The sequence below is a fragment of the Triticum aestivum genome, chromosome 1B (genome assembly GCF_018294505.1).
Source record: "Triticum aestivum cultivar Chinese Spring chromosome 1B, IWGSC CS RefSeq v2.1, whole genome shotgun sequence".
In the NCBI taxonomy this organism is placed as follows: domain Eukaryota; kingdom Viridiplantae; phylum Streptophyta; class Magnoliopsida; order Poales; family Poaceae; genus Triticum; species Triticum aestivum.
Genome location: NC_057795.1, coordinates 653537755 through 653609843, shown reverse-complemented (window position 1 = coordinate 653609843; position 72089 = coordinate 653537755). Strand labels below are relative to the sequence as shown.

At 45.2% G+C, this 72089-nt stretch overlaps 1 protein-coding gene, 2 long non-coding RNA genes and 1 pseudogene across 3 annotated transcripts; 2 read left to right on the top strand and 2 right to left on the bottom strand.

Annotated features, from left to right (window-relative positions):
• The first annotated feature begins 22125 nt into the window (after positions 1 to 22125).
• On the top strand, positions 22126 to 40704 carry LOC123081692 (zinc finger MYM-type protein 1-like; annotated as a pseudogene).
• A 1806-nt stretch (positions 40705 to 42510) lies between these two features.
• Positions 42511 to 46229, bottom strand: LOC123098828 (uncharacterized). The gene is made up of 5 exons (XR_006447988.1): positions 45630 to 46229; positions 45143 to 45529; positions 44214 to 44426; positions 43509 to 43864; positions 42511 to 42936 (listed from the first exon to the last, which is right to left on the bottom strand). It is a non-coding gene; the product is annotated as an uncharacterized lncRNA (long non-coding RNA).
• A 12232-nt stretch (positions 46230 to 58461) lies between these two features.
• LOC123098820 (uncharacterized) lies at positions 58462 to 60765 on the bottom strand. Its single transcript, XR_006447987.1, has 5 exons — positions 60435 to 60765; positions 60136 to 60216; positions 59643 to 59754; positions 59417 to 59545; positions 58462 to 58789 (listed from the first exon to the last, which is right to left on the bottom strand). It is a non-coding gene; the product is annotated as an uncharacterized lncRNA (long non-coding RNA).
• A 3799-nt stretch (positions 60766 to 64564) lies between these two features.
• LOC123145682 (protein psi1) lies at positions 64565 to 67350 on the top strand. Its single transcript, XM_044565154.1, has 3 exons — positions 64565 to 64899; positions 65019 to 65551; positions 66525 to 67350. Exons 1-3 carry the CDS (start codon positions 64735 to 64737, stop codon positions 66961 to 66963), a joined length of 1137 nt encoding a protein of 378 aa, XP_044421089.1. The 5' UTR covers positions 64565 to 64734; the 3' UTR covers positions 66964 to 67350.
• Positions 67351 to 72089: the final 4739 nt, after the last annotated feature.

The following is a 72089-nucleotide window of genomic DNA, read 5'->3' as shown; positions in this document are numbered from 1 at the left end:
CGTATGCTAAAGCTTTTCTAATGTCAAGTATCTTTTCCTTAGACCATGAGATTGTGCAACTCCCGGATACCGTAGGAATGCTTTGGGTGTACCAAACGTCACAACGTAACTGGGTGGCTATAAAGGTGCACTACAGGTATCTCCGAAAGTGTCTGTTGGGTTGGCACGAATTGAGACTGGGATTTGTCACTCCGTGTAAACGGAGAGGTATCTCTGGGCCCACTCGGTAGGACATCATCATAGTGTGCACAATGTGACCAAGGGGTTGATCACGGGATGATGTGTTACGGAACGAGTAAAGAGACTTGCCGGTAACGAGGTTGAGCAAGGTATCGGTATACCAACGATCGAATCTCGGGCAAGTATAATACCGCTAGACAAAGGGAATTGTATACGGGATCGATTGAGTCCTTGACATTGTGGTTCATCCGATGAGATCATCGTGGAACATGTGGGAGCCAACATGGGTATCCAGATCCCGCTGTTGGTTATTGGCCGGAGAGTTGTCTCGGTCATGTCTGCATGGTTCCCGAACCCGTAGGGTCTACACACTTAAGGTTCGATGACGCTAGGGTTATAAAGGAAGTTTGTATGTGGTTACCGAATGTTGTTCGAAGTCCCAGATGAGATCCCGGATGTCACGAGGAGTTCCGGAATGGTCCGGAGGTAAAGATTTATATATGGGAAGTCTTATTTTGGTCGCCGGAAAAGTTTCGCACTTTATCGGTATTGTACCGGGAGTGCCGAAAGGGGTCCGGGGGTCCACCGGGGGGTCCACCTGCCCCGGGGGGCCACATGGGCTGTAGGGGGTGTGCCTTGGCCTATATGGGCCAAGGGCACCAGCCCCAAGAGGCCCATGCGCCAAGATATAAGAAAAAGGGGAGAGTCCTCAAGGGGGAAGGCACCTCCGAGGTGCCTTGGGGAGGATGGACACCTCCCCCCCCCCTTGGCCGCACCCCTTCCTTGGAGGAAGGGGCAAGGCTGCGCCTCCCCCCTCTCCCTTTCCCCTATATAAAGGGATGGGAGGGAGGGGTGGCCGCACCTGAAGCCCTGGCGCCTCCCTCCCTCCCGTGACACCTCCTCCTCTCCTGCAGGTGCTTGGCGAAGCCCTGCAGGATTGCCACGCTCCTCCATCACCACCACGCCGTTGTGCTGCTGCTGGAAGGAGTCTTCCTCAACCTCTCCCTCTCTCCTTGCTGGATCAAGGCGTGGGAGACGTCACCGGGCTGTACGTGTGTTGAACGCAGAGGTGTCGTCCGTTCGGCACTAGGATCTCCGGTGATTTGGATCACGACGAGTACGACTCCTTCAACCCCGTTCACTTGAACGCTTCCGCTTAGCGATCTAGAAGGGTATGTACATGCACTCTCCTTCCCCTCGTTGCTAGTTTCCCCATAGATAGATCTTGGTGACACATAGGAAAATTTTGAATTTCTGCTACGTTCCCCAACAGTGTCCAGTCTATCAGCTCAATAAGGTGGAACACATATATCCTACTGGCCTGTTGCAACCTCTCCCTATACCTGATATGGCCTGGGCTCATATCACAATTGATTTCATCACAGCACTACCTAACTCACAAGGGAAGGAGGTTCTTCTAGTGGTAGTAGACAGATTTACTAAATATGCACATTGTTTGCCCTTAGCCCATCCATATTCAGTTCAAACAGTGTTTGACACACTGATGGATAATGTGATCAAGTTACATGGCATGCCTGTGTGTATTGTTTCTGACAAGGATCCAATTTTCACAAGTGCTTTATATCAGGAATTATTTAAAGCCTTAGGCGTGCACATCAGATTCAGCACTGCTTCACATCCCCAAACAGATGGTTAGTTGAAAAGGGTAAATCAATGCCTGGAAGCTTACTTGAGAGGCATGGTATTTCAAGAACCAAAGAAGTGGATGAAGCGGCTACCATTAGCAGAGTTATGGTATAACACAAGCTATCATTCATCCTTGAAATGCACCCCCTTCCCAGCCATGTATGGTTACAAACCTCCACAAATTGGAGAATTTCCTGCAGAACAACCCCTGTCTCCAGAAGCAACTCTGGCAGTATCTCAGAGAGAACACATGGTCCAAAGACTGAAGGCTAACCTATAACATGCTCAGGGCAGGATCAAGCATTTTGCAGACCAGAAACGCACAGACAGACAATTGGAAGTTGGAGATCTAGTGTTTCTGAAGATATAACCATATAGACAAAATGCATTTGGTCTTCGTGGATCACTCAAACTTCGATCTAAGTTCTATGGACCCTATAAAATGTTGGAAATATGCCCTAGAGGCAATAATAAATAGGTTATTATTATTATTATTATATTTCCTTGTTCATGATAATCGTCTATTATCCATGCTATAATTGTATTAATAGGAAACTCAGATATATGTGTGGGTACATAGACAACACCATGTCCCTAGTAAGCCTCTAGTTGACTAGCTCGTTGATCAATGGATGGTTACGGTTTCCTGACCATGGACATTGGATGTCATTGATAACGGGATCACATCACTAGGAGAATGATGTGATGGACAAGACCCAATCCTAAGCCTAGCACAAAGATCGTGTAGTTCGTATGCTAAAGCTTTTCTAATGTCAAGTATGATTTCCTTAGACCATGAGATTGTGCAACTCCCGGATACCGTAGGAATGCTTTGGGTGTACCAAACGTCACAACGTAACTGGGTGGCTATAAAGGTGCACTACGGGTATCTACGAAAGTGTCTGTTGGGTTGGCACGAATCGAGACTGGGATTTGTCACTCCATGTAACGGAGAGGTATCTCTGGGCCCACTCGGTAGGACATCATCATAATGTGCACAATGTGACCAAGGGGTTGATCACGGGATGTTGTGTTACGGTACGAGTAAAGAGACTTGCCGGTAACGAGATTGAACAAGGTATCGGCATACCGACGATCGAATCTCGGGCAAGTACAATACCGCTAGACAAAGGGAATTGTATACGGGATTGATTGAATCCTCGACATCGTGGTTCATCCGATGAGATCATCGTGGAACATGTGGGAGCCAACATGGGTATCCAGATCCCGCTGTTGGTTATTCGCCGGAGAGTTGTCTCGGTCATGTCTGCATGGTTCCCAAACCCGTAGGGTCTACACACTTAAGGTTCGGTGACACTAGGGTTGTAGAGATAATAGTATGCGGTAACCCGAATGTTGTTCGGAGTCCCGGATGAGATCCCGGATGTCACGAGGAGTTCCGGAGTGGTCCGGAGGTAAAGATTTATATATAGGAAGTCCAGTTTCGGCCACCGGGAAAGTTTCGGGGGTCATCGGTATTGTACCGGGACCACCGGAAGGGTCCCGGGGGTCCACCGGGTGGGGCCACCTATCCCGGAGGGCCCCATAGGCTGAGGGGGCGTGGGAACCAGCCCCTGGTGGGCTGGTGCGCCCCCCCTTGGGCCTCCCATGCGCCTAGGGTTAGAAACCCTAAGGGGTGGGGGCGCCTCCACCTGTCTTGGAGGCCAAGCCACCCCTAGGGCCGCCGCCCCCCTCCCTAGATGGGATCTACAAGGGGCCGGCACCCCCCTAGTCCCCTATATATAGTGGAGGGGAGGGAGGGCAGCCGCAGCTGAGTCCCTGGCGCCTCCCTCCCTCCCGTGACACCTCTTCCTCCCCGCTTGCGCTTGGCGAAGCCCTGCCGGGATCCCGCTACTTCCACCACCACGCCGTCGTGCTGCTGGATCTCCATCAAACCTCTCCTCCCCTTGCTGGATCAAGAAGGAGGGGATGTCTCTCCCAACCGTATGTGTGTTGAACACGGAGGTGTCGTCCGTTCAGTGCTAGGATCATCGGTGATTTGGATCACGACGAGTACGACTCCATCAACCACGTTCACTTGAACGCTTCCGCTTACCGATCTACAAGGGTATGTAGATGCACTCTCCTTCCCCTCGTTGCTAGTTTCTCCATAGATAGATCTTGGTGACTCGTAGGAAAATTTTGAATTTCTGCTACGTTCCCCAACAATGGTATCAGAGCTAGGTCTATTGCGTAGATTCTATGCACGAGTAGAACACAAAGTAGTTGTGGGCATTGATTTTGTTCAATATGCTTACCGTTACTAGTCCAATCTTGTTTCGACAGTATTGTGGGATGAAGCGGCCTGGACCGACCTTACACGTACTCTTACATGAGACAGGTTCCACCGACTGACATGCACTTGTTGCATAAGGTGGCTAGCGGGTGCCAGTCTCTCCCACTTTAGTCGGATCGGATTCGATGAAAAGGGTCCTTATGAAGGGTAAATAGCAATTGGCATATCACGTTGTGGTTTTTGCGTAGGTAAGAAACGTTCTTGCTAGAAACCCATAGCAGTCACGTAAAACATGCAAACAACAATTAGAGGACGTCTAACTTGTTTTTGCAGGGTATGCTATGTGACGTGATATGGCCAAGAAGAATGTGATGAATGATATGTGATGTATGAGATTGATCATGTTCTTGTAATAGGAATCACGACTTGCATGTCGATGAGTATGACAACCGGCAGGAGCCATAGGAGTTGTCTTTATTTATTGTATGACCTGCGTGTCATTGAACAACGCCATGTAATTACTTTACTTTATTGCTAACCGGTAGCCATAGTAGTAGAAGTAATAAGTTGGCGACACAACTTCATGGAGACACGATGATGGAGATCATGATGATGGAGATCATGGTATCATGCCGATGACGATGATGATCATGGAGCCCCGAAGATGGAGATCAAAAGGAGCAAAATGATATTGGCCATATCATGTCACTTTTTGATTGCATGTGATGTTTATCATGTTTATGCATCTTATTTGCTTAGAACGACGATAGTAAATAAGATGATCCCTCATTAAAATTTCAAGAAAGTGTTCCCCCTAACTATGCACCGTTGTGAAAGTTCGTCGTTTCGAAGCACCACGTGATGATCGGCTGTGATAGATTCTAACGTTCACATACAACGGGTGTAAGCCAGATTTACACACGCAAAACACTTAGGTTAACTTGATGAGCCTAGCATGTACAGACATGGCCTCGGAACACAAGAGACCGAAAGGTCGAGCATGAGTCGTATGGTAGATACGATCAACATGAAGATGTTCACCGATGATGATTAGTCCGTCTCATGTGATGATCGGACACGGCCTAGTTGACTCGGATCATGTAATCACTTAGATGACTAGAGGGATGTCTATCTGAGTGGGAGTTCATAAGATGAACTTAATTATCCTGAACATAGTCAAAAGGTTTTTGCAAATTTGTCATAGTTCAAGCTTTAGTTCTACTGTTTTAGATATGTTCCTAGAGAAAAATATAGTTGAAAGTTGATAGTAGCAATTATGTGGACTGGGTCCATAAACTGAGGATTGTCCTCGTTGCTTCGTAGAAGGCTTATGTCCTTAATGCACCCCTCGGTGTGCTGGACCTCGAACGTGGTCTGTGGATGTTGCGAACATCTGACATACACGTTTTGATGACTACATGATAGTTCGGTAATGTTAAATGGTTTAGAGTTGAGGCACCAAAGACGATTTCGAAACGTCGCGAAACATAGGAGATGTTTCGAGGGCTGAAATTGGGATTTCAGGCTCGTGCCCACGTCAGATGTATAAGACCTCCGACGAGCTTCTTGGCCTACAAACTAAGGGAGAAAAGCTCAATCGTTGAGCTTGTACTCAGATTGTCTGGGTACAACAATCACTTGAATCGAGTGGGAGTTAATCTTCCAGATGAGATAGTGATGTTTCTCCAAAGTCATTGCCACCAAGCTACTAGAGCTTCGTGATGAACTATAACATATCAGGGATAGATATGATGATCCTTGAAGTATTCGCGATGTTTGACACCGCGAAAGTAGAAGTCAAGTAGGAGCATCAATTGTTGATGGTTAGTAAAACCACTAGTTTCAAGAAGGACAAGGGCAAGAAGGGATGCTTCATGAAACGGCAAAATAGTTGCTGCTCTAGTGAAGACCCAAGGTTGAACCCAAACCCGAGACTAAGTGCTTCTATAATGAGAGGAACGGACACTAAAGCAGAACCACCCTAGATACTTGGTAGATAAGAAGGCAGACAAGGTCGACGGAAGATATTGGATATACATTATGTTAATGTGTACTTTACTAGTACTCCTAGTAGCACCAGGGTATTAGATACCGGTTCAGTTGCTAAGTGTTAGTAACTCAAAATAAAAGCTACGGAATAAACGGAGACTAGCTAAAGGTGAGCTGACGATATGTGTTGGAAGTGTTTCCAAGGTTGATGTGATCAAGCATCGCACGCTCCCTCTATCATCGAGATTGGTGTTAAACCTAAATAATTGTTATTTGGTGTTTGCGTTGAGCATAGACATGATTGGATTATGTCTATCGCAATACGGTTATTCATTTAAGGAGAATAATGGTTACTCTGTTTATTTGAATAATACCTTCAATGGTCTTGCACCTAAAATGAATGGTTTATTGAATCTCGATCATAGTGATACACATGTCATGCCAAAAGATAAAAGATAGTAATGATAGTACCACCTACTTGTGGCACTGCCATGTAAGTCATATTGGTATAAAACACATGAAGAAGCTCCATGTTGATGGATCTTTGGACTCACTCGTTTTTTTGAAAAGTTTGAGACATGCGAACCATGTCTATTGGTATGTACGCATGAAGAAACTCCATGCAGATGGATCGTTTGGACTCACTTGATTTTGAATCACTTGAGACATGCAAATCATACCACATGGGCAAGATGACTGAAAAGCCTCATTTTCAGTAAGATGGAACAAGATAGCAACTTGTTGGAAGTAACACATTTTGATGTGTGCAGTCCAATGAGTGCTGAGGCATGCAGTGAATATCGTTATGTTCTTACTTCACAGATGATTTGAGTAGATGTTGAGTATATTTACTTGATGAAACACAAGTCTGAATTATTGAATGGTTCAAGTAATTTCAGAGTGAAGTTGAAGATCATCGTGACAAGAGGATAAAATGTCTATGATATGATCATAGAGATGAGTATCTGAGTTACGAGCTTTGGCACGCAATTAAGACATTGTGGAAATTGTTTCACAATTAATACCGCCTGGAACACCATAGTGTGATGGTGTGTCCGAACATCATAGTTGCACCCTATTGGATATGGTGCATACCATGATGTCTCTTATCGAATTACCACTATCGTTCATGGGTTAGGCATTAGAGACAACCGCACTCACTTTAATAGGGCACCACGTAATTCCGTTGAGACGACACCGTTTGAACTATGGTTTGGAGAAACCTAAGTTGTCGTTTCTTGAAAGTTTGGGGCTGCGACGCTTATGTGAAAAGTTTCATCGTGATAAGCTCGAACCCAAAACGGATAAATACATCTTCATAGGATACCCAAAATGGTTGGGTATACCTCCTATCTCAGATCCGGAAGCAAAAGTAATTGTTTCTAGAAACGGGTCCTTTCTCGAGGAAAAGTTTCTCTCGAAAGAATTGAGTGGGAGGATGGTGGAGACTTGATGAGGTTATTGAACCATCACTTCAACCAGTGTGTAGCAGGGCACAGGAAGTTGTTCCTGTAGCACCTACACCAATTGAAGTAGAAGCTTATGATAGTGATCATGAAACATCGGATCAAGTCACTACCAAACCTCGTAGGTCGACAAGGATGCATACTGCTTCAGAGTGGTACGTAATCCTGTCTTGGAGGTCATGTTGCTAGATAACAATGAACCTATGAGCTATGGAGAAGCGATGGTGGGCCCGGATTCCGACGAATGGCTCGAGGCCATAAAATCCGAGAAAGGATCCATGACTTTGGAAGAAATACTTGATGGTCGCAAGGCTGTTGGGTACAGATGGATTTTAAAAGGAAGACAGACAATGATGGTAAGTATCACCATTAAGAAAGCTCAACTTGTCGTTAAGATGTTTTCCGACAAGTTCAAGGAGTTGACTACGATGAGACTTTCTCACTCGTAGCGATGCTAAGAGTCTGTTGGAATTATATTAGCAATTACTGCATGATTTATGAAATATTGCAGATAGGATGTCAAAACATTGTTTCCTCGATGATATCCTTAAGGAAAGGTTGTATGTGATACGACCAGAAGGTTTTGTCAATCCTGAAGAACGCTAACAAATATGCAAAGCTCCAGCAATCCTTCTAACGACTGGAGTAAGCATCTCGGAGTTGGAATGTACGCTTTGATGAGATGATCAAAGATTTTGGGTTTATACAAAGTTTATGAGAAACTTGTATTTCCAAAGAAGTGACTGGGAGCACTATAGAATTTCTGATGAGTATATGTCGTTGACATATTGTTGATCAGAAATGATGTAGAATTTCTGAAAAGCATATAGGGTTATTTGAAAGGTGTTTTTAATAGAAAACCTGGAATAAGCTGCTTGAACATTGAGCATCAAGATCTATGAGGATAGATCAAAAACGCTAAATGGTACTTTCAAATGAGCACATACCTTGACATGATCTTGAAGGTGTTCAAGATGGATCAGTCAAAGAAGGAGTTCTTGCCTGAGTTGTAAGGTATGAAGTTAAGAGTTAAAGCTCGACCACGGCAGAAGAGAGAGAAAGGACGAAGGTCATCCCCTATGCCTCAGACGTAGGCTCTATAGTATGCTATGTTGTGTACCGCACCGGAAGTGTGCTTTGCCATGAGTCAGTCAAGGGGTACAAGAATGATCCAGGAGTTGATCATTGGACAGCGGTCAAAATTGTCCTTGGAGTAAATAAGGACATGTTTCTCGATTATGGAGGTGATAAAGAGTTTGGCGTAAAGGGTTACGTCGATGCAAGCTTTAACACCTATCCGAATGACTCTGAGTAGCAAACCGGATACGTATAGTGGAGCAACCATTTGGAATAGCTCCAAGTGGAGCGTGGAAGCAGCATTTACAATATGACATAGAGAATTGCGAAATACATATGGATCTAAATGTTGCAGACCTGTTGACTAAAACCTCTCTCCCAAGCAAAACATGATCAAACCCCAGAACTCATTGAGTCTTAATCACATGGTGATGTGAACTAGTTTAGTGACACTAGTAAACTCTTTGGATGTTGGTCACATGGCAATGTGACCTGTCAATGTTAATCACATGGTGATGTGAACTAGATTATTGACTCTAGTGCAAGTGGGAGACTGTTGGAAATATGCCCTAGAGGCAATAATAAATAAGTTATTATTATTATATTTCCTTGTTCATGATAATCGTTTATTATCCATGCTATAATTGTATTAATAGGAAACTCAGATACATGTGTGGGTACATAGACAACACCATGTCCCTAGTAAGCCTCTAGGTGACTAGCTCGTTGATCAATAGATGGTTACAGTTTCCTGAACATGGACATTGGATGTCGTTGATAACGGGATCACATCATTAGGAGAATGATGTGATGGACAAGACCCAATCCTAAGCCTAGCACAAAGATCGTGTAGTTCGTATGCTAAAGCTTTTCTAATGTCAAGTATCATTTCCTTAGACCATGAGATTGTGCAACTCCCGGATACCGTAGGAATGCTTTGGGTGTACCAAACGTCACAACGTAACTGGGTGGCTATAAAGGTGCACTACGGGTATCTCCGAAAGTGTCTGTTGGGTTGGCACGAATCGAGACTGGGATTTGTCACTCCGTGTAACGGAGAGGTATCTCTGGGCCCACTCGGTAGGACATCATCATAATGTGCACAATGTGACCAAGGGGTTGATCACGGGATGATGTGTTACGGAACGAGTAAAGAGACTTGCCAGTAACGAGATTGAACAAGGTATCGGGATACCGACGATCGAATCTCTGGCAAGTACAATACCGCTAGACAAAGGGAATTGTATACGGGATTGATTGAGTCCTTGACATCGTGGTTCATCCGATGAGATCATTGTGGAACATGTGGGAGCCAACATGGGTATCTAGATCCCTCTGTTGGTTATTGGCCGGGGAGTTGTCTCGGTCATGTCTGCATGGTTCCCGAACCCGTAGGGTCTACACACTTAAGGTTCGGTGACACTAGGGTTGTAGAGATAATAGTATGCGGTAACCTGAATGTTGTTCGGAGTCCCGGATGAGATCCTGGATGTCATGAGGAGTTCCGGAGTAGTCCAGAGGTAAAGATTTATATATAGGAAGTCCAGTTTCGGCCACCGGGAAAGTTTCGGGGGTCATCGGTATTGTACCGGGACCACCGGAAGGGTCCCGGGGGTCCACCGGGTGGGGCCACCTATCCCGGAGGGCCCCATAGGCTTAGGGGGCGTGGGAACCAGCCCCTGGTGGGCTGGTGCGCCCCCCTTGGGCCTCCCATGCGCCTAGGGTTAGAAACCCTAAGGGGTGGGGGCGCCTCCACCTGTGCTTGGAGGCCAAGCCACCCCTAGGGCCGCCGCCCCCCTCCCTAGATGGGATCTACAAGGGGCCGGCGAACCCCTAGGCCCCTATATATAGTGGAGGGGAGGGAGGGTAGCCGCACCTGAGTCCCTGGCGCCTCCCTCCCTCCCGTGACACATCATCCTCCCCGCTTGCGCTTGGCGAAGCCCTGCCAGGATCCCGCTACTTCCACCACCACGCCGTCGTGCTGCTGGATCTCCATCAACCTCTCCTCCCCTTGCTGGATCAAGAAGGACGAGATGTCTCTCCCAACCGTATGTGTGTTGAACGCGGAGGTGCCGTCCGTCCGGCGCTAGGATCATCGGTGATTTGGATCACGACGAGTACGACTCCATCAACCCCGTTCACTTGAACGCTTCCGCTTAGCAATCTACAAGGGTATGTAGATGCACTCTCCTTCCCCTCGTTGCTAGTTTCTCCATAGATAGATCTTGGTGATTCGTAGGAAAATTTTGAATTTCTGCTACGTTCCCCAACATAAAATTCTGGAAAAAGTGGGCGCAGTTGTGTAGGATCTTAAAGTATGTCTAGAGGGGGGGTGATTAAACTACTTGACAAAATAAAAACTTAACATTTTCCCAATTTTAGTCTTTGGCAGATTTTAGCAAACTTAGCACAAGTCAAGCAATTTTAACACAATTCAAGCAAGCATGCAAAGAGTATATGAGCAGCGGAAAATAAAGCATGCAACTTGCAAGAATGTAAAGGGAAGGCTTTCGAGATTTCAAACGCAATTTGGAGACACGGTGATTTTTGAGCCGTGGTTCCGATAGGTGGTGCTATCGTACATCCACGTTGATGTAGACTTCAACCCACGAAGGGTAACGGCTGCGCGAGTCCACGGAGGGCTCCACCCAAGAAGGGTCCACAAAGAAGCAACCTTGTCTATCCCACCATGGCCGTCGCCCATGAAGGAATTGCCTCACTCGCGGTAGATCTTCACGAAGTAGGCGATCTCCTTGCCCTTACAAACTCCTTGGTTCAACTCCACAATCTTGTCGGAGGCTCCCAAGTGACACCTAGCCAATCTAGGAGACACCACTCTCCAAGAAGTAACAAATGGTGTGTTGATGATGAACTCCTTGCTCTTGTGCTTCAAATGATAGTGTCCCCAACACTCAACTCTCTATTACAGGATTTGGATTTGGTAGAAAGAAGATTTGAGTGGAAAGCAACTTGGGGAAGGCTAGAGATCAAGATTCATATGGTAGGAATGGAATATTTTGGTCTCAACACATGAGTAGGTTGTTCTCTCTTAGAAATGGTAAGTTGGAAGTGTAGGTTTGTTCTGATGGCTCTCTCCGGGAATGAAGAGGAGGTGGAGGGGTATATATAGCTTCCACACAAAATCTAACCGTTACACACAATTTACCAATCTCGGTAGGACCGAATAAACAAACTTGGTCAGACCGATTCAGTAAACCTAGTGACCGTTAGGGTTTTCGGTGGGACCGACATGCAACTCGGTAGGACCGATATGGTTAGGGTTAGGGCATAACGTAATCTTGGTGAGACCGATTACACAAACTCGGTGAGACCGATTTTAGTAATAAGCTAACCAGAGAGTTGGTCAGGAAAACTCGGTGTGAACGATTCGCTCATCTCGGTGGTACCAAAATGTTACAAAAATGAAATAGAGAGTTTGCATTGTAATATCGGTAGGACCGATTACTCAAACTCGGTAGAACCGATTTTGATAATGGGCATACACAAGCAGTTTACAATCCCATCTCGGTGGGACCGAGATCCCTATCGGTGAGACCGATTTGCCTAGGATTTGTGGCAGTGGCTATGACATCTGAACTCGGTGGCGCCAGATAGAAAGAATCGGTGGGGCCGAGTTGGACTTTTAGGTTTAGGTCATCTGTGGATGTGGGAACGTAGTTGAGGGTTTTGGAGAATATCACTAAGCACTATGAAGCAAGAACCTCATTAAGCAACACCTCATCCCTCCTTGATAGTATTGGCTTTTCCTATAGACTCAATGTGATCTTCGATCACTAAAATATAAAATATAGAGTCTTGAGCTTGAAGCTTGAGCCAATCCTTTTATCCTTAGCATCTTGAGGGATCCACTTTTCTCATCCATGCCATGCCATTCGTTGAGCTTTCCTGAAATATTTATCTTGAAATAGTATTAGCTCAATGAGCTATATGTTGTTAGGAATTACCAAAACCACCTAGGGATAGTTGCACTTTCAATCTCCCCCTTTTTGGTAATTGTTGACAACATATAAATCAAAGCTTCGACAAATGATAATAAGATTGAAAAACATTGTCGCTTTGAGAAGTATGTGAAATGTGAGAGCTCCCCCTAAATTTGTGCATAGTTTAAGATTTGCTTTGGACTGCAAATGCACATAGAGTTAGGTTCATGAGTTACTCTCCCATGTCACATACATCTTGGTGGAGCGCTCAAAATGATAATATTCAAAATACATGCACTCATCACCAAGCAAAGTGAATGATCGTATAGAGATAAAAAGGATAATGTCATCCAACAAGCATTAATGTAGCATATGATCAAACACATGATCATCATTGTATCACACAGGCAATAAAGTATCTCAAGCAAGCGAAAGCAAATAAAGTTCAACCACAAAGACAAGAGAGAACAAAAGCAAACTCTCTCTCTCTCGAAACCTATGATCTATACATTTTTCTCCCCCTTTGGCAAGAAGTTACCAAAAAGTTCCTAGAAAATGCATAGTGCTATGTAGTCTCTCAGGCTTGGTCTTGATGCGGTGGTGTAGATATGACTCCAAGGACAAAGGCATCAGTTGATGAAGTTGGAGCTGGTGGAGTAGATGTTGGAGCTGGTGGCACTGAAGCTGTAGCAGGTGCAGATGATGTTGCTCTTATGTCTGTCACAGGCACAACAGCTGATCTCTGAGGTCTAGGCACTCTAGCAAATGCCTCAGTGGTTGTCTTACCCTTCCTATCCTGCATATCATCTTGGAGTTACTCAACAACAGACTGGATCTCAGTTACTTTCACATCCAAGTCATAGAACTTCTGCTCCATGATCCTCTCCAGGCTCTCCTGGTTTTGAGTTAGAGTGGCCAACCCTTTCTCAATCCTTAGAGTGGATGCTATCAAGTAACCAAGCTGGTCTTGTTTGCTCTTCAGAAAGTACTCAGATGCCTCATCAATTGTTGGCATCTTGGCAGCCTTCTCAGTCCTTGCCTTCTCCTTCTTTGCTTGTGTTTGCACTGAAGATGGTTCATTTTCATCCATAACCACTTGGTATTCCTCAAAGTCTGGATAGATAGGCATGTGTGCCTTGTCCAACAAGTAAGTGTAAGTGCCCATCTTGGAGTTAATCAGCTCCTGGATCTGTGGGGCATACCCACAACTTCTCTTCTGGTCTGCAGCTGTCCTCTTGATTGTTTCAACAATGAGGCTCATGACCTTGAACTTTTGAGGCACATCAAATAAGTGTAGTAGATTAATAGCATGGCCTCTGATCATGTTATGATCACCTGACTTGGTCAAGAGAGTGTGCCTAAGGATCCAGTTGATGGTTGGCAGTCCTAATAGAAGGAAATGTACAGATCCAAACTTGTGAGTTTCAACAACATCATCTAGGATCTCCTTGTACATGTGTGCCATGGAGTTGTGATCCATTTTCTTCTTGGCATAGACATCCAAGTCATCTTCTTTCTCCTTTGGTGCATAGATAAGATTGGCCCATTCTTCAATAGTGGACTGGTACCTTGTACCTTCTGACATCCAAACTATTCTGTCATCTGGATAGAAGTGTGCTATGGAGTAGAATTGCATTATGAGCTCATCATTCCACTTTGTGAGCTTCTGCCAACAAAGTTATCCACTCCACAACCCTTGAAAATGTCAAACACTCCTGGGTAGTGTTCCTCATTCTCCTTGATGTATTTCCAATCTACCCATCTCATATCACAGACTATTGGTTTCTTGTCCAGCAGCACAGTCTCATAGAAGTCATGTTGTTCCTTTGTATGGAACTTGTAGTCCACAATAATTCTCCTCCTGACTGCATAAGGATCAGTCAACCTCCACTGTCTGAGTCCTGCATCTTTTCTCAGCTTCATGTTCTCAGCAATAGGATGAGCATCGTTATGATCTGGAATTTTAGGCTTTAACTTTCTCAGAACATGCTCTTCATCTTCTTCTTCTTCTGCAACAACTTCAGGCACTGGGGCCTTGTTCTTTTCAGCAGCTGGGATGTTCCTGGTATTCCTCTTTGGTGCAGACTTGGGCTTGGAAGCAGCCTTAGGTGCTTCTTTGGGCTTTGATGAAGCAGCCCCTGACCTGATGGCATCACCCATGAGCTTCTGAGCTTTGGGAGCTGGAGCAGCAGCCTCTTATTCTTCCTCTTCCATCATGGAAGGCTTCCCAACAACCCTGGCCATGGTCTTCTTGACCCTTTCCTTCCTCTTCTTTTCAACCACTTCTGGCTCCTTGGGTTCTGATCTCTTAGTTTCCTGAGTTGATGCTCTGACTTTCAGCATAGGAGTCCTCTTGGCAGGGACTTTCCTGTTCAGTCCTGGCTTGGTGGCTGCAGCAGTGCCATACTCCTTTTTGAGCACTTTCCTGGAGGTGGCTTCATCCTCTTCTGCCACATAGTCTTCATCCTCAGAGTCTGAGGTTTTCTTCTTCCTGTTCCTTGTGGCAGCTTTGGGTAAGTTGCTTGGGGTGCTCCTGCTGCCCTCATCTGAGGAACTAGAGGGACTAGTGCCCTCACTCATAGGAACATGCTCCTCTTCCCTGTTCTGGCTGTCACTTTGATCAGACATGTTGCAAACACTGACTGCTGACCATGTGAATAGATGTAGATGAGATAGAGAGGATAAGCATCACAAAATACAGATGTTTTCGCAAAAGATTGAGTTAAAAACTTAGTTTTAGTTTTCCACAGAAAGCATTTCAGATCAACCGATTTGTGAACTCGGTGATACCGAAGCAGCTTTAGGAACCTATATAAACTAGTGAACTCGGTCAGACCAAGTCACAGTTCGGTGGCACCGAGACTGCTAGGGTTTCACAAAGTTCTGAACACGGTCACAGCGATTTGCAATTCTCGGTCAGACCAAGAATCACAAGTGCAATGGCCTTGGCCAAATCGGTGGAACCGATTCCTACAACTCGGTGGGTCCGAGATGGTTTTGGCGGAAACCTAACCCTAAATTTTCAATCCAAACCTAATCTACGGATAGTTTTGACTAGATGAGATGGTTTCAATCGTGGCAAGATTCATGACGAACACAATGTGCTAGGAATCAGATAAGGATAGCACAGTGATCAAGTCCATACCCTAGCTCGGCGATGGACTCTCTATGGCGGCAACGGCGGTGGAGATTCCTGTTGACGGCGGCGGAGACCAGCGGCAGGAGGCGGCTGGTGATGAGGAGAATGATCCGAAGACCCTGTAGGTAGAGCGGGCTGAGCGCGGGCAAAACTGTTCGGAGAAATTTCCAAAAAAAAATCCCTTGGGTATATATAGCCCGACCCTGTCGGTGTGACCGAGTGGAACAACTCGGTGGCACCGAGATGCATTACTGCAAGCAATTACTGCAACTTGGTGAGACCGAAATGTTCAAATCGGTTGCACCGAGATTGAAAACCTAGATCGACTTAGTGATCTTGGTATGACCGAAATGGAAGAATCGGTCAGACTGAAACGCACAAAGAAGTTTTGGAAGTTTAAGTCTATGATGAATCGGGGACTCCGAGTGCTCCTCACACAGAGTGGTTCGAATCTGACTTGATCAAATTTTGTGATATAGCATGAATAGAGTTTGAGACAAGAAAAGCATAGATAGCTAGAGAAGGTTCTTAGGCATTCTTGTCCATCAACTTGGCTAAAAGAAAAGGAAGCGAAACAAGCAAAACTACAAGTGGATGTCCTCAAATGAGTAAAATATGCAATTAGCATGTTCACACAATAAAATGACAAATGAAACATGTGGCAAAGCATGCAAAACCAATTCTAGCATCTATCAAGCAATTGGCGATGACTAGGTCATCTATATATGAGTATATTGACTTAGGAGTCAAATGAGAATATTTGATCATAGGTCATACTCATCGTTTAAGGTCAAGTGGGGTTACCACTTTTACATAATGCATTGATGTGTTCACACCATTAGAGTTGCTTTAGCTCAAACTTTAGAGTAAAGCTCCCCCTAGATGTGAGATCCCCCCTATAGAGGGATGAACTAACCTTGGGTTTCGTCGATGATGACTTCATGTAGGTGCTGAAGATGTGGATGCTCAATGTTAATGTAGATCCTTTGGAGCAATCCTTTGGAGTGAGTTGCACTTTCAATACCTACACGGGTTAGTCCCACAAGGAACAAACAAGGATATCCATAGACATAGAGTGATACACACATAAGATGATGTCTATGAAAGCATTAGGTTACCTTGTCCCTTGTCTTACCAACAAGAGGGTTTGTGACTCCTTGAACTAGTGCAAGATGTGAAAGTTGACTGCACTTGTCCTTGCCAAAATGATATGAGTGAAGAATGTTGGCGGAGTCACCCTCAAGAACTCTCTAGTTCTTCTTCTTCGGGATCCACACCATGTTGATGGGAATCCTTGGGGTTGTAGTTGTACTTGATGAAGTAGAGCTTGACGTAGTCTTGGGAATCCACTTGACCAAGGCCTTGGGAGCTTCTTCAAATGCATCAATCTCCTCTTGAAGCTCATCCTTGCCTTTTTGCTTGTGGTCTTGTGGTGGAAGATCATCTTGAGCTTGTGTCCCTTTGAAGGAAGTAGGATCATACTTCTCTTGTTGAGGAACAAACTTCATCTTGGGGTATTGATCTTCTTCCCACTCAACTCCATTGGCATTGAACTTTCGCTCAAAACCAACACCTTGGTTCTTCCGGTTCCTTCCTTGCTTGCGTACAATTTCCTTGAATTTCATACTCCCGACATGGCTCTTGTAAACACCTTTGTCTATGATTCCCTTTGGGCCTTTAGCCATGAAGCATCTTCCAAGTCCTTCATTTGGTGAATCAAATATGTCGTGGGAGTTGGTTGACACAAGTGCTAGACCGGCAACACCTTCATCTTGAGTATGTTCGGAGTCGGAGTGATAGCTTCTCACGGAGTGCTGTTCAGAGTCGGAACCGGATACCCATTCACTAACATGAGCTTGATGTTTTCGTTTTGTGTAGCTCTTTGATGACTTGTCCTTCCTTTCCGAATCCTTGCTTCTCCGGGATGTTCTTTTTTCATAACGATCATCTCTACTCCTTATCTCCCTTGGCGGTGATTCTTCTCTTCTACTTCTCCTCTTAGGTGAATCTTCTCTTCTTTTGTATGGAGCCATACACTCATTGGAATAGTGTCTGGGTCTTCCACAGTTGTAGCAATTTCGCTCTCGACTGGAAGACCTTTTGTCATTGTAGGACCTTGACTTGGAACTTCTTTCCTTGCTTCTACTCTTGTAGAATTTGTTGAAGTTCTTCACCATTAGGCTCAATTCTTCATTGAAGGTTTGTTTCTCACTTGATGATGTGGGAGCTTCACATGAGGCTTTGTAAGTACCACTTGACTTGTTGTGCAGCTCCTCCTTATCCTTGAGTGACATCTCATGAGCAACAATTCTTCCGATGACCTCCGTTGGCTTGAGATTCTTGTAGTTGGGCATCATTTGGATCAATGTGCACACGGTATCATATTTTCCATCCAAAGCTCTTAGGATCTTCTTGATGATGAATTTGTTGGTCATTTCTCCACTTCCTAAGCTAGCAATCTCATTTGTGATGAGAGCAAGCCTTGAGTACATTTCAGCGACACCTTCACCATTATTCATCTTGAACTTGTCAAGTTGACTTTGAAGCACATCCAATTTGGATTCCTTGACTGAGTCGGTACCTTCGTGCATATCAATCAAAGTGTCCCAAATTTCCTTTGCATTCTCAAGGTGGCTGATTTTGTTGAATTCTTCAGGGCACAATCCGTTGAAGAGGATATCACAAGCTTGAGTGTTGTATTGTAGCATCTTCAACTCTTCCGCACTAGCTTCACGGTTTGGTTCTCTCCCATCAAAGAATTCACCTTGCAAGCCAATACACACAATAGCCCAAACAGCGGGGTTATGTCCGAGAATATGCATTTTCATCTTATGCTTCCAACTAGCAAAATTAGTACCATCAAAGTAAGGACCTCTACGGTGGTAGTTTCCCTCGCTAGATGCCATACTCTCCTAGGTTGTGAAGCCAAGGCTATGACCACCAAAAGCTATGGAAATCAAAGCAAATGGAGACCAAAGCTCTGATACTACTTGTAGATCTTGAAGTATGTCTAGAGGGGGGGTGATTAGACTACTTGACCAAATAAAAACTTAACCTTTTCCCAATTTTAGTCTTTGGCAGATTTTAGCAAACTTAGCACAAGTCAAGCAATCTTAACACAATTCAAGCAAGCATGCGAAGAGCATTTGAGCAGCGGAAAATAAAGCATGCAACTTGCAAGAATGTAAAGGGAAGGGTTTGGAGATTTCAAACGCAATTTGGAGACACGGTGATTTCTGAGCCGTGGTTCCGATAGGTGGTGCTATCGTACATCCACGTTGATGGAGACTTCAACCCACGAAGGGTAACGGCTGCGCGAGTCCACGGAGGGCTCCACCCAAGAAGGGTCCACAAAGAAGCAACCTTGTCTATCCCACCATGGCCGTCGCCCACGAAGGACTTGCCTCACTCGCGGTAGATCTTCACGAAGTAGGCGATCTCCTTGCCCTTACAAACTCCTTAGTTCAACTCCACAATCTTGTCGGAGGCTCCCAAGTGACACCTAGCCAATCTAGGAGACACCACTCTCCAAGAAGTAACAAATGGTGTGTTGATGATGAACTACTTGCTCTTATGCTTCAAATGATAGTCTCCCCAACACTCAACTCTCTATCACAGGATTTGGATTTGGTAGAAAGAAGAGAGTGGAAAGCAACTTGGGGAAGGCTAGAGATCAAGATTCATATGGTAGGAATGGAATATCTTGGTCTCAACACATGAGTAGGTTGTTCTCTCTTAGAAATGGTAAGTTGGAAGTGTAGATTTGTTCTGATGGCTCTCTCCGGGAATGAAGAGGAGGTGGAGGGGTATATATAGCTTCCACACAAAATCTAACCGTTACACACAATTTACCAATCTCGGTAGGACCGAATAAACAAACTCGGTCAGACCGATTCAGTAAACCTAGTGACCGTTAGGGTTTTTGGTGGGACCGACATGCAACTCGGTAGGACCGATATGGTTAGGGTTAGGGCATAACGTAATCTCGGTGAGACCGATTACACAAACTCGGTGAGACCGATTTTGGTAATAAGCTAACCAAAGAGTTGGTCAGGCAAACTCGGTGTGACCGATTCGCTCATCTCAGTGGGACCGAAATGTTACAAAAAGGAAACAGAGAGTTTGCATTGTAATATCGGTAGGACCGATTACTCAAACTTAGTAGAACCGATTTTCATAATGGGCATACACAGACAGATTACAATCCCATCTCGGTGAGACCGATTTGCCTAGGGTTTGTGGCAGTGGCTATGACATCTGAACTTGGTGGCGCCGGATAGAAAGAATCGGTGTGGCCAAGTTGGACTTTTAGGTTTAGGTCATATGTGGATGTGGAAACGTAGTTGAGGGTTTTGGAGCATATCACTAAGCACTATGAAGCAAGAACCTCATTAAGCAACACCTCATCCCTCCTTGATAGTATTGGCTTTTCCTATAGACTCAATGTGATCTTGGATCACTAAAATATAAAATGTAGAGTCTTGAGCTTGAAGCTTGAGCCAATCCTTTTATCCTTAGCATTTTGAGGGATCCACTTTTCTCATCCATGCCATGCCATTCATTGAGCTTTCCTAAAATATATGTCTTGAAATAGTATTAGCTCAATGAGCTATATGTTGTTAGGAATTACCAAAACCACCTAGGGATAGTTGCACTTTCAAGTTGCTTACAAACTATAACTACCGGAAGGAACAAATATCAATCTTGTATTCCACATCAGTCAACTCAAGAAGCACATTGGTCATCGAGCAGTTCCACTTCCTCACGTTCCTCTTGTCACTCCATATGGCTATGTCACAACCATTCCCGTAGCAGTTCTTGATCGCATAGTCATTTAGAGGAACAAGACACAAGTGGGACAGTGCTTAGTTCAATGGGAAAGTCTTGCTCCAGATGATGCCACGTGGGAAGATGTTGCGTTTCTCAACAAAACATTCCCAGGGCATAAGCTTTTTCGCCTTGAGGACAAGTCGGTCGTCATGGCGGCGACATTGTCAGGACCTGATCCACGCGAATACTGAAGAAGGAGAAGGAGGCAAGGCAGGTTCAGTTAAGCAACGGCGCATATGCGAGGATACCGATTCAGACCTGATCAACGGCTCGGATGCAACCTCGCCGTTTACCCCTTTGTTTAAACTGATCATTGTATTGTAACCGTTAATCAATCTTTGTTACTGCAGTGAGCTGGACAAGGATTTATAAGCTGCGTTCCAGGTCTTACAGCTGCCTGGATGCAGCAGGGGGCACAAGAGCAGAGGAGGCGGCGGAGCTCTCTGGAGGTGGAGGTGGAGGTGGAGGAGATGGTGGTGGTGGGCGGCCGGAGGAGGTGAGAATTTCTGTGTGGGATGGGATGAAACTTGCCTTAACTAGGAGTGGGAGACGAGAAAGTGAGTGTTGTTGGGCCCGTCGGAGCCGGAGCCCGACCTAGTAGGAGAGAAAGTGTGTGGGTACAGGTACCGTTGGATGTAAACTCTGCGAGCTGGATAACCCACCCCTCCCCCCGTTGTACTATGGATCACTACTTGTACTTCGGCTCACTTGATGTTGTACTGGTAGTTGGTCCTTCTTTTGATGTGTAGTCATTCTTTAACTCCTTCATCCATCATTACAAAGGTTTTTTTTAACAGCTTAGGTTACAAATGATTTTTAACAACTTATTTAGAAAGGCTTGTTGTTTCGCTGGCAGGTCTGTATTTTGGATTTGGAACGCATGGCAGCACTCTACTCACCTAGTAAAATTTAGGATATGCTGTTCGTCATTTTTTTGTTACCTTATTCCTGATATTATGAAGTCTTGGCCTATGTTGCGCTCTGCCTGTACTGATAACCTAATCTCTTTCATCGTTCAGTTAGTACACAGTACCACTTGAGTTACAGTCAAGATTCATGTTTACCCTGTCTTTCAGTGGTCGCCGATGCCACACATAAGATGCAGTTAACAAGATATTGCTTTGATGTGTGCACTGGGAATTCCATTTGTTTGATAAATTCACCAGTTCTCCTTCCTCAACTGAAGTTACTTCCAATTCCTCTCTCGGCACTTTTGTCAGGCCTGTGGTGCACAGGAGCAGCACGCCATGAGGATGGGACCAAGGTGGGACGGACATGTGAGTGATTCAAGACCAAGGCCCAACACGCCAGAGAGTTGAGGCAACAATGAGCGAGGAGGTGGTGTGTATGTGGGTGAGTCCGGGACTAAAAGTGTGTGGCCGAGAATTATTGTATGGGTATCGAGAATATAACAAGACTTGGGAGAGAGGAAGTTGCCCTTCCCTCGTCCTCTTCCTCCTATCCCCTACCGATCACTTTTCTCATCCTCCTCCAGATTCCCTTCCCTTCTCCTTACTCTAGTCTAGACCGAGACCCGTTACAACTTGGTATCAGAGGCGAGACATCCCGAGGAATCCCTGCCTCGAGCCATGATATCTCACCAAGCAAGCCAAGCAGGCCATGGCGATGGAGGAGCAGTTGCCGGCACTTGCCAAGGCCATCACCGACGGGCAGGCGGCCAACGAGGCCGGCCTAGAGGCAATTCAGCCATCCAAGTTGAGACATATATGTCAACAAAATTGCAAAATTCAAATTAAACATGTCAAAAAATTCTGAAAAAAGTCGTGGATGTTCCCAACACATATGTCGACAACCCCTGAAAATTCAGACCAAAATTCAACATACACATAGAGAAACAAAAAAGACAGATCCATCATAAATAGTGTCAAATGAAGACAAAACCAATAATGACACTATTCACATTTAAATTTGTCTTTTTTGTTTTTCCTTGTGTTTTTCGAATTTTGGTCTGGATTTTTTTAGGGGTTTTCAACATATGTGTTGTGAACATCCATGATTTGTTTCTGTTTTTTCTTCGATATGTTTAAATATGAATTTTCCAACTTGGTAGCATGGTAGCAGATAAGTACTGGCATCACTTAATATTTTCCCCACGCGCGCACTCTATTGGGCAACAATGAGATATTTTTATTACTGTACCTCAGCTGCCTCCGTCATGATCACGTACTACGAAAACCACACGGGCAGAGGCGCAGAGCCATGCCAGAGTACGATCATTCACTGAACCTCGTGGGCAACTGCAGTCTGCAGAAAACATTTTTACACTGATCCAGCATGCATGCAAGCACCTGGCCTGTTTCTCTCGTCTCCTAGCTAGCTCCTCAAATGATACACATCACACGTGCATAGCCAGCCCAGGGCATTCACTCCCAAAGTCATTAATATGCCCACAATGTGTTCGGTGTTGTACTATTAATGTTAGATCAATAGTAGCAGTAAAAGTGTATCTGCACATTGATTTTGAAATGAATTTGGCAGCAAGTTAATGTTCTGGAAAAAATAACAAAATAAACAACTTAATTTTGAGTGTAATTGCTCTACGATGTTTAGACGCTATTTGTGCGCGGTTATTGAAATGCGTTGCTTTGTGCATATTTTGCACTCTGTTCGAACAATTAGCCACAAAAGTAATCAATAGCGGGTTGGACAGATATATATACTAGCTACAGTAGACAAAAACAGACCGAGCAAACAGGGTCGTGATAATCCATCGAATGTAACCGCAACACCATCCAGATATCTTGTTACTTGTTTATTGACACTGTTTTTTTTTTTTACTTTTTGGCACTTTGGTATGTGGCTCACGGAGGATCAAAAAATATCGTGGGCTCCGTCACTGCACACTTAAAATGCCGGCCCTGGAGCGTGGCTGTTGAGTATCTCTGTGATGTCCAGAGATAGTGTTATGCAAGACAAAGCCAAGGTTTTCATGGAGGCTCCACTTGTCACTGATGAACAAGGTCAGATGATATCGGCGTTGCGTGCAGCCAGGCCGATTGTCGTCCCTTAGCTACGCAAGGCTAGGTGTATTCATGCAGAAACGATACAAGTCACATGGTAGCAGCTTTTATAAACCCCCGAGCTTCAATAATCAATAAATTGACGCTAGTGTTGACACCAGATTTTGGCACGGTCAATAACTTATTTAAGATGACGTCAAATGGAGAAGTGATCTTCATGGAAGAGTTCCGTATTGTCGATATAAACATCTTTGAAGTTTGGGTCATCGCAGTCCGATTTCATCTCGAAGGCCGAAACTATGCTCAAAGTACTAAGATCTTATATTCAGAGTACAGTTTGGCTGATTAAGCCCCCAAGACGACCTCAAATGGAAACATTATCTACATGAATTGTCTTCGTCTCGTCGAAACGATCGATTTTGATATAAAAATTGTTCCAATCCGAGTTCGTATGCAAAAGTTAGAGCCACCGGAATACAGCTCTGTCAGGAGGCAAAAAACTGGCGCGCCCCACCAGACACCCTGTCTGATGGGTCGCGCGAGGATAGCTTGTTTTGCGCGACCGATTTGACCCTCAAGATGACTGCTGATCAAAAAACATTCAACATAAAAGTTGTTCGTCTCGTCGAAACGGTCAAGATTGCTTTTGGGCTCGTTTCCATCAGAGATTTTTTACCACCACAAAAAAGACCCGCAAGATGCAGCCAGTTTAAACCGAACAGTTTTGGAAAGTTCGGACAAAATCAATCCGAATTTGACTAGGGTTTTGGACGTGAATCCAAGCCTTTTCCTTGCATGGGAAGTCCAGCCGCCTCTTATATACCTAAGGGGTGACGGCCGATTGAACAACACCAATCAAACAAACACATCTTCTACTTTTTTGTGTTCATCTACTTTTATCTCTCCCCTTGTATCTTTCTTCTCGTTCTTCGTCGTACTTCAAGATTGGAGGCCGCGAATCCACGAGGCTCTAGGGGCGGTAAGGCCGACCTCGAGCAGCCAATCGTCGCCGCGAGCCCTGACGGGGTCCCTCCCGGGCGAGCGGGGCGTCTGGTCCCAAAAGCGCCGGCTTGCTGTCTTGCGTATCGCGCTGGAAGACGGCCTCCCGCGGTGTGAGTTGCGGAGCATCTTCCTCGGCGCCGCGGGTACACATCGACGTGTTCGTGTGACGCGTTCCAGCGTCAACACACTTTTTGGCAACTCCGCTGGGGAAGAAGCTTTGAACGGTCTCCGGCCTATTCTTGCTACGAAAGGATCGTCATCTAGGGTTTGCAATCTACAAAGGTAATATGAATACTCAATTCTCTACTGTAGATGCAAATAATTCATATGGTGTTACTAGATCGTTCAATGAGTATACTCTATCGGCCAGCCCTAGTTTTTTCAATAATGCATCTAATTACGTGCAAGGGCCGATTCAAAGTAATTTGCATGCTTGAAGTTCTTATGATACTAGTAACCTACACCATATGTATCCCAACTCTCATGCATCGGCAACCCCATAAATTGTTATGCCGATGAACAACATGGTGAGTTCAGTTAATAAATTTGAAACACCTCATGTTAGAATTTCCAATGCCATGCAAGAAAGTGTTTCACCCTTTTATTCATCGGCAAGTAATGTGCAATATACTAATCCAACCATGCCGATGAACGAGAGACTTGGCCATGCTGCTACTAGTTATCCGGCCAGTTACTCTCAAATATCATATGCTACACCTCATGTTAGTAATTTTTCGGCACCATACATAACTGTAGATGCTCATAATTCGGCTTCACACCTTCCTGGTTATAGCCGAATGAATGTAAATTTTACAGGAGCGGTTGTGCCCAATATTGTAGAAGATGAGGTAGTGGTGGCTGCATTGAAGATTTTAGCCCAAAATAAGAGAATTAGTGCTCTTTGCCTTGAACAACATGAAAAGGGGCTATTTCCTGATTATGCCGCAATAAAAGCTAGAGTTTTGCAAGAAGATGAATATTTGCCAATTGATAAAATTGGCGAGCAAAAGTATGGTCTTACAACAATGCATATGCCTTCACCTAGTACTACATCATATTATACACCCCCTACACAATTACATAATTTCGGCAACACCCGTGTGTCATTGCCGAAAGAATCTAAAAGCATTGGGGGGCAATCATATCCGGAGTGGGCTGAAATTGAGAAAAAGATTAAAGCTAATTTTGCCGCTCGCCGTCAGAAACAAATAGAAAAAGAATTGGCTCAGATAAAAGAAGCATTGCCAATTGGTAGTATCAATGAAAAGAAGGATGATTCGGAACATGAAAGTGCTTCGGTTGAAAAAGCCGAATCAAGTAGTATATATTCTGAATCCATCAAATCCAACGAGGCAAGCATTATTGAGAAAGGGCATGGCAAGCATAGGAAAACAACGGTGCTTGATTTTTCTAAAGTTAATGGAACCTACTTCCTGCCCTATGAGTTCCGTGCCGTAGAAATTGACAAGCTTCAAGGACAAGAACAAGTAGCCGAACAAAGTTCGGCCGACAAAAATCTTCAAAGCAATGATGCACGGATTCAAGAAAAAGATGATGACAAGGTGTTGGAGAGCCATCCAAAGACGGAGCAAGATGTTCTTCAAATGGCACCACCATCATGTTCTCCCAACATATTTGAAGAGGTATGCATAGCGAGTAATTTACCTATTTTCAGATTTGGTTGCAACTTCATTATTGATGCATCTATAAGAAATATTCTCATAAGTAATTTTGAAAGACCAATGAAGAAGGGTAATTTACTTGTCAGCAATAAAATTGTTATGGAACATATCGGTCAAACCATTGCGCCATTTATAAAGACCGATAATGACTTATTGTTACAGCCAAAGCTTTCCCGGTTGCTTTATCTAAAGTTCATATCTAGTTGGGTAGCTTTGCTTATTTCGTACTTGGCTTGCACTTGGTCTCAACTGAGACATGTATGTTCTAAATATCTTCGTTTCAGAAATTTAAAGCCAAGGTTAAATTCTATTGAGAAAACCGATGCTAATACAATATCTTATCCAAAGACATCGGAGATAGAGTGGAAAACATAATGCATAGCCGAATGGGGAGATTCCAAATCTGAACCATTCGTTTGCTTATCTTCAAAGCCGTTCAAACAGCAAGATCGGCTAGAAAACAAGAAGTATACCTTCAATTCAAGCATGTGTGATCAAACATTTGATTTGTTGCTGAAAAAAAATTACATTACAATTCTCGATCACCATGTTAAGCCATCAATCCAAGGACGAATGTATTGTAAGTTGCATGATTCGTCCAAACATAATTTTAAGGATTGCAACATGTTTCGGCAAATAGTTAAATCGGCCATTGAAAAAGGACGATTGAAGTTTGTTGAAACACCAAGAGATGACCAGTCTATTCTGATTGGTCCCGATGGCAAAAGGTTTTTGCGTCGACTGCTTCAAGCTGATCCATTTAAAGAGAATGTAAAAACTGCAGGTGATGGGATCAAGGTTTCAAGTAAAGAAGTTGTTGAAGAGCATAATGAACATAATCTTGAGGGCGAGAATTCCATCGAAGCTACAATGGAGACGCCAAGGACTGGGGGGCAGCAAGCAAATCTAATGATCGATGAAAGCAAACCAAAAGAAAACAATGGCCGAAATAAGCGCAAGTGTAAGAGATCAAAAATCACCTTTGCTAAATTATTGGATAAATATCAAAAGATGAGTGAAGAGAAGAATGCTTATCGTCCAAATCATGCAAAGAAACCAAGATCACCCCCAAGGCACAAATATGAGGATTGGTATTGGCAAAGTGATAATTTTAATGCAACATATTCATATCCTTATTTTGGGGCCGCCAATGCCAATGCCGTGGATGCCTCCCTATGCTCATATAGATACATATTCATCATGGGACAGGTATGGTACAAGGGCACATTCTCCATCTTATTCTAGACCATCTCACCAATACTATGCAGCTCCAAGAATATCAACATTTGAACAATCACGTATCAAAGACCGTTTCAATCATAAGGAATCGGTCCAGGGCTCAAGGAAGAAGAAAGAGATGGTAATGCAAGTTTACCGCGTGAAAAGAGATGGTCGTAAGTGTGCTACTTTAGATTTGATCTCAAAAAACAAAGAGCCAATTAAAGTGTTGACATTGGCTACAAAAGGCAAAGAAGTGAAGCAATCAATTGATAAAAATCAGAGTGCCAAATCTAAAGAAAATAAGTTGAGGGTGCACAAGGCCCAGAAAGAGTTGCCATTGGTTGAAACAAAATCACAGTCGAGGTGTTCACTCGGCTTATCGTATTGGCAAAAGAAGGAATTACAAAATCTTAGTGCACAAGAGCTTAGAAAGAGGAACATGGCATGGTTTCCAAGAGGATCAATCAAAACAAAAACGATGTGCATGCTTCAATTGCAACAAGTACAATAAAAATGAAGAAGGAGAATGATGGAAGCAACAAACAATTAAGCCGAAGGTGTGCATCACAACATCAAAATCTTCGGTTAGCACATCATCCATTTTCTTCAACAATGCCATTGATGCCTTTGCCATGGAATTCATCCACAGGTATGATCAGTTACCCTCTTATTTTGATCCATGGATGCAACATAATTTTCTATATGATGACAGAGTATTACCAAATCACTATACATTTGGTTAGTTACATTTTTGTTGCTAAAACAAAGGGGCTGAAATATTTTATTGCTATTTTGTTTGTTTATTTCGGCTATACATGTTTTAATGGATGAATTCTACATGAACCTCATGGTAATGGCCGATACTTAACTATCGTCCTAAGAAACTATCTTATCATGGCCGGTGTGGAATTCTAACACCGTCCTTAGTTCAATTGGAACCGAGACAAGGTACATGTTAAGTGATATTAGCTTTGTCTCTCTAGTACTATGGAGATTATATTTTGATGGTTCAATTTGTAGCAATGACCAAAGTGTTGGTGTTGTTTATTTATCTCCATATGGAGCTAGTTTGTGAAGCCTCATGGCGCTTAAGATATTTTTGCACAATGATCAAAGCCGAATATGCATTGTTATTCGGATTGGAGCTTTGCCTTGCTATAGGTGCTATACATATTGAGGCTTCCGGTGATTCATTATTAGTAGTGCAACAAATATCCAAGGGTTATCAATATTTTGACGGATCACTTATAGTTTATCTTTTGGTATGTCTAGATGCAAGATTTACCTTGGGTTGCTTTGAAATTGTTCATATATCTAGGCATGATAATTCGAAAGAGTTGGCACAGCAAGCATCTGGCTACTATGTTAACCATGGTGTATTGCATTTCTATCAATAGCCGATGCTAGGTCTTGTCAACATAGGTAAGGCTGAATCGAAGCCCACCGCTTCGGCCACTAATGAAACTTTTATGCAGGCGAAGTAAGGATTGGAGGAAGTTCATTCTTGATTAGCTGCAAAATCCTAGCAAAAGGGTGAACAATATGGTTCGGAGGACGGTTTTGATCTATGAAACCTTATCACCGGATTGTTATAGAAGCTGAGAAGTTTTCACCCAAGTTTGCATCAAGAGGTTCAAACAAGCAATGGCATATATATACTTGTCATCCTAAGAACATGCAAAATGGCCGATGGAGTGTTGACATCGTCCTTAGAACAAGCTATGCGGAAGTTATTTTTCGGCACACAAACTTTGCCGAAAAACAGGGGGGCATGTGTTGACACCAGATTTTGGCAGGGTCAATAACTTATTTAAGATGGCGTCAAATGGAGAAGTGATCTTCATGAAAGAGTTCCGTATTGTCGATATGAACATCTTTGAAGTTTGGGTCATCGCAGTCCGATTTCATCTCGAAGGCCGAAACTATGCTCAAAGTACTAAGATCTTATATTCAGAGTACAGTTTGGCTGATTAAGCCCCCAAGACGACCTCAAATGGAAACATTATCTACATGGATTGTCTTCGTCTCGTCGAAACGATCGATTTTGATATAAAAATTGTTCCAATCAGAGTTCGTATGCAAAAGTTAGAGCCATCGGAATACAGCCCTGTCAGGAGGCAAAAAACTGGCACGCCCCACCAGACACCCTGTCTGATGGGTAGCGCGAGGATAGCCTGTTTTGCGCGACCGATCTGACCCTCAAGATGACTTCTGATCAAAAAACGTTCAACATAAAAGTTGTTCGTCTCGTCGAAACGGTCAAGATTGCTTTTGGGCTCGTTTCCATCCGTGATTGTTTACCACCACAAAAAAGACCCGCAAGATGCAGCTAGTTTAAACCGAACAGTTTTGGAAAGTTCGGACAAAACCAATCCGAATTTGACTAGGGTTTTGGACGTGAATCCAAGCCTTTTCCTTGCACGGGAAGTCCAGCCGCCTCTTATATACCTAAGGGGTGACGGCCGATTGAACAACACCAATCGAACAAACACATCTTCTACTTTTTCGTGTTCATCTACTTTTATCTCTCCCCTTGTATCTTTCTTCTCGTTCTTCGTCGTTCTTCAAGATTGGAGGCTGCGAATCCACGAGGCTCTAGGGGCGGTAAGGCCGACCACGAGCAGCCAATCGTCGCCCCGAGCCCTGACGGGGTCCCTCCCGGGCGAGCGGGGCGTCTGGTCCCAAAAGCGCCGGCTTGCTGTCTTGCGTATTGCGCTGGAAGTCGGCCTCCCGCGGTGTGAGTTGCGGAGCATCTCCCTCGACGCCGCGGGTACACATCGACGTGTTCGTGTGACGCGTTCCAGCGTCAACAGCTAGCACATATGGAGTACATCGCAAACACAAGTTTCCGTAATCAATAAATTGGTGCTAGCCAAATGGAGTATATTGCAAACACAACAATCAACTATCTTTTTCCGAAAAAAAATCACAAGTTACATGGACATCATCAATTTGCAGATGGGGCAACGGTAGATACACGAGGGTCGAGGGCCTCGCCTAGGACTCAACGATGAGTTAAGCACATAATACCACTATCTTTACGGCAAAAATCACCAAAAGCCACCAAAATTCGTTTTCTCATGATAAAACCACCGGTTTCTCGTAAAAATTTACCAAAAAAATTGATCACGTTATAGGAACTTTTGGCAGCGTTGCTGGTGTGTATGTCCCGTAAGTGAGACTGAGTTAGCAAAAAAAAAGGCCACGCAGGCATGTTAACTCTCTCTTCTTCCTTCTAGTTTACTCAAGTTCTCAACATCTAGCTAGTTTCTAAAATTCAATTCTAATTCATAGATCCAAACACATAATGAAGGTGAATATGATAGTCAGGCTATCTTGGATGAAAGACATAGTTCGTGTGAATCATGACCTTCCTTGCAATATTTCCTTCTGTGTAATCGTTCTTGTGTGCGTATGTGGGTATGTTTTTTGGTATCTACTCACTATATTATTTACCGTGTTATTCAGAGATCACAGGCCCTGCTGGGAGATTAGAGGCTGGCAGTGCATGCAACAGGGCATGTTGCTCAGGCAGATCATCGTTCAAAGTCTGGGCCTATGGTGCTTGTGGCGTAGGTCCTGTTTCTTTTCTTGAATACGCACGAGTGTACGTATCATTCAGTAAAGAAGAGATGGGAAAGAGCCCCAAAATCCATGGTTACAAGCTTATTTGCATGTGGAATTAATCCGACACTACCCTAGTTTCTACAATGGACTATTCGATTGTGCCCCACACTCCTCGCTCCACCTTGAATCCTTCCGTGTCATCTTTGAATAATCCCGCCTTTGCCCAAAGTCTACCTTCGTCTTGTATGCGTTGGACGGTGCATGGGACCGAAGGCACCTCATCATTAAAGACCACATTATTCCTCTGCTTCCATATCATCCACATCCCAAGGAGGCATTTCGCATTGTGTGCACGCCAGCTGCTTGTGTTCCCGTCCTGTCTTATAGACCATTGCTCTAGCGACTCATTTTGCCTTGGTTCTAGGTCCAACCTCTTTGTCAATCGGCCGATGGCTACCCAGATCTGCTTTGCGAAGACACAATCCATCATCAGGTGCTGCATGGTTTCCTCGTGTTGGTTGCACAACGGGCATGAGTCTTGGTGAGGTAATCCACGTCGAGCAAGTCTATCGGATGTCCAACATCTGTTCCTTAGCGCCAGCCAAGAGAAGAAACGGCATCGCCGTGGCGTCTTAGACTGCCAAGTAAACGTAGCTGTTGCAGCCACTTCTCTTCCCATAAACCGAGTCACATAGGCCGATCGAGCCGAGAATTCGCCGTTCTGCTCCCACATCCACCTCACCGTGTCCTCCACCTCGATAGTTAATTGCACATCCGCGATCCTGGGCCAGAGATTTAGAAATTCGTTCACAGCTTCTGGCGTTAGGTCGGTGCCAATGCCATTGGTCCAATCATTGTTATTTATTGCATCCTCTACCAACTTAGATCGCCGCACTCTCCTCGGGACGCGGCTATAGATCCGCGGGGCCAGCTCACACATCCAGAAACCGTCAATCCATCTATCCTCCCAGAATAGGGTGTTTTTGCCATTGCCGATCATTGTCGTCCGTGCTGCCGCTTGAACCAATGCTTGCGAGTCTGATGGCACCACGATAGAGAATTCCGCCCAAGGCCTTTCCTTGTCAACCTTTTGCAGCCACGACCATCGGGCTTGCAATGCTTTGTTCATCCAGAACAGGTTCGGAACACCCAGGCCACCTGGCCATTTGGGCGTGCATACTTCAGCCCACGCGACCGCACAGGACCCACCACGGGCCTCTTTCTTTCCGCACCAAAGGAAGCTTCTGCAGATCTTGGTGAGCGCCGCTAATGTCTTCCTCGGCAGGTCCAAAGCCATCATTGAGTGCACCAGGATGGCACAAAGAACAGATTGGATCAACATGAGTCTGCTACTCTTTGGCAGCAAGGCTGCTTTCCACATTGGTAGGCAGTCCGCAACCCTGTCTACCAGATCCTGCCGCCGCGCCGCGGTGGGTTTCCTTATCTTTAGGGCATCTCCAGCAGCGCCCCCAGGAAGGCCTCCCCAGGCGTTTTTTTCGCGCCGGCGCCGAAATAACGGCCCAGTCGCGCCCTCAGGAGCCCGATTTTCGCCGGCTTGGGCCGAAAACAGCGCCGGCGGACCCAACCCGAACCCGGCGCGCTTGGGGGCGCCCGGGGGCGTCGGGCGAACTGTATTGGCGCGAAAACGAAGCGGGCCCACCGCGTCAGCAACACGGCTCTCTTCTCGGCCCTTCGTCGTCCTCATCGCCTCGTTTCCCGCGGTGAATCAATGCCAAAGCTGCCGCGCGCTGCCGCGCCGGTCAGCCTGCCATTGGTGCTCACGGGCGGCGTAGTGAAGACCGAACGACGCGCGTCCCTCGCCCTCCCTCGCCCGCCACGCGTACACACGGTGGCACGCGCGCATCGGCCTATATATGACGCGCCCCGCCGCACTCGGCGACTCATCACGCTCTCCCGCCGTCGTCGTTTCTCCCTCTCCTCTCCTCTCTTTCGCCGTCTCCAAGTTCCACCCATGGCCGAGTGCTTCCCAGGCGACGGCGCGGCGGCGAACGGCTTCGGCCGCCGCCACCTCCATGAAGACGAGGCTCGCCTCCTTTACGAGGCCGAGAACCCGGTCCCGCCGGACATGCGGATGCTCGGGGCGTGGAGGATCAGCGCGGTCGGCGTGCCGGTGCCCCCGATACCCACCGGAGCGGCCCGGCGTGCGGAGATCGCACGCATCCGCTAGAATCTGCCGCGCGCGGTGAGTGAGGGGCCACGGTACGTCCCCGACAGCCCGCTCTGGGAACCCTATTTCCGCCGCCATCACGCCCAGCAGCTCGAGGCCACCAACGGCGTCGAGCCCTCCGGCAGGCTCAACGCCGTCGGCCGGCGTCGGTGGTGGGACGTGCCCGGGCGCACGTTGGAGGCCGTCCTCGAGTACATCGAGGGCGGCAACACGCCGTGCCTCGAGTACCCCGATCCCCCTTCTTTCTCACGCCGCCGGGGAAGCTCCTGGACCCCGAGGCGCATGAAGACCGGGGGGTCCTCCTCCTCGTCCGGCGGCTCGCCCTGCCTCCGGCCCATCAAGCCGGAGCCCCAGGGCGCGCCGGTCAGCGCGCGCACCCGCAGCTCCGGCGCCCGCATCGGCGCCAACGCCTCTCCACCCGCCGGTCGCCTCGTCCTCGTCGAGCCCAAGCCGGAGCCCGGCTTGCCCTCGGAGTACGAGGAGATAGCCCGGCGCGGCATCTCCGACGAGGACGCCATGCGGTGGGCGCGGGACGACTACCTCCACGACGAGATGGTCCGGCAGCGCCGGGCCCTGGAGGAGATAGTCGCCCGCAAGCGTGGGCGCGAGGACAAGCACGGCGTCGTGGGCCTCGACAGCGACGACGACGACGCCCCCGGACCGTCCAACCCGCCACGCCAACCGGGGGAGGGATGCAGCAGGGACGGCGGAGGCGTAGGCGGGGGCGGCGGCGACGACGACGACGATGATGACGACGACGGCAGTGACTACACGCGGTTCTACCGCCTCCTCGGCATGTAGAACCGCGTGGGCGGGCGGCCAGGCGGGCGGCGAGGACAGCGGGGGTAGCCCGCGGTAGTTTTTTTCTTTTTTTGTAAAATATGTTTAAGTTTGAATGAACTCGCCGACGTTTGTGTTAAATTTGAGTCGTTTTTGCGCCATGTTTGCCTTTTTTACTAACCATGGGCGTCGCAATTGGGGGGCATCACGGCCCCAGTGCGCGGTTTAGCATCGGTGCGCCCCCAAGGAGCGATTTTTTGCCCCTCCTAGGGGGCCAACGGCTGGAGATGCCCTTAGCGGCATCCCCAGGTATTTTCACGGGAATGTGGAGTCGCCCGCTTTCTAAAAATAAAGGCCTGTCACGTTTGCAGTCTGCCATTGGCCGGCCCAATAGTGAGTGTTTACTGTAGCGCTAGAGAAAATCCAAAAAGGTCACGCACGTACTAGGTGTCGAACCGGACAACGCTACACCTACGTAAAATGTTTAACGTAACTTACTAAGATCCTAGCTGGAAAGATTTTATTGGTTAGGAAAAGTGAGGCCACGACCTAAGGTGTGTTTGAGCGAGTTGGTAGCCACTAGAACCAGTCAGTTTTGCTGATGCAAATGGAACCCGGATATTTGATGGTAAGATGCAATGATTAACCGTATCAAAATATTCATTGCACATTAGCAGTGATTACATTACAACTATGGCCCCATTTTTGCATGACATAACCCCTTGCTGGATCAGTCAAACATTCAATAAAATCTACACATATGTGAAAATCTGGTCACCAATTTTGTGTGTACGGCTACCTGTATGCCTAAATCCTATAAATAAGGGAATTGCTTGCAGCCATCATCCAGAAAGTACGTGGTCATTACTCACTAATGTGGACTCTATCACTAGTAGAAAAAGGGCCTATTGTCCCGGTTGGTAAGGGTCTTTAGTCCCGGTTGGTAACACCAACCGGGGCTAAAGGAAATTTTGTGATTTTTTTTTAAATTTTTTTTGAATAATTTTTTATTTTCAAATTTCTGAATTATTTTAACCTTTAATCTCTAATCAGCACCCCTCATCACTGATCAATTTATCCTCTAATCTCTAATCACCCTCATCATTCCAAATCATCTAACTTTCCAAACGGTCACCCATCCTCTCACTCCCCCAGCCTGAGCACGCTTAACTTCCGGGTTCTATTCTCCCTCGTTTTCAAGTCTGCACTTGTTGTTTTCCTGATAATAGTAAGATGTCAATCCTATTAACCCTCAGGAATTTTGCTTGAGCATAAAGTGACACATTTCTCTGTTTGAGTTTCAAACTATTGTTTTAGAAAACAATAGTTATTTTGAATAATTAGTTTGACCATAGTTTGACCATAGTTTGACCACAGTTTGACCACAGTTTGACCACAGTTTGACCATAATTGACCAAAATTCAAAATAGATGAACAAATTATTTAGTAACACTAATATTCTAGAATAATTAGTTTGACCATTGTTTGACCATAGTTTGACCATAGTTTGACCACAGTTTGACCATAGTTTGACCAGATTTGACCAAAATTCAAAATAGCTGAACAAATTATTTAGTAACACTAATATTCTAGAATAATTAGTTTGACCACAGTTTGAAATTTTTTAGATTTTTTCCACTCTAGATCTTAAAAGCACCGTAACTTCTTTTCTGTTAGGTTTTTGAGGATTTTGAAAATGTTTAACGGGGTTTTTGAGGATTTTAAAATTTTGGATGTAACTTTTCGAGTAGATGATTTTTCATATAAAAAACTTTTTCATCCGAGTTAGTATGCAAAAGTTATGCCCATATTTACAAATTCCAGAGAGATTTTGCAAATAAAGTTGAAATTCACATTTGCAAATTTTCCCAACAACTAGACCACATATCACATGGGAAAGTTATTTTCTTTTATTTTTTTGACATTTCCATCATTTTCTTTTATTTTTTTAAAAACTGAAAAGGCGATCCAGGGGGGGTAGAGTTTGAAAATGGGACCTTTAGTACCGGTTCGTGGCACGAACCGGGACTAAAGGTCTCAACCCCATTAGCACCGGTTCGTGCCTCAAACCGGGACTAAAGGTCTAATCTTTAGTCCCGGTTTGAGGCATGAACCGGTGCTAATGGGCATCGCACCCTTTAGTCCCGGTTCGTGCCACGAATCAGGACTAAAGGGCACAGGTGAACTGGGACTAATGCCTTAGCCGCACGAACCGGGATAAATGCTCACATTAGTCCCGGTTCGTGATTGAACCGGGACTAATGTGAATATTGGCACGGAACCATAGCCCTGTTTTCTACTAGTGTATGGAACTTTTGGCTATTGAGTGCAACCAATGGGAGACGATAGCACGGGTTATCTACAACCGGTTTGGAAAATACATGAGGCGCTGGTTATCACGATAGCACGGGTTATCTACAATCGATCAAATAATATGATAGGTATTTAATCAATTTGGCCTATTTTTCGCTGGTTGTTGCATTTTTTTTATCTACCATTTTTGTGTTTATGCTCCTTATTTGAGCCTTTGCTGGACCTAAGACTTTGTTTTCAAATTTTGCATCAATAAAATGGCTGCATGCATCACTCTAATGCAGAGGCTGGGGGTAGTCCTCCTTTTTAAAAAAATATCATTCCAAAAGTGCAAGAACTAAGAAGTCAATAAAATTAACTTTATTTGTTAAGAAAATAAGAAGGGAGAAGCTGAATAATAAAAGAAAATATGAACATAACGGTAAGTTCAAAATATATTCACATTCATAGTTTCACTTAAGAGGACGCCTACGCAGGGCGTCCACACTCTCTCCTTTGTAACTAAAACATATATACATAATAAAGCTACTACCGTCACCTTGTTCACAAAATAATCCGACTCAAGTTGCAAGGGGAATTTATTGTCTATAGATGCCAGAGTAGCAAAGTCCCGGGGTGCACAAAAACCACACTACAAAGAACATTTAGCATGTAGCATGGTCCAGCATACATGACATATTTTCAGAAAAAATGCAATCAACACCTCTAAGCATGTCTTTTATTCAGATCATGCAGGCAATAGTTCACTAAACTATCGAATTCAAATTTTAAAAGCAGCATGTACGGCATAAGCAGTTGAATGGAGTTCTTCATGGCTGCAACACTGCAGTTCCGTTTGTTCATGAAGTGAATCTGACTAACATAATGGATACTTCTATAGAATAGCCAAGATATTGACCTGCAAATTTGTCCAGATGGCTAAAAACAGTAAATCGAATGATGTAGACCAAGCTGATCGTATAACTTTTTTACTGTAACAACATGCGACATAATAGCAAAAGGTGCATCTAAAAATTGTGAAATTCATATTGTTATGCATGTAGAAGCTACACATATTCACAGTTGGGATTTCACTGAATGTCTTAGCTTTGCCCTTATCAACCTTACAACCCTAAACCCCAAACATTACTTCTGTAGTATATGGTTCTTTATCAGAAACTTGTTTGTGAAGTTACAAACATAATGCAAATATCAACAATCTGAACTGGAGCTTTACAATTTGTTGAGAAAAAGATATGGCAAGCAGACATTATGCAGTTGTAAACACGGGTTATATATGCAAATAGCAATACTCTCTTCCTTTAAGAAATACCTCTCAAAACTGAAGCTCTAACTATGACAATAAAAGCATGAGCTGCAGGTGCTTCTAACCCCTTTTTCCTTAACTCCGCTTTTAAGCCTCTTAGTTTACCATGATTATCAACTTGTCAGCAGTGGCGGAGCCAGCGTTGAACCATTGGGTTCACATGAACCCAATGAAATTCGCTACCTACGTGCATGTCATGTACGACATATAAGGCCTGACCCCAATAAAAATCAAGCCTGACCCCATCAAGCTGCTAACGCCTCATGATTAGACAAATAAAAAGGCCCAAAAGCCCAGGCATCTTCGTTACTAGTACAAGATCAATACATGTACGACATCTAAAAAAAGAAGATCAATCAATACCTGTACGAGGAATACATGGACGGCAGCCGCACACCTCGTCGCTTTCCAACTCGCCTCGCCTCTCCCTCCGCCGTCTCGCCCCGTTTTTGTTAGGCCCGTCGCTTCCGTCCTCATCTCGACGCCGACGCCCGACGGTAAATAGCGTAGAAGCGCTCAACTGCAGTCTAATTCGAGGCAGTAATATCACCTCCACATCTCTTCCCTCTGCTACCCAATCTAAATCTAATAGCCTTTTGCCCTAATTTTCTAATTCTTATTTTCATGGACTTTCATTGATGCAGGCTATGGAAAGATATTTTTCAAAGAAGAGAAGTCGATCATCTGATCCAGATAATGACGCGGGGACATCGAGGACACCCATCAGATGTAAGCAAACTGCATCAAATGTCGCTGCCAGTAGTCTCCCAAAGCCTTCTGTCCACAAAGAGATTAATTTAGATGAATTGCCCTACGATCCGGCTGATCGGAAGAGAATTTCGGAGTACACAAGAAATCCTAAGAAGCAAGATGAGATTAGGCGACGATACTTAACAAGGGGACCTTACAAGCCTCCATTTACTTTTGTTTATCCACACAGGGACATTGGAGATACTCAACGAAGATTTAATCCAGACTGGTTTAAAGATTATGGTCGTTGGCTTGAGTATAGTGACAAGGTGCATAAGGCCTTTTGTTTGTGTTGTTATCTTTTCAGAGATAATAATGAGGGACAAGCTGGGAGTGATGCATTTGGAATTAATGGTTGGAACGGTTGGAACAAGAAAAGTAGGCTGGATACCCATGAGGGTAAAGGTAATGTTAATAGCTTTCATAATGTAGCAGTAAAACGGTGTGATGCTTTGATGAATCAAGATCAATTAATTCTGGTAGCTCTCGATAAGCAAACTGATCTTACAAAAAAGCAAAATCGAATTCGGCTTAATGCTTCAATTGATTCTGTTAGATACTTGTTGCATCAAGGCTTAGATTTCCGAGGCCACGACGAAACAGAAGAGTCAAAAAAATAAGGGAAACTTTCGAGAGTTGGTAAAAACTTTGGCAAATCAAAATGATGATATACGGAAGGTAGTTCTTGAGAATGCTCCACAAAATTGCAAGTGGGTATGTGGAGATATTCAGAAGGAAATTGCGAACTATTTTGCCAAGGTAACATCATCATTAAATTATATTTCCTACTATTTTTGTTGTGTTCCAATTTACACTAATCTCTAATGATCCCCTTATTCTGTTGCACAGATAACTTTGAATTCTATTATTGAAGAAATTGGAGGTGATGTGTTTAGTTTGTTGATTGATGAAGCTGCTGATGTGTCTGACAAAGAGCAAATGGCAGTTGTTTTGAGATATCTTAGCAAGCGTGGATTTATCATTGAACGGTTATTTGGAGTGGTACATGTGCAAGAAACATCGGCAATATGTCTTCAGGCTGCACTTCAAAAATTATTCACCGATCTTGGTTTAAGCATAAAACAAGTCAGATGACAATGTTATGACAGGGCTAGCAATATGCGCGGCGAGTTCAATGGCTTGAAAGCAAAGATTTTGCAAGAGAATAAGTCAGCCTATTATGTGCATTGTTTTGCTCACCAACTCCAGTTGGTTATTGTAGCAGTAGCAAAGAAGCATGAAGATATTTCAGATTTTTTCTACATGATCTCCATTTTATTTAATGTGGTTGGAGCTTCTTGCAAAAGAAAGGACATGATTAGAGAGAAACATTGAGAGGATGTAATAAAAGCCATAGGTAGTGGGTAGATTAGCACTGGCAGAGGGTTAAATCAAGATCAAACTCTTCAGAGAGCTGGTGACACTCGTTGGGGCTCACACTACAGAACTCTCTCAAGTCTAGTGAAGTTGTTCCCTGCAGTCATGTCTGTTCTGAAATATGTGGAGAAAGAAGGTAAAAATGAAAAGAAAAGTCAGGCGCGTAGTCTTGTAGCATATTTTGAGACCTTTGATTTTGTGTTTTATTTGCACATGATGCTGCATATATTAGGAAATGCAAATACTTTGTCACATTCTTTACAAAAGAAGGATCAAGACATCCTACATGCCATGTCATGTGTCAAGTCCACAAGGAATGAGCTACAAGAACTAAGGGAGAATGGATGGGACTCACTGATACAGAAGTCATATTCATTTTGTGAAGAACATGACATTGAGAAGGCGGACATGCTGGAGCAATATATCAATCGACACAAACCAAGACAAAAAACTAATAAGACAAACCTCCAGCATTACCAAGTAGAGTGTCTTAATTCTGTAATTGACTGGCAACTTCAAGAGTTTGATGACCGTTTCAATGAGGTAAATTCTGCATTACTTGGTCACATGGCTTCTTTCAACCCAAACGATGGATTTGTTACTTTTAACTTGGATAGCTTAGTGAAGCTAGCTGAGTTTTATCCAGATGATTTTGATTCAAAAAAAATGGATGATCTTGGTCCTGAACTGCGCACTTACATTGATAATGTGAGAGCGGATGAAAGGTTTGCTAATTTGGACGGGATTGCTGATCTTGCGAAGTTAATGGTGCAGACAAATAAACATGTTACTTTTCCCTTGGTCTATCATCTTCTAAAGTTAGTATTGATATTACCAGTTGCAACAGCATCCGTGGAGAGATGCTTTTTAGCTATGAATGTTGTCAAGAAAAAGTTGCGCAACAAAATTGGTGATCAATTCATGAGTGATTGTCTAATTTGCTATGTGGAGAAAGAGATGTTTTCTCCCATTAGTAATGATGCTGTGTTTGATCTTTTTAAGGTGATAAAAGATCGAAAAGGGAAGCTCTAAAATGTGAGTGACTTTACATGATTCTTTCACATGATGTCACTTTTATTTTAAACTTGCCAAACTAACTTGTTATTTTCTTCATTGTTTTCAGACAGATGAGAAGTTGGATCTGAAATATGAAGTTTATTTTGGTACCACTTTTATCAATAATATGTAAACAAGTGATTTTATAATTTCATCCGATCGGTATGTTATGCACTCTTATTTTTTTAAGTGACAAATATGTGTGATAAATGATTTCATATTCATTGTGGTTTCTTTGACTGATATAATCTCGTTGCAATTTGTCACAAAATAGGACTAAGTTCATTAAAAAAATCACAACTAGTTAGTGAATGAACCCATTGACAAAAATTTCTGGCTCCGCCCCTGCTTGTCAGAACACATTGCCTTCTCGAACCAAACTGACGAACTTTCATCTAACATCACTATAACAATTTAAGCTTTGGCTTCACCTTTTTTGTTAACAAATACAAAAAGAATGGAACTAACTTCACTATTAAAATTTAAGCTTTGGCTTCACCTTTTTTGTTGACAGAAATGCAAAAAAGGGGAATATAATATCAACCTGGCAATTTAAGCTTTGGCTTTAAGTTTTTGTTGACACATATACAGAAACGGAACCGTTCTCTATACAAAAGGATGAAACGTACTCCCATAAAGTACCTGATATTTCGCATAAAAAATAGTAGGAACGATGAGAACTATAGAAGAGGGTGTGATCAATTGCCTAAACTGAGCGGTAGCACGACCGGTCGTTCTAGAGTTAAAAAAACTAGTTGACCCGTTGCACCAAATGGCACAGAGACCCGTTGGATCCATGTGCACATGGAAAATAAAATCCATGGTTTAGTTGTGACCAAGCACATATGAACAAATTTGATCTCCTTTAAGAAAAAATGGTGGCTTGTTGTCTACATTGAGATGTATATACACATTTTAATTTCGTAGCACAGAGTTGCATTCAAAAATCATCTGGTTTAATTGGTTTATTAGTTGTTGTCAAGCACATATGATAACAAATTTTATTTCCTTTAACAGAAAAAATGGTGACTTGTTGTCTAAAATGAGATGTATATACACATTTTAATTTGGTAGCTCCCGTTGGAATTATGTGTATTTTTTCAACACAATCACCTGTTTGAGCAAATACTCACGCTAAGAATTTAGATCCTTAAACATAAAAGAATGTATATTTAAAAATATAAGTGCTTTGGGAATATTTGCATTTCTTAGGTCATAATCAACTACTCTCTCCAATCCAAAAAAAGGGTCGTGACTTTAGTTCAAACGAAAGTCACGACACTTTTTTTTGAATCAGAGGGAGTAATAAAGAGATCAAATATCAATGATCTCACTTCTTCAGAATCTTTTGCTTCAACTAGTAGTGAGTAAAAGGCAAACATTACAAAACACAGCGACACTGAGCCACACCAATTTCATGATTACAATTACAAAGCAAATCCCAGAATTCATAAAGTTTCGAAGACACTCAACATCTGATAGTTACTACACAAACATGGAGAGTCAACTGACATAGACCAGAGCAAAAATACTGACAAATGCATAGATTTCGCATACATTGCGATTAGCACTTGACCTCTTTCCGGTCATGTGAAGTAGAGGAAAGTTAGCTCAACAGCTCCTTCCTTTTAGTAGGCGAACACCAAGTTGCCATTATCATGCACTCGCCCACAAAGCTGAAACAGGTCAAGAGGAGCAGTTTTAGAACTTGAGTAAGTTGAATGTATATATCAGTGCTACCTTCCCAAAGAAGCTGCAAGGATTACCATGTGATGTTGGGAACCAAGGCGTAACAGCCATTGAGGATATCTTGCCTAAAAAAGCTGCAAGGATAGCTTGTATAGAAATATACATTAGTACGCAGCAGATTGTTTATCTAAAGTTATTATCTTAAGGATACATTGGTACAGGTAACAGTAACAAACTGGACATCTGAAGTTAGTACCCAGAAAATAAAGGCATAATGCATCTACATTGTAGCTTTCGCAATCCATTAACCTGGGATTGTGTGGTGAGATGCATGTCATCTTCCAGAGAGACAAAGAACTATACATGAGCTGACCATGCCAATTGATCCATCCTTTACATTTCTCAGATGGAAGGCGTGGGTCCTTGCACCAACAGGCAACAGGAACTGGTGCCAGCAATTTTGGATTCACAGAAATTAGTATGGCATCAAGGTAGATAACAACTGAACTAATATGGCGCCTGCAATTTTGAAATAATAGAATTAGTATGGCATCGAGGTAGATAACAAGCAACACATAATACTACTATAAGTTTACTGCTAAGGTGGATAAGCAACCAGAAGGCGCAAAAAATAATCTGGTGGATGAATTAGAAGATTGACACCTAACCATAGGGAGTACTCAACCATAGGCGAAAAACAAACTGCATTAAACAAAGGAACATGGCCGCTTGAAGAAAATCATTTATTTGTCAAACATACTTTATCAGGTTGAATGGAATTCAATGATGCAAAAAGGGATAATGTAACATATCTATTCTCTGGTCATCAATAAAATAATTAAATACAAAACAAAATAACATTCTCTTTCCATCAAAAAGGAATTCTCTAATAACAAAGTCATTATTGATCAATTAGACAAAAGTTAGTATGTAGCAGGCTCTTCATAGAGGAAATGCATATTTTCATTCATGATAGAAGAAATCAAAGTGATTTTAAACAAATTGATGGAAGAAATGACCAGAATAAAATACCGGCCAAAATAACTCCCCAAAAAACATGAAACACAAATAGAAGCATGATGCACACACACCTCTCTGATCCACCATTGACTCTGATTTCCAGAATCCAACCTGCCTCTGAATTATAATGTATATGAAAACAAATCATGTGGGCAGCAACCGCTACTATTCCAGATTATTTGCCAACAGAAACCAAACCAAGGCCCTGTGTCTCTATCTTTTCCACTTATTTGCTAACCTCTGTAGGGACAAGATCTTTGGAGAAGAACGACGACGACAAGTCTTGCGGAGGGCCGAACGGGTACAGGCGTCCCCTGTCAATCCCTCGAGATGCTATCACTATAGGTGCTGCAAGGAACTTTATCCCCTTCTTTCGTTCTTTCATTGTCTCTTCACGTTCATCATGTTCATGTGACGACTGACAAAACTGAAGCACTGAAATTAGCAACATAATAAATATTATAAAGATAAAAACATATGTTGCATTCACAACCAAACCAAGCTTTGAATCAATGCTAATGTTGTATTGCAACAAAATGAGATTTTGACAAATAATATAGGTGCTTCACAGGACTTAAAGTGCCAATGGATGACTGACTGAATGTAGGTCTGAAACAAAAACTTTATTAAGGGTGTAATATGAATCAACAGAGTACTCCCAAAAAATGAGCGATAAAAGAAATTGCCAAAAGGAAAAGATTTCCAAGAAATCCAAACACTACAGAGGAGCCACCATGGTTATCTTGGCATCATATTAAAAAGAATTAAAGGAATACCTGAAGAACAATTACTTCAATAACCCGGCTTAGCTTACAAAAGGCACCACATATGTTGCATATTCCCCTTGAATCCCATGAAGGGCTTTGCCATATCTTGATCATATGTAAACAATAAGAAGAATGTTTCTCCGGAACTCCAGTAATCACCGATGTATTTTAAGTTACAAAAGTGATTTGTCAACAGAAATAGTTAAGCCCACTCAGAGTGTTCTGAAAACATAAGAACTCATGTCATACAGAAGCGGGCGTGGTAACGGAAAATATTGATACACCAGCTCTCGCTCTGCAAAGTCTGAACTGAAGCATGTAACTAAATGACTGAGATTGCACCTTATTATTAATTATGGCCGTAAGTTCTGATGATGTTTTTAGAAGATAAAGTGTGAGAAACAAAAACCCAGTTTGCGAATTGCAAATTCAAAGTATGGTTTCGCAAGGGGCATGTTGCTTATTTCACGATATCGAACAACCCCGATTTGAATCAAGGCAGATAGTTTTGAGCTACCAAACTGATTTTGAAAATCTACAGCTCATTGACAGTTTTGTTGGGAAAAGATACATGCAGTTTTGCGAACATCAACAATATGACATATGCAAACACTGAATAGTAGACCCTGACAAGACCGATTCATGCCCATTTTCATTGGCTTGGTTCTCACAATTAATGACAGATGTAATTGGTTAGACCAATCTGTTGATCATGCGTTAGCAGGTTATTTTATCAAATTGGGAAGAACAAATCGCAGCAAAAGTAAGGCCAGCTACAGCCTACAGGATCTAGGAACAAAGATACTGCATCATTAAGATTTAAGGAAGGCATAACAAACATACAAAAAATCATAATCTAAATTATTGAAGGCTGAACTATCATTTTAGAGAGAATAACAAGCATCTAATTGGGTGAACAACACTGAAAGGGGACTAACCAGCTTAATGCACGGAATGTAAGCTTTGTTGCGCCATACACAGTTGCACATTTTAACGGCGGGATCATGGTTCAAGCAGATATGAATCTAGTGGGCACTTTCCGTCGGCAAGCAGCCAAAATACACTCACATGGTTTCCCTTACATCCGTGTCATCATAGTTGAGTCAGTAAAGCATGCTGCGGTCAGCTAGCCGCAGATGAAGTCAACAAAACATGCAAAAAAAGACCAAAATATGTACTGCGCAACCAACAAATTAAAGATGCAATTATGTAGAGTCACCTAGAGATGTCATTGTCGGTGGAGGTCCAGACTTCGGTTGTAGCAGAGGTGTTATTCTTGTTCCCCACGGACCATGGTGTTACCACAACAAGGCCATGAACATTATCTGGAAGAGGAAAATCAGCATCAAATCAGATCGGCCAACGAAGAAATCAACCCCTGTTTTGACCAAAAAAAATCAGATCAAGCAAGAGAGGAAAACAAACCAGACGAACGCCCTCTTCTTCAGCATGGACCACCTGATCCAGTCACCCCTCTCATGCTCCTTGCTACTGCCATCTCTAGGCTCGGTGGTAGGCAGAGGGGAAACGGGAGGATGATGTGTGCCGCCCTGGATCTTGATCCCCGTCGCCTTGGCTGAATCGAGGGATGGAGGAGGTGGAGGCCGGTGGCACGAGGAGAGAAGAGGCACCAACCGGTGACCACTGACCAGAGGCCGCCAGTCCTCTGTGTGCGGACGCCAGGGAGAACGCTGCCAGCTAGATCTTGATGGCCCCTCACCCTTCCTACTCGAGCTACTGGTCGTCGCCGCGAGGGTGAGGCGAGCTCGGGTTGAGAGGGACGGCGTCCGGCAAGCCAACGGCGCCGCCCCCATGGCCATGAGGGCCGGCCTACTCCTTCACCCTGTCCTCGGCCTACTCCCTCTGCATGTAGATGTAGCCTCACGCAACCCACCATCGAGCTCGCCTAACCTGCGCCCGATCTGAAACCAGGCGCCGCCGACGGCCGCATATAGACAACGAAAAGAAGGAAGGCGAGGTGGATGGGCTATTGTGATCAAGAAGCAGCAACGGCGGTGGAGGGGGAGTAGCAGGCAGCGGCAATGAAGAGCGAGGAGGACGGAGGGACCGTGAGGATCGAGGGGAAGGGGGGCTAGGGTTGTGTGGCGGCTGGTTTGGACTTTGGAGTGGGAGGAGAGGATGGGATTGGGTGCGAAGCAGTGCACGAGTAGGGATGTCATCTCTGAATCAATGTGTCAAACAGTAGACAACCTGTTAACTCATGTTTCTGAGAGTTATCCTTCTAATACGTGTCACATTACAAAATTGTTTGGCTTCTTTGTTCATCGATTCAAGGTAAAATGATGGGGGAGTACCTAGAACTCATCTAGATGAGATATAATTTGGTCTCATTCACTTTGAAAACAACAAAAAATACGACCCACATCAGCGCACATGCATCTTATAGCATCACTACTCGTGCAAGCAATTTTAGAAAAGTCAAAAAGAAATGGCTTACCAGAAATAACTATGTTTACTTTCCGCCAAGCTGCAATTGATTCACTCATGAAAAATATTGATCATTCAGCACCAGGGGCATGCCTCATGAGATTGAGATGCAGCAATCAGGACTGAGTTGGTCAAAACCCACTGAAGCAACCACTGCAGGGCTAGCTGACCTGGATCCATCAGACATGATGGTAATTAGCGTGTGAACAAAAATAGTACTGTGGACTGAAAAGATGTTTCTATTATGATTTAATATGTTGTTGCTCTATACATGATAAACTTTACGTGATGAAAATCCAGATAACTGAAATAGTGTCGATTATAAACTGTGAACATATTGGTGCAGGTACATTATCATGGCATTTTTGAACAATTAGGCAAGCAGCAAGGGAACTTTTTCCTTCGGAGAATCCAAAAGGGCAGAAAAAGAAGTGATTGGGGACAGTTGAAAGCCTCCAATGCAAGACGTGGTTTGTTAGACGCGGCAGATAGTGTGGTTGTCAGTTTCGACCGTAGATGTTGTCGTCCCGGATCATCCGTTTTGTGTAACCCAAGGTTATGTATTTTATGTCTAAACCTTAGCCACGGTCAATTTGATCTTGATCAAGTAGTGAGACAGTGGATATGAAATACTTTATGTGTATATATATTACCGTTTCCTACACCATCTTCTCTGCATAATCACTGCTAGCTGAGGTACTTCAATTTTAAAATCAAGGGATCCAGAACTGATTCCATACTAATCTGAAACATCGTGTGTGTTCAATTCATTATGAAAAAAATTCACTACAAAATTACCACCAGCTCACATATTTGGGCTTGCAATCAAATGATCTAGAACTAATTCCACTGCGTGCTAATCCGAAGCATCAGGACATGCTCTTTCGTACATAATTATATTAACTAACTCATATGCCTAGTTAACATGCTTAATTCTACTCCCGCAACAAAAAACATGCTTAATTCTCATATCAAGGGATCCGAAATTAATTCCGTGTTAAGTTGTACTAGTAATTATGATTTTTTTACAGTAGTTCTTATCTCCAAGTCAGATCTCTACTAATTCATCCAGGAAAATTCAGTCCGCTAATCAGAAACAAACACAAAGAGAAATGGCACAAAAATAGCACAGCGAACTGATTAGAGCAGGGGAATAAATTACCTACTCATAAAACTTTTACTAGCTTTGAAAACTTGCACAAAGAATCAGTGGCGGAGCTATGTTGGGGCTAGGGGGCCGATGCCCCCCCCCCCCCCTCCCCCTACATTTTCAGGTTAATTATAGTTCCATATGTTTTGTCAAGCGAGCTTTCTCCATGCTAAAGGACCATAGAAGAAGCGGGTGCAAAGGACCATGCCGTAGATGCAGGCAGCCAATGTGACCAACCTGCAAGTGAAAAATACCTTAACCCATCAGCAATCCAAACACCATCAGCAAACCGAAGAACAAAGAACATGCATGGAGGTACTAGTACATTAAAACGCATTTCCGAATAGGTGCAGCAACACACGAGATCGTCGTAGAACCTGCGAAGTAAAGGGGAAAAATACTAGTCAGTTTTCAATGGTTTTGGCATGCAAAGCCATCCAAACGTGGAAAATAGATCCCTTGGTTGTGATAAGAGAGCTGTATATGAAGAAGCTCTACAGGTATATAACATGTTTGAGCGATACTTGACCATATTCTAATCATACAACGATATGGCTAATATATGCCACTAGAGTGCTCCAGCAATCTAAACATGAGCCAATCGTGGTTATCTTTATCGCAGTCTTTGTGGATCAGTACTCAGGTATGTGGCTAATATATGCAAGAACGGTTCAGCAATAACACCAGGTTCTAATCATACATGGCATGCTAGCATTTAAGTCTGCAATGGGCACAAGGTGCCACATTAATATTAGTGTCCCAGATGTGCAAGCAATTTTTAGAAAGGTAGACGCAGAACAAGACAACATTGTAGAAGCAAGAGTTGAACTTATTAACAGAAAACAAGAACAGAATTAGCGAACCTTATAACATTAACAGAAAACCAGACATCATGCATGGAGAGGTATGAGTACATTAAAACGCATTCCGAATAGGTGCAGCAACACATGAGATCGTCGTCAAACCTGTGAAATAAAGGGAAAAAACACTAGTAATCACAAAAATCTGTTCCCCTTGTTTACATGCCATGGTTGGTCTATGTGGACAGGAACTTTTACTACCTCTGAAAACTGCACAAAGAATCAGTAGTGGAGCTATGTTGGGGCCAGGGGGCCCCTGCCCCCCCCCCCCCCCCCCCCCCCCCCCCTCCCCAAGTGATTTTCGGCTAGCTCTGCCACTGTAAAGAATATAAATCAGATGATGGAACATTCATGAAGAAAAATCCTCTTCTTTTCAAAAGAGTTTTGAAACAAAGGTAAGTTGATGATTAATAGTAAAATCGGATTTTAGTCTGCGATACTTTTGATATCGACTAAAATTCTAAAAAGCAATATCTGACAAAAAGATCTCCTACATGATTAGCGACATCCTCTAGGCTCTGCCCAGTTGTTACAATCAGGAACATTTATCTTTCAGTTTCATTCAAGTGAGACAGAATATAATACCAATCAAGAACATTTATATTTCATTTTTATTCAAGTGAGACAGAATATAATAATAATACCCTCTAGGATCGATGTCCTTTCTCAATCCATGTTAATCAAGTAGCCACATATGGCATTGCTCTCGGGCACAGACTTGGCTTGAGACCTGACATATATGTAGGGTGACATGATGTAAGGATTGGTACGAGCAGCTTGGATTGACCAGCTCAGAGAAGGCAAGGCTCAAAAGGAACTTCTAGATACGAAAAGCTCCTTTGGTGCACGGCGTCCAGTGATATGCTTATCGGCACCACTCGTTTGCGTGTGGATCGTCATAGCGCAGTTATGAACCAATGTATAACAACGTAGCGGTTCTTTTACAGCATGCAGTATATCATGGGTAAAGCACATTGTTTGGTCCTGAATTCGTTCACTAGTAGTAGCAAATGTTCCCCGATCCATCCCCTTTGTATGAAGAAATCTGGAACTGGTTACAACAAGTACCACACTCGGCACAATTTGTCCCTTGTTAGCCTGTCCTACCACGCTCGGCCGTCTTGTCACTCGAGCATGCAGTAATAAATTTCTTTTTTGTTTGCAGACTAGGCGATGCAATTTCTTTTTCAAACTCTTAATGTACAATCCGTCATGGTGAACCACGCTTAATGAGTCTCTAAAGGCAGTAATCAAGTTTTGTGACACTCAATGTACAGTTTAAGACAGATCCATGTTTTTTTAATCAACACAATGCAAGTTGTAATAGTCATTAGCGAAGAGCAAGGTTTTGGCATACACTGCAGCACTTTATGACTCGGTTTTAATTTCCACCTCATGCACATTCCACCAGTGCTAATCGTCATTAGCACAATAGCACTAGTCACCACACAGGTCAGGAGGATTTGAATGTTTTCCTACACAAGAAATTCGATGCATTATTTTCGTACATATTCAATTAACGGGTTGGCTGATGCATGCGCCATTTAACTCTCCGTTTTGCCCACCTACGCGCTGATCCAGCGAGATTTCTTGCGTTGCATGCAGATCCCACCTCGCCCTGTCCCATCCAGCGCGGCTCCCGACTTGGATGAAGTGGGAGCACGGATGGGAGCATGGGGAGGGAGCAGGCAAGCCGGATCCCCCGACTTGTGCCCCAGTCCTCTCGGTCGGCGAAAACTCGTGCCTACCTATTAAGGGCATCTCCAGCCGCGCCCCCAACAGCCCCCCTAGGCCACTTTTTCGGCGCCGGCGCCGAAAAAACGGCCCAGTAGCGCCCCCAGGACGCCGAAAATCGCCGGTTCGGACCTTTTTTCCGCCCGGCGGTCACAGGCCGAACCCGGCGCGCTAGGGAGCCGTTGGGGGCTCCGGCGCTAGGGAAAAGCACGCCTGGCCCACACCGACAGGGGAAAAGTCAAGGTTTTCTTCCCCCGACTCACCTCGCACCCCCCGCGCCCTCGGCCACCACTAGCTATATCCCGGCGACGGCCGCCGGCCTACTCCGCTAGATAGCCATTCCCCGCCAAAAAATAGCAGCGCTTCGCCGTGGCAGCCCCTCCTGCAGCAGCTGGGCGTTTCCGGCCGCCGTTTCCGGCCGCGGAGGCGCGGTTTAACGACGGGTACACGCCCACCGAGCGCAAGGTGTTCGGCGTTTTGACTATGTCGGCGATGGACTCGGATAAGGAGGAAGAGCTCGCCGCGTTGCTGGAGGAGGAAGCCGCGGCCGATGTCCAGGAAGAAGAGCATCTGATGGTGCTCGCCGCCCTCGCCCAGCTGCTGGCGAGCAATGAAAAGCCGCGTCGAGGTGGCTCGGCGCCGGGGCGGGTGAAAGCAAAGAACCGGCATCGTCTGCAAGGCTACTGCATGCTCTACTCCGACTACTTCGCCGATGCTCCACTTCATGGCGAGAGAACATTTCGGCGCCGTTATTGGATGAGCCGAAAGCTCTTCCTCAGGATTGTGAATTCCATCTGGGAGTTCGACAACTACTTCAAGTGCAAGATGGATTGCACTGGCGCTCTTGGATTCACCTCCATCCAGAAGTGCACGACAGCGATGAGGATGCTTGCATATGGAGCTCCCGGTGATTCACTCGACGACTATGGGCGCATGGTCGAGTCCACCAGCATAGAGTGTTTCTACAAGTTCTGTTGGGCAGTGGTGGCAGTGTTTGGGCCACAATACTTGAGAACACCCAATGCGGAAGACACTGCTTGGATCCTAGCCCAGAATGGAGCAAGAGGATTTCCTGGGATGCTTGGAAGCATCGACTGCATGCATTGGAAATGGAAGAACTGCCCATTTGGTTGGCAGGGGATGTACAAAGGCGCCAAAGGCGGTTGCAGTGTGGTGCTTGAGGCGGTAGCCACACAGGACCTCTGGATTTGGCACTCCTTCTTTGGTATGCCAGGAACTCACAATGACATCAACGTGCTGCAGTGCTCTCCTGTTTTTGCCAAGCTCGTTGAGGGCCATTCTCCTCCGGTGAACTTCGAGATCAATGGGCACCAATACAACAAAGGGTACTATCTAGCTGATGGCATCTATCCGAGATGGTCGACATTTGTGAAGGCGATCTCAAACCCTGTGGCAGGAGGCAAGAACGCCTGGTTTGCGAAGCTTCAGGAGGCTTGCAGGAAGGATGTCGAGCGGGCATTTGGTGTGCTCCAATCTCGATTCGCTGTTGTTCGGTACCCCGCTCAGACCTGGTCGAAAGATCAAGTGGGAGATCATGACTTGCTGTGTCATCTTGCACAACATGATCATCAAGAGCGAGCAAGAAGACCCAGTGTTTGACACTGAACCATACTACAGGCAGGGTCCTCTAGCCGAAGTTGATCACCAGCTACCGGCAACTTGGACTGCCTATCTCAGTATGCGTCAGGAGATCCGAGACCCACAGGTGCATCATCAACTGCAGAAAGATCTGATTGAGCACCTATGGGGGTTCAAGGGGGACGCCGCGTGATGAAATACGAGTTTTTATTTGTTGAACTATATAATTTGTATTGAACAATTTGTTGTTATAGTATTTTGTTGAAGTATTTGATTTTTCTGTGATGAAATATGTGATAAGGAATAATTGTGTTGATAATTGAACGCCGAGACACGGCGAAACCACGCCGAATATGGGCCTATTCTCGCCCATATGGGCCGTTTATTCGCCGAAATTGGGCTGCAAAATGGGCCAATTTCGGCGCCTGGGGGCGACGACCGGGCGCAAAATCGCCCCCAGCGCCGAGTGTATCGCCGGCTCGCCCCCAGGGGGCAATTTATATGCGTCCTGGGGGGGGCCATCGGCTGGAGATGCCCTAATGAACGGCACGCATGTTGGAGGTAATCGATCTAGTACGGCACAGAACCGAGCGGCGTCCTCATCCCTTTCCTCTCACTGATCAGTGCACATAGGAGAGGTGACTCGTATGGCGACCTCAGCGCCTGGGCTCCCACCGTCGATCTCGTCGGGTTCCTAGCTTCCGCCGCTCTCGTCGGCGTCGTGAGGCGAGGGGGGCCAAGATCCATGTGTGGACTATGTATATAGCGTAGTTTGGTGGCTCTGTAGCTAGGCTTTTGCTGTCGGGGTTGGCTCCTAGGCGTAGCACTTGGCTCCGGTCGGGCGGCGAGGGTGGCGAAGATGCCCGCGACTTGCTGTGCTTCGGGTGCTGCATTGTCTCGTCGCCCTCGTCCATGGTGGCGGCTTCAGGTCAGCTGCTTGTGTGTGCTCTGAATCAAGGGCTCGATCTTGTTGGGCGCTCGGTGGCGTCATCCTTGGCTCTGGCTCGGGAGGAGCTGCACGCGAGTATGTCTTCGTCTTGGCCCTGCTCTGGCCCACGAGCTCCGTCGTCGGTGGCGGCCGCAACTCAGGTGCGTCTTGTCGGTGTTTTGTTATTCCGGGGCTCGATCCACCTCGAGCTCGTCTTCTCGGACGGGATCGACGGGTCATCGGTGCAGATTCCTGCCGCTCCTCTTGGGAAGCCGGTGGAGTCCTACACAGGAGTGCTCGGGCCGGCGTTGGTCACTCGTGCGGTGGCCGCGGCGACTGGTGAGAGATTTGGTGGCCCATCACTCAGGTGGTGTTTTGTGGCGTCAGATCTGGTGATTCTCCGAATTCGTCGAACGGAGGTGCCGGAGCTGAAGCCGAGGATTTGCACGGTCGACGTGCCACAGCGGCTACACATCGCCGTTCGCGGTGGGGCTCATATTAGACTCAGAGAGCCGTTTTCGGTGATAGTGTGCCCTCGGTTTAGGTTTTGGTGGTTTCCGGCGTCTTCCTTTGATGTTCGTCTCTACGGCGGCGGCGGTCGTCTGCTGGCGACCTGGCATTGGCTCTTTCTGCATTGAGACCCTCCGGAACCGGATCGTACTTTCTTTTTCTTTGGGGGTCCTTTTAGCATTTGTGTTGGGACACGTGTGGTCTCTCGGCGATGTTGCTTATGTGCTATGTTTGTAACCTTTGTTGGTTAAGAAATATGAAGTTGTCCTTAAAAAAAGATCGATCTAGTACTACCCCCCAACCCGGGGCATCGAATGTCGTACCAATTATCATGCTTAGGGCTCATTCGGTTTGGAGGAAATCAAAACGTAGGAATTAGTAGTAGTATAGGAATTTGATAGGATGGCACTTGTCATCCTAAGGAATTGACTTACCTCGTTCCTACGCGCAAAATGAGCTTTGAGTGGATGTGTAGTTTCCTCCAAAAACATAGAAAATGAGTAGTATTCCTATCAAATTCCTGTACGCATTTCCTTTTTTTTTTGGAAATGGAGGAAGACCCCCGGCATCTGCATCTGGACGATGCATACGGCCATTTTATGAATTATTGACACAAGACCTTACAAAGTTATACATCAGTAAGACTAAAGCCACCGTCTAAGCAACATATGTCGCTACTCCTATCCAGTTGATGAGGGGGCGCAGATAGTCTAGGTCTATTACCCAACATACCTCGCAGCCAAACCTAACATCTAAGACCTGAGGTCCCAACCAGGACGCCTGCCGGGTATGGGCACCCACCAGTCCGGCGTGCTCCTCAACCAGGACGCCTGCCGGGTATGAGGCCGCCGCAGCCACCTGTCACCAATCCATCTTCAGAGCTATACTGCTGCATCAACCTTGCCCAGGTCTCGCTGCCGTCGACGCCACCATGGCACCAGACAGCTCCACCGCCCTGCGCTCGTCCATCCGGCCGCATCCATCAACGATATGTAGCCGCACCATGCCGCCAAAATCATCGTCATCGACGTGGAAGATACAACGCCGCACCACCAGGCAGCCTCCACACCGTCGCCACTGTTGGAGGTACTCGGAGCCCACCATCCACATCATCTCTCCCCCGAACAGCTGGTCCTCCCAAGACGGTGCCTCCATGAAGGATACGACGCGTAGGACGCCGCCGCCGCCCAATCCAGAATGAATTTTGGACTTCCGTCCGGGATGGGTTCGGAGGTGGATAGGAGAGACCTCGGCTACGCCTCCACGGAGGATAGCGGCGTTGAGCGACATCGCCGATGCCGGGCCGGCCTAGCCGACCAAAGTTTCCTCCGGTCCCCATCCTATGCCACCAATCCTCCGCCTGCTCCGGATCCGGCGACAAGCCACGATCCAAAACCTTGCGAAGATGGAAGATCCATGGTGCTCGACCCACCGGAAAGGAGGATCGAGAAGAACCCGTTGGAGATCTCCAGGCGCCGAAACCAGTTCGACGTTGCCAGTGACGATCAACATCACCCCACGGCGGCCGACGGAGTCTGAAGCCAAGATCCAGATGGATCCGATCTGGATCCGGCGACACCCGCGACCACCGGGCAGTACCAACGCAGCCACCACCGCACAGACTCGCATTTGCTACAAACCGAATGCATATATAGGAAATTTTCCTCCAGAATTCTTGTTCATATGCTTTTCCTACGAAAATCCTCCAAACCGAATGAGGCCTTGCCAAGCAAAGCACGCCACACACCGCTGACACATCTTGAGCACGATTTCAACATATAGTAGACGGACACAACCACGCTCCACCGCAGTGTTCACAACCACGGTCACTGCACAAGCACATGCATCTATACGAGCTGCCAGGACCAATCAAGCACACACTATTAGTAAAAAAAATTATTTTTATTAATCGATGAAGTAAACGATCATGCACCGCTCATATGAAAATTTTCAGATGCATGCTTTGAGAAGTACTTATCTTTTCTTTTTTCGGACCAACATTTTCCACTTTCTAGATGCAGGGTAGCGGATGCAATCCGTTGGCCAAAATAACCGCTTCCATGCTTTGAGAAGTACTTATCCCCAAAGCACATGAACCTGATCCCTCGTCGTCGTTCTCGTCTACTCCCTCTGCTTCAGATGTGTGTATCGCATCATACATGTGACCAACTCCATGATCCCAATGCTGGACGAACATATCGTTTATCGTCGGGCAAGCTCTAGAAGATCCAAATGAGCATGTTGACTACCCACACAAAACATCATGAGCTCTTCTAAAAAACACCATGAGCTCGTAATGGAGGCTACAGAGAATGAAGGATCAAGCTAGCAGTTGGTCTAAAATGAAAGCAGTCTATCAGATTATATATTGTAAAAATATGGAATCAAATAGTATAAACAGTGGGAATCTAACCTTTAGCAGCCCATCCATGTCAATGAACTCCATGTTCCTTGCAGATTGCAGATTCAGATCCGCGCTCCCTCTCCTCCTTACAGATTTTCTAGTTGTGATGTTGCCCTAGCCTCCATCTTTTAGTTATATACTGAACTGTTTACACGTAACGACCGGGTCCTAGCAGAGACGCCACCCATGCACTGACGCCGGCACATTTTGATGACTATGAGCCACAAAACATGGACCTGTGCTGAGTTTAGCATCCAGTCCCACCACAGAGGCACTATGCATGCACTAGACTTGGATCCCGGACCGTACCATGACCACGTGTAGCACAACAATACAGCGAGTTTGGAGTCTGGTATTTCATCAATATTACACGCTGGCACTTGTTGTTTCCGTCTCGAAGCATGCAGCCCACGGCCTAGATAAAATGCGTCAATGCCGCCGTGCACTGAAAGTGTGCTCCGCTTGTAGATATGCCTACTTTAAAGGACACTGATGTAACTTTTAGTTTTAGTAGTAATCTTTGTTGTTTGTGTGTGTTTTATGCGATAACAAATAAATTCAGACCTTCAGCTGCAAAAAAACATGTGCGTGCACCAAAACAAAACCATAACAAATCATGTACGTGAACTATGGGAACAAGTGCGAATGTGTTGAGTTGAAAACAAATGAACGGTTCCACTGAGCCATCACTACAGTATCTAAGCTCTCTTGAATGTAAGGGCTATGAGCGCTCCGGGGCTGAGAGGATCAAGTGAGCATGTTGCTTATTCTTTTTAAAGAACCACTTAGATTTTAACCACGGTCTTTTATTAAATAAATAGGTATTATTTTTTTGATCACAGTACAATCGAACTCGCTTACATACATGAGCATACACTCACCCATATGAATGCACACATGCACACCTTACTTCTATGAGCATTTTTGGAAGATTAAGACGACACATCATCTTAAGATTGATGCAGTCGCCACAGACATCTTTGTAATTGGTGGGATGTCTCCTCCCACTGACCCGCCGAAAGGCCTGGAATAAATCTAGAAAAATGCGAGCACCAATGTAAAGTCTGGGACTCTGGTGCCAAGGAATAGCAATGTCTACCTAACCATCCAACAGTACGTATTGTTTACAGTCTGGGCCAACCATCCAACTACGTGTGTCCAACACTTGATGTGTTAGGTGTCACTTACTCCCTGAACTAAAACCATGACATTTATTGTAGATCAGAGGGACTTCTTTTTTGCGAGAAGAAAAAGGTTTACATGTCGCTCATGTACATCAAAGTGATGTATCATCGCATAGCGGCACGGTCACCGCTAGCTTGTCTATCACTGCCTCCTCTATGTCACATGGCTGCATGGGCACCGTCTGTCCACCACCACGCCGTATGCCCCGCCCATCTCTCTATCTTTCTCCCCTTCTGTCATGGCAGTACACCTGAGCCATCACCGCCTCTTCTGCACCACACGGTTGCACAGGCACCCAGCCCATCACCTGCTCCTCCGCATCATATGGTTGCACGGCACCACCAGTCCATCACCGCCTCATCCGCACCACACGATTGCACGGACGCCCATCCCACACCGCCTCCTCCACACCACAAGACTGCATGGGCTTTGCCTGTCCACCACCATGCCGCACACCCCGCCCATCGCTCCATCTTTCTCCCCATCTTTTGTGCGGTAGTTAACTTCCAACGACAACGACGCTCGGGGCCTGGAGACGATTGTCGTCTTTGAACTTGGTCACCTTCATCAACATGACATGGCCCACAAGGTCTGCAGTACAACTCCTGATACCTCCTTCCTCTCCCTCTGTCATCCTTTCTTTGGCAGCCTGATTCAAATTCAATCTCGCTCGCTTCGGTGTTAAATAAGTAGCAGACTATACCGAGATTTTATCTCATTGTGTAAGGCTTCAATTTAAAAACCTCATGCTTCACTGCTTGAGTACATCTCCGTGCTTATGGATTAACAACCTCACACAGTTTATACATGGCATGTTTTATGCGGCCTCTGTTCCTCGATGTAGTGCATATTAGTTTTTCAAAAGTCAAAGATGTACATTTGACCAAGTTTCTAGAATAAACTATCAATATTTGAAGTACTAAATAAATAAACTATAACACTACATGTGCATGTTGATTTTTTTAACTTGGTCAAACATTGGTATGTTTGACTTTTCAAAACAAAATATGTACTATATTTTAAAACAGAGGGAGTATTAATTAGCATATCGTTCCACGCCTAAGGAGCATGGTCTCTGGGTAACTACTATAGAATCTGAGCCTAGGATGCAAAAATAGAAAAACAAACCAAAGCCATCAGATGTAGCATCATTGGTACAGATTGAGGTGGAAGGTTTTCAATGTACATTTCAAGATAACCCCCTACAAAAAGTTATATATAGAAGATAACTTTTGCAATAACCACCTCAAAACTCTCATATATCAATCATTCAACTCTTTATTAATAAGACCACTTTTTAGATATGTACAGATGCCCTCTCGTCTTATGTTTATAAAAAATCTGCACATATGTATTGCGTGAAACTTCTGTATATTTCATTTCATCAGTAGCTTGTGCTACATCACAAATCATGCAAGAAATACGAACATGTTGGTTACTAAAAAGTATATGAGCATCATAAAAAATATCTTTGAGTACATGAGCATTAATTCATCCGCTTCAAGCAAACATAGATTTCAAACTGCACGATCACAGCCATGAAACAACAGAAGAGACATACATACATACATACATACATATCAAGTGTTACATGTAGAAGCGGTACATCATGGGCAAGACTGACTATGAATGACTAAAATAAATCACAACTCAAGAAGCAGTGCCACTAGAAACTGCATCAACTTGGCATGAATGATGTTACAGAACAGAAAAGCTATAGGCTTTTGCCTTCAGTTCTAGTCCTTTCTGCTCATCAAGCTTCGTGTGCTGGGAGAGATCAAACCAAACAAATACAATTCAATTAGCACAGGTCCGTGTAAGTGTCATACGTTCATACTCAATGAAGTTTTAACATAGCCTCGAGCAAATTACAAGTTTGAAGGGCCACTTAAGATTCAGTATGTGAACAGACATGCATATGTTCACTAAAAAGTATGTGAACAGCCATGCATACACTTAAGATTCAGCATATTACAAGTTTCAGGGACCACTAAAGAGCATCAATAGAAATGCGAAAAAATGGCAGCGAACAAAAAGGCAGTATAATGACTGTCCTGCAGATGCAGATTATTATTCTAATTCAATAGTACTAAACAAAGAATGACGACATGCATTACATTATGTTTTGTAGTAACTAGTACAACACAACAGGACCAACAGGCGTAAACACAGGCTGTGAACATTCATAGAACATAACAGGACCTTGTAGTTTCAACCATGAAATCTCTCGGTTCATCGGTTGTTCACATTAGTACCTACTTGTTCCATGCCTATGGTTTGGCATGGACATGATAGATGATAAGGGTGTATAGTTTCTTATAAAATATTAATGAAATCATGGAACATGGACAGAAGTGAAAAGTTACATTACATAAAATTCAGAAGTGTGTGTACCTCTTGATAAAACGATTGTTTCTTTCGGTGTACCGGAATCATCAATGACAAGCATCAGGGAATTAATCTGTACAAACGAGCTACCATCGCTGAAATCTTGATTTTGAGCACTATTGACCGATTCAATGACTGAAAACAATTTTGTAGGAAACAACATCACACAAGGGATTAACAAAATGTTAGGTACATCAACATATTATTAACTTTCTTAGACGGATGTTCTCACCTGATGTTCGTAACTTTTTGTGGCCATTGTAACTATGGGCTATCCTAATGTCGATGTAGTGCCGCTCCCCTCCATTATTGAATCCTGAGATGAGAGTTTTGTTTGACTTGTCCTGAGATGAGAATTGTGAAGTCAGAAATGAGATCATCTTCCTCACAAGGATCAGATAAAGACGCAGACTACGGCAACAGTCTATGAGTCAGAATATATATACTACGACACTTCTAATTGTTGACCCTCAGTATTCCGATGCATAAATTGTTGACCCTCGATGCCACCATCTTTGGGAATCATAATTCATATATAGTGGGACACTTCTTACTATTCCCTGTTAAAATAGATCCATTTTTCAGCGGTGAATCATGTATACATGAATCAAAATTTTGATATGCTAACATATGGTCCAATTTCATTTTTTTCCTAGCAGAATCAATTTAATTTCTTTCCATCTTTTCAAGCTATTAACTCTGTATAAGGAACTGCAGATACTAACCTTTTTAGTGAATTGTCCTAAACTTCAAGCCGTTGAGATTATGTAACCGCCCTCAACCTTCCAACTTGATCCTCCAGAATACTAATCAGTGAAAGAAAACGTTCAAATTAGAGTACTAAAACACCTAGAACAGTAGCAATGCACCATCAAATCGGAGTTGTTAAAATGCATCATTCACAACTGGGACACATGAACAAGAAAATAGAACTAGAGAAATGTAGCACAAATCTACCTGATAGTAAAATTAGGATGTAGAACAAATTTACTAGCAAATACAGTAAAAGTTAAAACTTGACCACCTCGTCGCACGGGCTGGTCAGGAAGGACCGAGGAGACCACCACAGGCTTGCCGCCGAACCCACCGCTGCCGGAGCTTCAGAAGGGAGGCTGGGAAGAGCACATTACGGGGAGGAGGTTGCCGACGAGCTCCGATCTGGTCCGCCTCAAACTGGGACGCCCCCCACAAAACGGCAGGGAGCCATCGAGAGATGGAACAGTATGGAGGAGGGATCTGGCCCGCCTCTACCTGGCGTACTCGCTCAGCATGGAGGAGAGATCTGGGCCGCCGCCGCGGCCGCTGGTGGGGAGATTTGGTTTGTGCGCTGCCTCTGCCCAGTGGATTGGTTTTGAACGACGAGGGCATGGTGACCAAATTAGCTTTCAGGGGCGGACTTTTTTGCAAATTTTGCACACACAACGAGCCACCCAAATCTGGGCCATCAATCTCCCATCTGATGACACAGATCCACTTTTTCTATTTTTGCATCCTAGGCTCAGATTCTATACTAGTTGCTCCCCAGTTATGTACACAGCTGATGATAACTAGGTTTTTCTGTGAAGATAATTTACTTAATTGTCACTGGGTCACTTATGTACACAGCTGATCAGGCCTTATTAATGCATCAATAGTATGACATTCAAATGAAATGAGATCAATCACTTGTACTATACCAAAACCACTATATCTCGAAAAGTTTTTGCTTCCGGGTTTACCCATTTGCGTGAAAGTGACTTCTTGATCAGCTGGATGGCGACACATGCATTATTTTGGTAGATTACCGTGTAGAATCACGCGGTGGCCGTAGGCCTTCGATGAAAATTTTGTTAATTGATTCGCATTTTCCTGTGTGCACTTGGTGTGTCTTTAGCGATTTTGGTCCAGATGATTGTTTGATCTTGAAAGCAACCTATGGGCATTTGGGCTGTTGACGTGTGCATTTTTTTGGATGTGGCTGTGTACAAATGCATATGTGGGCGTAAATGCATCAGCTAAATTATTTGAACATGCTTGCTTCGCTGCCGTGTGCTTCTATCCCTTTATGTTGCAATTAAGTCGGCTATGCGGTGTGTTGGTTTCTAGTTTACGTGGGCAAATCAGTCATCGCATGCATGCAGACCAATCGAAACACATTGCTTGGATATGCGGCCGGCCAATAGCAGTCTGACGAAGCGATGATCAGGGGATGGGCAACTATGTCCAGTTACAAGACACATGCGCAGGCAGCGGGACGGGCAACTACATCCAGTTACAAGACGACAGAGGGATATGACCAAGACGGCAACCGCACCGCTCGGGCGCGATTCTAGGCCAGATATGGGACATTCCTTCTGTCTCCCTCGCATGTGCGCTCCATGCATCCCGTCCAATCCACCGCTTTCATTGCTTTCTTATCTGCCTCACCGCTTACTTCTCCTTCCTTATCTCTTCTTCTTCTGGATGCCTATGCGGCTTACCGCCTTTGATGATCGAGGTGTTTTTCAGAAGATTCCGGTTGAATTGTCCACCGCCATAAGCATCTATAAATCTCCCCTTCCTCTTCTCTGTGGTCATCACTCGCTTTCGCATCTCAACCGAAGCACCACCTAGAAATAGCGTCGGCGCAAAACATCGAGCCTCTCTCCGCTTCTCTCGTGTGGGATGGAAAGGAGCTTCGTTTACCGCCTTGCCAAGCATGCCCCCCCCCCTCCTAGGCTCCTCCTTTCTTTGAAGCGACGTGTCCCTGGCATCGCTGGACGCGATCGCTTCCCTAGAGTAGTCGGCGACGGTGCATGAGATTGGCCACCTTCTTGGCTCGGTCACTTCTCGGTGATAGTAAAAAAATGTATGAAAGAAGGAAAAAATTATTAACTACATACGGTGTGTGTGTGTCTATATATATATATATATATATATATATATATATATATATATAGGTAAAACTGTGTCTATCATAGCTTGCTACAGAACTAGTTAAGTCTTGCTAAACATTTAACGGTTTAAAAGAAGTAAAAAATATGAAATAAATAGGGAAGTCTCACTCTAATATAATAAGATGATCCAACGGTGTGATTGTAAAAATATGCATTTATGTGTCCTCGGTGAAAAAAACAAGCATTTCAGCTCACTGCAGGATCAATATATATTGAAACATTTGTTCTTTTTGTCCAGGACACATGTAGTCATATTTTTTCAATCCATCCGTTGGATCATGTTATATTGTAGGTGTGTTGGTTCAGTATTTTTTTCAGGATTTTTGAGAATTTTTACACCGTTGAAAACCTTAACTAGTTCTGTGGCAAGCTATTGTAGAAAATCCTACTCCTATATATATATCCAACTATTTGCGTCTCTTTACTACTTCATCATAGGAGCTAATCCAATGGGAGGCTACAACAAATGATCTAATCTGGCAATGACTCGCACCATGTTCGGCAAAATAAAACATCCTTACTAGAGATGTGTTATCGTGTATTCTCCTGTTTGTTCACATGCATCGTCCTTCCATTTTTTTCTTTCCTATATCCACAGTTTTCATGCGATCATCTAGCATCCTAAAATAACAACACTTATTACAAAGAAGATACATAATTCATATAACCACACCGTATCGACGGGCGCGGCGTGTCGCTGCGCGAGGGTAAGCTAGTTATCTCTCTATCCTCCATTTCCATCTCTTCCTCTTAGAAGCCGCTATAAACATGCTTCGTTCCCTTTTCTGTCGTTAGTCTATGCAAATCATTGCTTTTATTTCAAATATGTTCTTTCTATTTCGATTCTAACTACGCATATGAATGATCAATATTGAAAACCAAAAGCCATATACTTTGGTGTTGTGTTGTAACTTTCAAGTATTTCTCACTTTCACTTCCCTTTTACCATTATTGCGGACCTTTATTGTTGGTGTTTTGTATTATTTGTCTATGACCAAGGTAAGTTATGAAATATTGGTTGGTCAAATCATAGAGTTGTATGATTGTTCTAGATGATACTACAATCACAAGCCTCAGTTATGCATTATCATCGTTTTGAATTAGTTTTGCAAATTTACATTATCATGTCCATCCAGCACTATGGTTTAACCCTGCAGGTTCGTGACATGTTTGACGCCAACAACTACTTTGCATATGTTTTTGGCAGTCCTGCTAACATACCATTTTTGCGAAGGACAATAGTTGTAAAAAAACTGAGTAAGTAAATGATGATGTGTCCTAGCAACTAGACATACCCTGCAATGCAATAAAGAGTGTTCTAACCCCAAAATTATGGAAGCGAAAACACAAAAGGCCCATGAAATAAACAACAACCCCCAACCCGCAAACAGAGCAGCAAGAAAGAAATCTATTTGTGAATTAACAATCAAACAAATAAATGGCAGAAAAGTAGAACGGCGCAGCAAGGCGCGTGTATGCTTCTAGTCTACTACATATTACACACCTTGTGCACAAAGGCGATTCTTGTCTTCAAAGTACAAAAAAAAATGCGCAAACGCAAATGCGACTGAACAATGGTGGCCAAATCGTCAGTACACACTGGTTATCGTGTATCTGTGACGCACGCATCCATTGAAGCGCAAAACTGTATCACACATATATACGTGTATTGAACACCAAATGATTTTCCATTCAAATTCCATGCCAACATCCTTGTGCGCATCTATTTCTCGGTACTGTTGAAGCATGACAAGTGCCTCCTTCCTGGTTTGCACTACTATAAGATTGACATGACATGAACAATGTATTTCGGTACGGAGATGTTTAACTTGCACCGACATCTTACCGGTCGCTGAGCAACTTACGTCTGGTAATGAAACCACGGGCCGAGACGTATATTATTTACAAAAAAAGTGTATTTGAAGGTAAAACGGGAATCCAAACAGGGCACAAAGAGCCGTGCATCAAGATATTATCACTAGTTATTTACCGCCGAAAACAGTTTTTTTTTTTTTTTGTGAGATGAAGCCACAGGGTGCCACGCGCTTGGTCGCCTGCAAACGCATACTGGGCCGAGCACGGAGGAGCGAGGTCCTAATCAACGGCCCATCTGTTTGCCGCGATCGATTCCGGCCCACGACGACCAGCGCAGCCAGCGCAGGTCTCCCGTGGCGGCCTGTCGGGGGAGCCCGCGCGCCCTCGCGGAGCTTCTGGAACCTTCCACACCCATCCCCTCCCCTCTTTCCAATCCCACCTACACCCTTCCCTCCTCTCCAGACGCTTCTCCCCTCCCCTTTTCTCTCCCTCCTCCGGCCTCCAGACCAACACCAGAGCGACGAGCGCAGAGCAGATTCCCACGCGACGCGAGCGATCTCGATCGATTGACAGAGAAGAGACGAGAGGACGGCCATGGGGCTGGACTACTACAAGATCCTGGGCGTGGACAAGGCGGCCAGCGACGACGACCTCAAGAAGGCCTACCGCAAGCTCGCCATGAAGTGGCACCCCGACAAGAACCCCACCAGCAAGAAGGAGGCCGAGAGCAAGTTCAAGCAGATCTCTGAGGCGTACGAGGTAATCCATCCATCCTTCAAGATTTCATTTTTCCGATTCCGTCCGTCCGTCGGTCGATCTCGCCGCAGCAATGCTCACGGTGCCTGTTCCCCTCTTCCGTTCGGACGGCGGACGCGCAGGTGCTGAGCGACTCGCAGAAGCGCGCGGTCTACGACCAGTACGGCGAGGAGGGGCTCAAGGGCCAGGTGCCGCCGCCGGGGGCCGGCGGCGGCGCGGGCGGGCCGGGGGGCGCCACCTTCTTCTCCACCGGCGCCGACGGGCCCACCGCGTTCCGCTTCAACCCGCGCAACGCCGAGGACATCTTCGCCGAGTTCTTCGGCTCCTCCAGCCCCTTCGGCGGCATGGGGGGCATGGGCGGCGGCATGGGCGGCATGGGGGGCGGAGGCCACGGCATGCCGTCCGGTGGCATCAGGTTCTCGCCGTCCATGTTCGGCGGGATGGGCGGCGGCGGCGACCACACCTTCACCCAGACGTTCGGCGGCGGCGGCGGCGGCGGCCAAGGGTACCCCGGGATGTTCGGCAGCGGCGGCGGCGGCGGCGCGCCGGTCAAGGCGGCGCCCATCGAGAGGAAGCTGCCCTGCTCCCTCGAGGAGCTCTACAAGGGGACCACCAAGAAGATGAAGATCTCCAGGGAGATCGCCGATGCCAGCGGGTGAGCGCCCTCTCCTTCCCCTCCCCTCCCTCTGATTTATGCATAATATGCTCATTTGTTACTGCTGATTAAGTAAGATTCCTAGATCAAGATTGGAGATTGTCTTAGTTGGCCCGGACTGAACCTGGGAATTGCAATGCCCTTTTGGGGTTCCATCTAACATTTCAGCTCTAGGAGTGTTGATTTGGACAGTTCTTATAGGAATTATTAAGCCGGCTTTTAGATTTTAGCGTGCTCGGTCATTCAGAATTGTTTAGTGTCAGTGTGAGGCATACATGTGTTGAGAAGATCAATAATAAACCTGAGAAATGTGCAGTTGACCACTTGGATCTGCCTCATTTGTTTTAGTAGACACCACAATGAACCACTTGCAGCCAATCTTTTGTCTTCAGAAAATGATGCCTGAGATCTGTTTGATTGATTCCCAGCCACTGTTCCTGGTTTATTAAAACTAAATTTCTTTAGCAGTGCAATGCCCTTTTTTGTCCCATCTAAAAGTTCACCCATGTGCTCTTTAAATGGTTCTTAGCAATTCTTGAGCCAGTGTAGATTTTTAGCATGTGCGGTCATACTGAATTATGTAGTAGCATTCAGTTTCATCGTGTTCGCAAATGATTTTGTTCTGGCTAAAGAAGATTCAGGAGCGAAGTGGGACTATGTTAAACTGGTGAAATTTGCTTTAGTAGACACTGCACCTAAGAACTCGCAGCCAATCTTGTCTTTGGAAATTGATGCCTGAGATTTACTTGGGTCCTGATTTATTGAAACCACATTTTTTAGCATTGAATGCCCTTCTTTGTTGTTGACATGGACAGTTGTTCTTAGGAATTCTTGAGCCAGCTTTAGATTCTAGCATGTTCAGTAATTCTGTGTCAGTTATATGTGCATGTGTTCAGAAGAAGAAGAAGAAGAAGAAGCTGAATTTGTGTGCCAAATTAGATACTAAACTTTACTCTTCTGTGTCTGTGTGCAGGAAGACGATCCCGGTGGAGGAGATCTTGACGATCGACGTGAAGCCGGGGTGGAAGAAGGGCACGAAGATCACCTTCCCGGAGAAGGGCAACGAGCAGCCCCACACGATTGCGGCGGACCTGGTCTTCATCATCGACGAGAAGCCGCACCCGGTGTACACCCGGGACGGCAACGACCTGGTGGCGACGCAGAAGATCCCCCTCGCCGAAGCCCTGACGGGGTACACGGTGCACCTGACGACGCTGGACGGGCGCAGCCTGACGGTGCCCATCAGCTCGGTGATCCACCCGGGGTACGAGGAGGTGGTGCGCGGCGAGGGCATGCCGATCCCCAAGGACCCGTCCAGGAAGGGCAACCTGCGGGTCAAGTTCGACATCAAGTTCCCCGCCAGGCTCACCGCCGACCAGAAGTCCGGCGTCAAGAGGCTCCTGGGGCAGTAGGGCGTGCCCAGGGAGCCTTGTCTGTCTGTGTGTTGTTGAACTGAACAGGGGATGTGAGATGAGATATTGCCTGCTTTTGGAGCATCGGCGATCACCGAGTTGGCCCTGTGGACTAGATGATGAGAAAATGTATACAATGTGAACTTGAGGTGCATAGATAGGTAAATCTTGGATCAAGTGCATTTCTTGTAAGCTTTTGGAGATCGAAGTTCGTCCGCTGGATGACTTAATTTTTTGTTGTTCGTCTGCTGTATGGATTAGTGATGTGATAGAGGTAATAAAGTGATTTCATCATAGTCCAAAAAACTGGGTGTACAAACTGTGCATTGCCAGCTGTTGCTTGTAAAATCTTGCAGACCTGGAATTCGATTCGTTTTCTTTTTCTTCTTTTTCTTCTGATTCTGAAATACTCTTATGCTGCTGTGGTATTGGACGACAAGGTTACTCGGCGTCATTGAGCTATATGCTATATGCTATGCTGGGGATTGATAAGGGATAAATGGGCCATTTTACCGATCGATTTATCGGCCAAAATCTTATCCAAAGATATCTTGAATTATCAGTATGCCTTGGCTCTACACCGAAGACCCCCTGCTCCTGCCTCATTTTTTTGTCCATCCGATGTCCGGGTTAAAAACTCAACCTAGGGCGTGTTTGGTTGTCCGCATCGAGCCCAACCAGGCCCGTGCAGGAAGGAAGAGGCCTGTTTGGTTGCCTGGATTTCTTGTTGGGCCTGCATCGCATGCTTCTCAAAGCAGCCTAGAGCCTGGCTCGCTGGAAACGCTGGGATCGACAGTTTCTCGCGAGCCAGGCTGAGTGCAGCGCGAGGTCGCACGGACGGGAGCGAGGCGAGGGCGAGGGGGATGGCGAGAGATGAAAATCTGGCGCGCTGTCCCGGCGTCAAATTAGCCTCACCCCCTTTCACTCGCTCACCCCTAGCCACTGCCTCTCTTTCTTCCCTACTGCCTCACCACCGGCGGCGGCTGCGATTTCATATCTGCGCTATAGGTGGCGGCGGCGTTTGCGGCGGATCTGGTGCTCCCCTTGCTGTTGGCCACCGTCTGGTCGAACTAGTCTGTGCCATGCCTCTCCCTACGTCGTTCTCGTCTCCGATGCCGGTAAGCAGCACCCCCTTCCCTCTTTGTTAGCTCAGTGGTTAGGCCGTTAAGCTAGGTGTAGGATCGATTTCCCACTGAACGAATCGTCGATGTCGACTAGGTTATGGACGCACGGATGAGGTTGATAATCCAGGCAGCAGCACTGATTAGTGTGATTCAGGCATAGGTCATGTTCATGCACCAGAGAGTTGTTCGTCATGCTGGGAGACCTTTGATCCGCTATGGTCCATTGTTTCCCCGGGAATAGAAGAGGATCCAAAATCTGAACTACATCTACAACTGCAATGACATCGAGGCTTTGTGGATGCTTAGAATGAAAAGAGCACCATTTGCCAGGCTTGTCGAGACCTTCAGGAGCAGGGGGCTGTTACAAGATAGCATCAACACCAGTGTCGAAGAGCAAGTGGCCATATTCCTCCATGTTGTTGGCCATAACCAGAGGTTCAGGGTCATTCACAACACGTTCAGGAGATTAATGGAGACCATCTCTAGGTACTTCAAGCAAGTGCTTTTTGCTATTGGGGAGCTTAAAGGAGGGATGACCAGAAGACCATCTGGTCAGACTCCACCCAAGATTCACGGAAGCCCAATATGGTATCCATACTTCAAGGTAAGCATTGACAATATACACTTTTCATGGCTTGATATGTTTGTATTGTTCAATTTGAGCACTAACACAGGCTTGTGATGTCATTTTCAGGATTGCATTGGGGCAATAGATGGTACTCATGTCACTGCCAGAGTTCCCAGGTCACAGTCTGCAGCATACAGGGGGAGGAAGCACTACACAAGCCAAAATGTGCTTGCTGCTGTTGACTTTGATCTGAAAGTTCACATATGTGCTGGCTGGCTGGTAGGGGTCAGCGCATGATGCTAACATTCTCACTGACAGCATGAGTCGACCTGATGGTGGGGATATCGGTATCTACTGTTATTTCTTTGCTTGTAAAATCTTGCAGACTCTGGAATTCGATTAGTGATGATTGACTGGGTGTGAAAGATTACTTACTCAGCTTTTGATTTTCATTTTCTTCTGATTCTGAAATACTCCTATGCTGTTGTAGTGTTAGAGCATCTCCAGCCGTTCGGCCCCTCAGGGCGCCGAAAAAGAGCGGCCTCGGGGTGAGCCGGCGGTATACTCGGTGCTGGGGCGCTTGGGCATCCAGCCGTTGCCTCAAGTGCCGATTTTGGCTCAGTCCAAATGTGTTAAAAAACGGCGTGATATCTGCGCGGTTCGGCGTGTTTTGGCATGAATTGTTGGGGAACGTTGCATAAAATAAAAAATTTCCTACGTTCACCAAGATCCATCTAGGAGTTCATCTAGCAACGAGAGGGAGAGATGCATCTACATACCACTTTGTAGATCGCGTGCGGAAGCGTTCAAGAGAACGGGGTTGAGGTAGTCGTTCTCGTCGTGATCCTATCACCGGAGATTCTAGCGCCGAACGGACGGCACCTCCGCGTTCAACACACGTACGGTCAGCGTGACGTCTCCTCCGTCTTGATCCAGCAAGGGGGAAGGAAAGGTTGATGAAGATCCAGCAGCACAACGACGTGGTGGTGGATGCAGCAGGACTTCGGCAGGGCTTCGCCAAGCAATTGCGGGAGGAGGAAGAGGTGTAGCAGGGGGAGGGAGGCGCCAAGACTCAGGGTGCGACTGCCCTTCCTCCCCCCTCCTTTATATAGGCCCCCAGGGGGGGCGTCGGCCCTGGGAGATCCAATCTCCCAAGGGGGGCGGCGGCCAGGGGGGTGGAGTGCCCCCCAAGGCAAGTGGGGTGCGCCCCCCACCCTAGGGTTTTCAACCCTAGGCGCAGGGGGCCCCAGGGGGGCGCACCAGCCCAATAGGGGCTGGTTCCCCTCCCACTTCAGCCCACGGGGCCCTCCGGGATAGGTGGCCCCACCCGGTGGACCCCCGGGACCCTTCCGGTGGTCCCGGTACAATACCGGGTGACCCCGAAACTTTCCTGATGGCCGAAACATCACTTCCTATATATAATTCTTTACCTCCGGACCATTCCGGAACTCCTCGTGACGTCCGGGATCTCATCCGGGACTCTGAACAACATTCGGTTTGCTGCATACTCATATTCATACAACCCTAGCGTCACCGAACCTTAAGTGTGTAGACCCTATGGGTTCGGGAGACATGCAGACATGACCGAGACGGCTCTCCAGTCAATAACCAACAGCGGGATTTGGATACCCATGTTGGCTCCCACATACTCCTCGATGATCTCATCGGATGAACCACGATGTCGAGGATTCAAGCAACCCCGTATACTATTCCCTTTGTCAGACGGTGTGTTACTTGCCCGAGATTCAATCGTCGGTATCCCAATACCTCGTTCAATCTCGTTGCCGGCAAGTCACTTTACTCGTACCGTAATGCATGATCCCGTAACCAGACACTTGGTCACTTTGAGCTCATTATGATGATGCACTACCGAGTGGGCCCAGTGATACCTCTCCATTATACGGAGTGACAAATCCCAGTCTCGATCCGTGCCAACCCAACAGACACTTTCGGAGATACCTGTAGTGCACCTTTATAGTCACCTAGTTACGTTGTGACGTTTGGTACACCCAAAGCACTCCTACGGTATCCGGGAGTTACACGATCTCATGGTCTAAGGAAAAGATACTTGACATTGGAAAAGCTCTAGCAAACGAACTACACGATCTTTGTGCTATGCTTATGATTGGGTCTTGTCCATCACATCATTCTCCTAATGATGTGATCCCGTTATCAACGACATCCAATGTCCATAGTCAGGAAACCATGACTATCTGTTGATCAACGAGCTAGTCAACTAGAGGCTCACTAGGGACATGTTGTGGTCTAAGTATTCACACGTGTATTACGATTTCCGGATAATACAATTATAGCATGAATAAAATACGACTATCATGAACAAAGAAATATAATAATAATCCTTTTATTATTGCCTCTAGGGCATATTTCCAACATGAATTTTTGCATATAAATAGAAATTAATTAGTTCGTCACATAGTTCGGCATGGTTCGGCGTGTTTCATCACATAAATCAAATAGTTCAACAAATAGTTCAATATAAATTATATAGTTTAACAAATAAAAACTCAAATTTCATCACACGTCATTCCCGCGTCGCCCCGGCCTCGCCCTTGAGCCTCCATAGATGCTCCACCAGATCGTGTTGCAGTTCTTGTTGCACCTGTGGGTCTCGGATCTCCTGACGCATATTGAGGTAGTCAGTCCAGGTTGCCGGTAGCTGGTGATCAACTTGGGCAAGAGGACCCTGCCTGTAATATGGTTCAGTGTCAAACACTGGCTCTTCCTGCTCGCTCTCAATGATCAGTTGTGCAAGATGACACAACAAGTCATGATCTCCCACATTTGATCTTTCGACCAGGTCTGAGCAGGGAACCGGACAACAACAAATCGAGATTGGGGCACACCAGATGCCCGCTCGACATCCTTCCTGCAAGCCTCCTCAACCTTCGCAAACCAGGCGTTCTTGCCTCCTGGCACAGGGTTTGAGATGGTCTTCACAAATGTCGACCATCTCGGATAGATGCCATCAACTAGATAGTACCCCTTGCTGTACTGCCGCCCATTGACCTTGAAGTTCACCGGAGGAGAATGAACTTCAACAAGCTTGGCAAAGACAAGGGAGCACTGCAGGACGTTGATGTCATTGTGAGTTCCTGGCATCCCAAAGAAAGAGTGCCAAATCCAGAGGTCCTGTGTGGCCACTGCCTCAAGTACCATACTACATCCGCCTTTGGCGTCTTTGTACAACCCCTGCCAAGCAAATGGACAGTTCTTTCATTTCCAATGCATGCAGTCGATGCTTCCAAGCATTCCAGGAAATCCTCTTGCTACATTCTATGCTAGGATCCGAGCAGTGTCTTCCGCACTGGGTGTTCGCAAGTATTGCAGTCCAAACACTACCACCACTTGAAGGAAATATGCCCTAGAGGCAATAATAAAGTTGTTATTTATATTTCCTTATATCATGATAAATG

Bases quoted from the DNA above. Each gene is read 5' to 3' on its own strand.
- LOC123145682 (XM_044565154.1), top strand. From the start codon at position 64,735: ATGGGGCTGGACTACTACAAGATCCTGGGCGTGGACAAGGCGGCCAGC. The intron at 64,900-65,018 runs GTAATCCATCCA...GCGGACGCGCAG, and splicing joins AGATCTCTGAGGCGTACGAG to GTGCTGAGCGACTCGCAGAA. The intron at 65,552-66,524 runs GTGAGCGCCCTC...GTCTGTGTGCAG, and splicing joins GAGATCGCCGATGCCAGCGG to GAAGACGATCCCGGTGGAGG.